The sequence below is a fragment of the Trachemys scripta genome, chromosome 2 (assembly GCF_013100865.1).
Source record: "Trachemys scripta elegans isolate TJP31775 chromosome 2, CAS_Tse_1.0, whole genome shotgun sequence".
NCBI lineage: Eukaryota > Metazoa > Chordata > Testudines > Emydidae > Trachemys > Trachemys scripta.
The window spans coordinates 159,060,296-159,132,384 of record NC_048299.1 but is presented as its reverse complement, the minus strand read 5'-3'; positions in this window follow the sequence as shown (position 1 = coordinate 159,132,384).

The window sequence follows — 72,089 nt, the reverse complement described above, 5'->3', positions numbered from 1 at the left end:
CTATTCTTCATTCAAAATAGAAAACTGTTATCACACAAATTCATTTTATTTAAGATACAGGTTTAGCATGTAATACATTCTCATACAGGAAGGACTTTGTTTTATCCTCTAAGCTACTTGAGCTCATAAATAATGACAAAATAGATTAAGATATAATTAACCTACAGGGCATTAATAAGGTGATACTGTTCTCAATGTAAAACCTGGATATCACTGTTCTGTACATCTAAGCACCTCCTTGATTGAGAAATAATCCACCATTCAGAGATGATAGACCAAAACAAGATGCAAAGAAATAGAGATACCACTTGAAACATTATGACATTGCACACAAGTCATTGAGAATAAGCAGTGGATATTTACAGAGAAGAGTGAGGTGATTACCAATTACCAGAAATGGTTCAAATCAAAAGTAGCTACAAGGACAATTTAACATCAGCCTCTTTCCTTTTACACTGACAGTGAAAAATGTCAACCAAAAGATCCTAACCATTTTTATTTTGCATTGTTATTCGGTGCTCCACTTTGTCAGGTATACCTGTCTCAGGCTTTGTCTGTGACCAATAAACCCATTAAGTATCATGCAGAACTGCTCTGCATTTGACAGTCTCAAAACTATTTATAAACTATCTATCTGAGTCAGTCTTTGGTCTGACTATATAGGAAAAGGCCATGGATTCCTGTGAGCTACAACCATTACACTCAGAGATGTGAAAGCGAAAATGAGTCCATGTACAGAGTTTGTGTCTATTAAGAACTGAAATGCCAGGCTAAGGAGTCCTCAGTATCCCAAAATCAAATTTTGCTTTCTGCTTTGGTGGCCAACCACTTTGGAGGCATTTCTGATGAAGCTTCCTCCAGGTGCTTACAGAATATATTTTGGTGCAGTGTGGCACCTGCTGTAGTAGCTAACCAGTTTAAATAGAGGATCCCCTCTATTTGCTGCCTTCAGCAATAGTGGATTTACTGCTTTCTTTTAATAATTATTTTTATATGCACTTCCTCTTAAGGAAAAAACACACATTATCTCCCCTTCCCACCAAATTGGACTCACAACTGTTTGTAGACAAGACTCCCTAGTTGCTGAAGAACTTCCCTACTATTGGTCAGCCTCTCTTTAGTTCTTAACTTCTGGATAAATCCATGCTCAGATGATAAAAATGTGGACAATCTAACATACAGAGTGGGGATAATGTACATGTTTTCTATTTCACAAAGTGCTCTGTTTTTCTTCTATTGCCGTTGAATGTTCCTGGTCATGTTAAAAGCCCACAATGTTGTTTTGAGTTTAAATTTAACTGCTATATAATGTGTAAATGTATTGTCAGGCTTGGTAATCTGGGTGCAACAAGCACTAAATTACAAAAACATACCCTCTAAAATACAACATGGGAATTTGGATTGCTGAAAGGATAGACATAGAATCATAGAAATGTAAGGCGGGCAGATACTCAAGAGGTTGTCTAGTCAAGCTCCCCACACTGAGGCAGGATTAAGTCCATCAAGACCATCCCTGGGAGGTGTTCCTCTGTGCTTAAAAACTTTCAGTGACAGGGATTCCACATCTTTAAAGTGTTGTTTTTCTCTAAAAAGCAACTCTGGACAAATGGCATTGTGGTATTCCATTTTGGTCTCACTTTCCCAAAAAAATACAATACCTTTATAAGAAAGGTTTACACATACCCCTCCCCCATATCTGCCACCCCGAAAAACAGCTTAGGATCTGAGATCCAAAGGTTAGTGTTTCTTTCTTATGCATCATTCAGCACCATTAATTAAAAGGATTTGCAGGCCAAATTAAATCCTTAGTGCAACACCACTGTCTATAAATTATTTCCCTGACTAATGTGTAAGCCCTATGCTTTATCATTGTGTTTCCATATGTATAACTGACTGGGACTTAGTATATTATTATTAACGTTGCACAAGAAGGGATTCCAGATGGTTGTCTTTTATTCTAGCTCTGCAAAGCTAGCAGTAGTAAAAACCTGTGAGCAGTTATTTTTATTAATAAGGAAGCAGATAGGACCCAGTTACACAAAGGGAGCAGAGCTGCTGAATTAGCAGGAACCATTTTTATTTGGTCACTTTTCAGAACAGAACTATACTTGGGACTTAAATACTACACTGTTGTATAAGTGAGAAGAAATGGTTAAAATGTAGAATCAAACTGAAAAGGAAGCTTCAATAGTATATAACCATAAGTATAGGCAATTTGGGAGCCAATTCTCTAGTCCTTCCAAAATGTCCATTGGATTACAGTTAATCTTTGGGGTAAAACAGAGACAGTTAAATTAAAAAAAATGGGCACAGAGCTTGATAGAATCTTCTCCTACCAGATATTCCTTTGATTCTATTGTATGTAAACTCATTGTGATATTGAAGGTGATATAAGATGTGTTTTCCATTTTCACTTATATTGGTGAATATGAGGAGTAACTCTTCTGAAGTCTATCGAGCTACTGTACGATAAGCCACCTTAAGAAGACAAGTAAGCCTGTGGTGTTGAAACATGACAACTCTTTTTTACAGCTCCAGCTAATCTATTTGGGCTGGATACATAAAGATACTTAGGCACCTAAACCCCATATTTAGGCACCTAATTCTAGGATTAGGTCCTAAATCCTACTGTGATTCACAGAACTCCCACTGAACCCGGTAGGTACCTAAATTTACACGATATAGCTTCCCTAGCAGGGCCGGCTCTGGCTTTTTTGCCGCCCCAGGCAAAAAAAAGCCTCCCACCACCCGCCCCCCGGTGGGGAGTGCGGCAGGGGAGGGCGGCGAGCCCGGCCGAGGCCCCGCTCTCTCCAACCGGCCGGAGCGCCGGGGGGAGGATGGCAAGCCTGGCCGGGGCCCCACTCTCCCTGATCGACCGGAGCGCTGGGGGCAGGGCGGTGAGCCCAGCCGGGGCCCCGCTCTCCCCGGGTGAGCGCCGCCCCCCTCCAGGTGCCGCCCCAAGCACATGCTTGGAGGGCTGGTGCCTGGAGCCGGCCCTGTTCCCTAGGCACCTAAATTTCTGCCTCTGGGGATGTCCATTGCTGCCTCCCTTGAGGCATCCAGAGACCTATCTCCTGCCTAAACTCCACATCAATTCACAAGCCAGAGAAGATCTCATCCATCTTATCAACAATACAGGGCCCAATCTGGTAGGCGTGCTCAGAGGCTACCTACCAGATCGGGTCTCATTCAAAATCTAACTAAAGGAGGAGGAAAAAAGGAGGTGATGGTGGTACCCACCTGATAATTATTAGCCCAATGATTAGAACATTCATCCTGGATGTGGGAGACCCAGGTTCAATTCCCCTCTCTGCCAGAAGGGGAGAAAGTGCTCAGAAACTCCTGTTCAAATCATAAGGTGAGAGCTCTAACCTCTGAGTTATGGGATATTCTCATGTCGGGCTCCCTCAGTCTCTCCTGGTGAAACTGCTCCACAGTATACAAGTAATTAAATAGTAATTGTAGCAGGAAGACTGGATTCTGGGTCTCCCACCTCCCCAGGTGAGTGCCCTAACCACCAGCTTCATGCTTTGGTCTAATAAGTAAGTATTTATTCTCAGTTGAACAGCTTTTACAGGAGAGATTGAGAAAGATCCATGTCAGAATACCCCATAGAATATCCTTTTGCTCCTCTTCTAGCCATTTGGTTGGGAGATAGTTGTGAGAGCAAGCTAGGCAGGTGGCTAAGACATTAGGCACCTAACCTGCCTGACACTAAGAGAGGGTTTTCAGTTATGTACCACTAGCCGTGATAGGCACCTCCCTGCAGTCTGGACTTGGGCACCTATTTCTGTTAGTGGGGCAGCCTTAGCACCACCCATCATTGGCATCTCCCATTGGCTAGCTTAGCTGGCTTCTTTCATATCATTCTGGCTTCTGTGAATCACAATCAAAAGCACCTATTTCTCCCTATTCATTATACAGGTAAAGTAAGGGCCTTATTCAGGCTTTGTGAATTACAGTGTTGTCCCTGTGAGGTCCCTGGCACCTAAAAGTTAGGCATTGTGATGTTCACGGTCACAATACTTAAGTCCATTTTTGAATCTAGACTTTTGTAGGTAATATCAAGTGGAAGATTTAATAATTGTAACGATCTTCACATTCATAGATGCAAGTACAAGAAATGAAGGTAAAATGGCTGCCAGCGATGGAAAACTGAACTGAGTCAAACTACCAGAGAGTAATTAAACTAAAAAGAGCCAGAATTCACAAAGCCTTTAGAACTGGTTACAGTATCACAGCAAGAAGAAAGAATCAATACATCACTAGGAAATGGAAACAAGACAGCTTCTGCAGTAGTGAGCAAGAGAACACACTTTGATGGTTTGTGCTACTAATTATCTCTCCATCACCTCTCCATACACAGACATGAAACCCAATACTGAGTGGGTATATAAGTGCTGCATGCCATTTGCATTTTTCTGTCCTTTACTGTAGGTTTAAAACATGTTGGTATATTTTCGGCAAATGAAGGTGATGTCAAGCTCCATTATCAGGCAGTTTTCCAATTCATTTTGCAGTGCTGCCAATCTGTGCATCCTATTCCCCCTTGCCCATTAGCTGGTTGTCCCAGTTAAATTGATTAGGAGTAATGCAAAGAGACTGAAGTGCTAAAATTTTGCACTTTCTCAAGGTATAAATAAATATTTACTTGTATTCTGCTTTCTTCCTCTTAGCAGAAATCCATTTACACTGCAAAACATAATCACACACATTACAGAAACAAAAAAATAAGAGAGGAGGGATGGAAATACTAGTCTAAATTGAAAATAAATCTTCTTACAAGAGGATGATTTCTTTTCATTTCTAAATTTAAGATAAACCTCTTTGTTTTTGCCCTTTGTAAGAAAAAAACACAGTGGTGTTTTAAGGCATGTTGCAGTATAACCAATAATGCACGCAATGGACCCGATTTAAAAAACATAAGGGCAGCCATTACATACATACAGCATATAATCTCCCTAACCAATTTGTCACAAAATCTCTGAAAAGGACTGCTTTGTAGAGGTAGCCAAAGCAAAGGAGACTGAATTTTCCATTAAAATCTATTCATTGTGCTGAGGATATCATAGCAAAGCAAAGTCATTTATTCCACCCTTTTAATACAAAGTTTACCACACAGTCTCCCTTCTTTTTGGATTTTTTGTATCAAAGGGGTGAAGTTAGGCATACAAAGTGTGTTTTGTATTAATTGCATATATACCCAAGTGCTGTCATGAGCCCTCTCTACATTCAAATCAGGTTTAGAGTCCTGTACTGCATTTCAAAGTATGTCTTGATTAGAGCTGCAAAGAATTTCATTTCAGGCAGGATTTTGATTTTTTGAAATTTGATTGTGCTCTGATTGTGAATGAAAAACAAAACAAAAAATGAAATTATTTGCAAAAGAGAATGGAGCCCCAGCTTCCAGGGCAGTCCACTTGGTCTACTGCAGATACTCTAAGTCTCAGCTACAAGGAGCCAGAAGCTGGAAGCCCAGGTGCTGAGCAGGTGAGCTGGCAGGAAATCAGACTGGTTTCCAACAGAACCTATAGAAACCAAGCAGAAACTTCATAAGAATCAAGTAGTCTCCACAGAACATTTTGATTTCGACAAATTCTGACAAAAAAGTTTTCATCAGAAATTTACTGATCAGTTCTAGACTTGATCAAGTTCCTTATGGAAGGCATCCTATTTCCTGGATCCTAGCAATTTCAGTTTGATTCTTACTGATTTGGGCTTGTCTGCAGATTCTTTATTATCAGTGCCCCCCATGATGCTTTCAGCTGATGCCAGTGCACTTCACTAGCACGCAGCACACTACACTGGGGCTCCCTTCTAACCTTAGAATTTACTTCAAGTCATGTTCTTTATTTTTAAATCCCCTACTAGATAAGTGTGAAACTAACTCAAAAGGTCTGCCTTCCCACCCTACCATGTTGGCTTTGGTTAGTAGGCACATGAAAACTAGAGGTCCCCAGGATAAACATTAGAACAACCCTGCATCTAGCCAGATTCAGTATATGGAGTTTTTTCCACTAATAAAGTTAGACAGGAGATCAACAAAAATCCTCCAGAAAGGTAGCCACAAAAGCTGATCCAGTCTGTTAAATCAAGAATAGGGAACAGAAATATCCTTTCAAGATAAATATCGGGAACAACTTCCTGATACTGAAAGCATTAGATTATTGAATCATCTCAAAGATTAGATTGGGCAAAATGCTGAAACAAATACTGTAAGGAATAATCCTGGGCTGGCCCACACGGGTTGGACTAGCCGACCTAATGCATCTTTTCTCTTTTCATTTGTATGACTGGCTTTTAAAATGGGCTGATTTAAACCTAGTGCATGTGGATATTCATGGACACAGTTAAAGTAGAAGCCATGGTGACTTTGTTATGGAAGCCACATGGATGCTCTAGACATCATTGTTTAGGAGCATGAACTTGGAGTAAATGGTACTCTCTTATAAAAAGTTAGAGATTATTCAGAATCAGGTCAGGAAAATCTTAGTCTTTACTCTGAATGTTTCTTTAAATTGATGTGGCACACAGTGAATATGGGAGTTTTATTAAAGTCTGATGAGAATGAGGAAGATGGAAAGTCTGTTTGCCCTTTCATTGTTGGTGAGAATAAGCCTAGCCATAGATGTATTCTGCAAATATCAGAGAGGATTGCTGAAACTAATTTTTATTTAATTTATTTTGTAAGTATTTGTTTAAGGAAGTGTATACATCTTAGGGATAATTATTTAGTAGGAAATGAAATCTTTCTAGGTCTTCCATCTCACTTTTGCACTTGTCAGCTCTTCCATTAGGCTCCTTCCACCTTTCAGAGCATTGCTAATTCACATTAAACTCAAGCTTTTGTTTATGTTACACAAGGTTTCTGTCTGTTATGATTAGAGGAAATATATTTAATACATGCACCTATAATTTTGCTTGTTCTCCAACTATATCGTAACTTACCTATGTACTGTAATATTATGCTTAATACCTTGAAATGCAAGGAAATGTACACAATCTGCAAGCCAGCATTATAAGGTTAAAAATGTTTTATACTGATTATTCTTTCAGTTACTTGATCTCTTAAAGTATAATTGCCAAATAATGTATAGAATAAGTCATTTCTACACTGTTACATGAATTTTAGCCAACTAATCACAGAGTAGCTGTGATTAATAGTGATTAATGCTATGTCAAATAAAATGCCAAATTTTAAGGCACAGGGAATAGAGAATTCTGATAATATTACAGTTTCAAATGATGCTGAAATAATCTACCATTTGGTGTTCAAAAGAATGATGAATGTAAGGCTTCTCTTAAAGCTTTCCAAATACGGACAAAACCAATTCATAAGGGAAAACAAAACAGGCAACCATATACTTAGTTTATCTTATATTTTAGTTTCAGAAGGTAAACTAAAGGAGCAACCCTTTCAAGAAGGGTTATGGGGAAAGAAATCTTGTACTCAGAGGCATGGTTTAATAATAGACCCACTGAAAAATTCTCTGATCATGGTAACTGCTAAGGGACAACTTCTTCAGAGGGATTTGGATGTTTTGTTGACATAAGAAACAAAGTCCCCAAATACTGACAGTCTAGGATTTTCAGCTTTGCACACTCTTCTATGACAAGATTTATGGCAGAAATGTACAATCCATGTTAATACAGAAGTGAATCTGAGAGTAATGATTTCTGACAGTTTAGAAAGTAAGGGATAATACTACTTTCACTGACTCCAGGATGAAAATGAAGCAAATTACAAAAGAACCAAAACCCAGGTGCTGAAAGTCACAAATTGTTTATCAGAATTACATATGCCAAGAAATTTAGTCCAGGATTGTGTAAGCCTTAGACTCTAAGGGAAATAATTATGCACAACCTCGTCCTCTATATTGCCACAGTATTACATTTTCAAATAAAAAAGCGTAATATTTTTCCCTGTGAAAGAATGACAAATACAAGACTGGTCTTAAAATGAAAAAGTAGTAAGTGTTTAATTAGTGAAAAGGTCACCATCCAAAAAAGACTATGAGAACGTTATGAAACCTTTTAAAACAGACTCCATCATAGAAATATGATACAATCTGCATTTGGACACAGAGATAAATATTTTGTAACACGACTCTTCAATAGGTTTTACACGCACAATGCTCTCCCATTTACTGGGGTGAGAATTATTCACATGTATGGGCTACAGGATTATAGAAAGTGCATGCTTTCCAGTTCAAGAATGTAATCTTGCTGGGTGAGGGGGAGTGAAGAAGGGACAGGAAGTGACAGAATGAGGAGCATTTGAAAGGTATGTTAGAATAAGCACTGTGTGGCCCATCTGCATATTATTATGCCCATTCCTGAAACTCTTTTTAGTTCTCATTACAACTCAGGATCTGCAACTTGGGCAGCACACAGCTTAAGTGACAAAAGGTAACACAAACACATTAGTGCTCCAAAACCTCCACTGGGTCCAGGTTCATTTCCTCATCAAATTCAAATCTCTAATCCTAATCCACATTGCTTCTCCTGTTACAGGCCTAGGCCAAGCATATCTCCCAGACCCATCTACCCAATAGATAACTATTCCCCATAAGGACACTAACTCAACTGGCCTAGACTGAGACGCAGGTGCAGTGGGGTAGACCTCTAGGATGAAGTCAGACTAAACCTGAAACTAACAGTGTTCACATCGAAATGCAAAGCCCAACTCTTTCATAAATGTTTCCCCAATGAGACATGTTCTTTTCATGACACCTTATTGGAGCACCATTCCAGTACTTGAAAATCACAGCAATGGCTTAGAAAGAATAAGAATAGAGAAAAGCTGTGTGATAGTTTATCAAATATTGAATAATGGCACCTGTCTATGGTCTCTCACTATCGTTCTATATTAGTGTTTATTTCTATGGATCCTGCCATTTTTGAACTCTGGACTTTTTTCCCTGATCACTTAATACGAGTGTCAAAGCTCATGTATATGGAGGTACAGCAAGTTAAATATAGGTAACTGATGGATTGATATAATCCCACATCTGATATAATTTTAAATTTTATTACTAACTCTCCACCACTTTGCATCTTCATATAGCTGTTTATAATATTTTATCTTAAAATCTGTAATGAATAAAATACCTTAAAAACAATACTTGCCAGGTCCTGGGACCAATCATAATAGTACAGTATTCTCTAGGTTCCTGGTAAGTATATCTTTGGCCTCTAGAACAAGAGATGGACAATTAAACAATTTTGAAATTATTTTGTACCAGTGATAAAAGCCCATCTTGGAGAACTAGGATGGAGATCTGGATTTGGATTCTGAGACCCATTCCCCAAGTTTCAGGGTGTTCAGGTCCAGGATTTTGATTTAGATCCATCTCTGGTATACGGAATATGTATTACCATTCAAGAAAAAGATAGCCTGCTTTTCTATGCATGAACCACAAGCATTTATACATCTGTAGCTAAAAGAGCCTCACATTTAAGTCTAAAAGTTGTTTATTATCACAGTGCTGCTCATTTTAAAACAAAAAAAGCACCACAGGAGTATTGTAATGTAATGCAAACTATATACACCTCTACCCCGATATAACGCTGTCCTCGGGAGCCAAAAAATCTTACCGTGTTATAGGTGAAACCGCATATCGAACTTGCTTTGATCCGCCAAAGTGCGCAGCCCCCGCCCCTCCCCTCCGGGAGCACTGCTTTTACTGCGTTATATCCAAATTCATGTTATATCGGGTCGCATTACATTGGGGTAGAGGTGTATATGAAACAACTTGGTATGAGAGCTATGCTGATAGTCCAATATTAACTATTTCAGATTAATTAATAACATATTGAATATTAAGAGTAATCAGCTAGGTAAACTCTATTTTTTTAACATGGAGCACATAATTTCATAATTCACTCCTTTAAGTAACTAAAAAAAGTAGTTGTGCCACTTCATGTGTTGTAGTCAACCAATCTATTCAAAAAGAGGAAACTACATTTAGGAACAAAGAATGTAGGGCATACTTATAGGCTGGTAGATTTTATTCTGTGAAGCAGTGATTCTGAAAATGATTGAGAGGTCATGGTTGACAATCAGCTGAACATGAGCTCTCAGGGTGATGTTGTGGCCAAAAAAGCGAATGCAATCTTGGTATATATAAACAAGAGAATCTCAAGTAGGAATTAAGAGGTTATTTTGCTTCTATATTTTGAACAGGTGTGACCACTGTTGGAATACGGTGTCCAGTTCTGGTGCCCACAGTTCAAGAAGGCTGCTGATAAATTGGAGGGGGTTCAGAGAAGAATGACAAGAATGAATAGAGGATTAGAAAACATGGTGTATAGTGATTGAGCTCTTGGAGTCTATTTAGCTTAAAAAGAAAAAGGTTAATAATGGGCTCTTCAAATCTGAGAAAAATATAACATGATCCAACGGCTGAAAGTTGAAGCTATACAAATTCAGACCGGAAGTAAGGCATTTTTAACAGTCAGGGTAATGAATCATTCAAAAAAAAATTAGCAAGGGTCATGGTGGATTTTTCATCACTGAATTTTTAAATCAAGATTGGATTTTTTTTCCTAAGAAACCTGCACTAGGAATTATTTTGGGGAAATTATATGGCCTGTGTTATAAAGGAATTCAGATTAGATGATCATAATGGTTTCTTTAGTCCTTGGAGCCTATGAATTGTACAGACAAGGATACTCAAAAATGCCTAAGACTTTGATGCACAAATGACATTGGGGAAAAAAAATCATATAAACTATCTTGCAGTGTAAGTTGTTACATTTCTTAGAACTCAACCCTTGTTGTCCTTTCTGAGTTATTTGTTCAGACACCGTTACAGTGGCTGGCTAAAAGCAACCAGAGAATTCAACATTTTTTTCCAGTTTTCATTAATTCAACATGAATTGCCTTCCTCTACTGACAGAATTTTTTCCAGCTTATTTGGCTTTCTTGTGAATTCTGTTATGGGATTTGGAAAGTATCTGTATTGCTTTAAATTCATTTAATAAACCCCACAAGGGTTTCAAAAGCAAAGCTTCTTAGCAAGGGATTGCAGGCTTATTGATGAGAAAAAGTTCATCTCAAAGCTTCACATCACCTCCTATCCAATGCAATTCAGTTACTCAAAGAAGTTAGACTTGTTTATTTAACTTATTGATAATACCAAGCAATATGCTTCTGTGATTAGCTCCCCTCATCATTCTGTGTAAGTGAAACTATGCAGTGTATATAATATCTTCACACATATGCACATACATTTTAGCGTATGTTATATAAAATGATCTCTGAATTGTCAAAAACAATCCGACTGCATGAGACATTGTGTAACAAAACAGTTTTAAACATGGGAATTAGTTGTCTAATAAATAGCTTATAAACTATTAGCACTAAGTATTAGGGACGTTAGGCCTTCCACTGAAAGAATGTTTCACATAATAAAGCAACTGAATACTTTCTCAAAATAACAAAACAAACTTTTCACTACAGAAAACAATTTCTACCTCATTAGCAAAACAAACAGCTGGCTGTCCAAGGGAAGCAAAGTTTTACTGATTCAAAAGCAAGAAATTCACCTTCAGCTTGGAACAGAACATTCCACGTTAACAAAAGTTCCAATTTCTCTGGAGTTTTATGCAACTCAAGATTAAAAAAAAAAAAAAATCTCCCACTACAGTTTGTCTGTCTATCTTAGATGCCGCATTCCAATAGTATCCAAGTGCCTCGCCAAATTTTTTGAGGTAAGGAAATGCTATTCTTCCAATTTTACAGATACAGTGAGACTAAGCAACATGCACAGGGTCATATAGGGAATCTGCGGCGGAGCAGGGAATTCAATCCATGCCTCTCAAGTCCTAGTTTAGTGCACTAACCACTGGACCATCCATTCAATAGTGTCTACATAGATAGTCTAGGACTTTGCTGAGGAAAGGAGAGTGTATTTGCTATACATGCTACCTAAAAATTAGCACTATTTTTAAGAGGGAAAAAATATCCGTGCAAACTATTTGATTTAAACCACAGAAGTATTTGAAACCAGGCTTGGTTTGAGCTTGAACAGCATCCAGGCTATGATTCACTCAAATACTCTTCATATCTGCAAACAGTTTCCACAAACATAGCATGTTGGCTCCTTCTCCCACTGGCTCCCCTGTTTTACTGGTCATCTGTGTATTTCTTCAGGCAGTTTTTCATGGGGTATTTCAACTTTACACCTGGGTTGTTCGAATAGAATGCATTGGGAAAGGCACGAGGTCATTCTTGGGCATGCACAGTTGCCTAAACATATTCAGTGCAACAAGGAGGATCAGTCCATTTTATCAGAAGCCATTATCACTTGGTTTCCTCAGAGAAAGAAGATGCATTTTAGTAGTGCTTTCTGATCCACCTAGAAAAGTCAGAGGAAAAATATCACACTTTTATCCTGTACCCCAGTATCTCATTGGCAAGCAGTGACCTAGATATCACCAACCTCTCTAAGTTCCACCCTTAGCGAGAATGGTCTGATTTTATACATTTGACTTGTCGGTACTCTCATTCTGCAAATAAAATGCTTGAGTTGCAAAGATTTAAAAATTCTAAAGTTAAGCATGTGCTTAAGAACTTTTGGAAATAGTTTTAATACTCCATTCAGCTCTGTTCAACAGTGTCAGATTCCCCTCCTCCCCCCAAGATCACATTTCTCTTGCTGAACCTGAAAAGGAAGCATATATTCTCTGTGTATTTCTGGAGAATCTGATGCACTTCCCTTGTAATTCACTGTTATTGGAAACAGCCAGTATTTTATATTAGGACTGACATAATTATAGAGAGACAAGGTGAATGAGGTAATATCTTTTATTGGCCCACCTTACCCTGGGACTGACACAGCTGCAACTACATGACATTCAATAATAATTATAACTCATTTTTGTCTTGGGAAGTTTGTTTTCTTGTGACCAGAGTTCTGATATTGCATCACAGGTGCCCAGGCTGTCAAGCTGTGACAATATGAACAAGGAAGACTTTAAAAAACAAAAAACAAACAACATACTTTTCTGAGGTCTTGAAACAGACAGTAAAAGTCTTCCTCGGAAGAGGGAGATGTTTTTAATGAAAAAATAAGGGAAATTTTCTCTGGATGAGTGAAATTTGTTAGATCTGAACCGAGGCCTAGTTTCTGTGTATTCTTGCCAACCCTCCATTTCCCCACTTGCCATAATTATCCCCATATTAAGATTTTGGCTCATAAAATAAGCAGCATCCAGATTTTAAGAAGAGAAATCTGCTTCTTGGAGACTGGAGTTCTGATGTTCCATCAGATCTAAGGTCTAGTCCCACTTTTAGTTTAGCAAACCTCTGATTCTTGTCTATGTGTTTGCAATGAGATCAACCATGTTTCATTTGAACTTCAGGCCTTGTCAACCCATATGACTTTCACTTTACACAATATTTTGCATCCCTTGCAAAATGAACATAAGATTTCGTACAGGTCTGATCTTTACTCTAGCTATTGCCCGAACCCACAGACTTTTTGCAGAAGATTGACAAAGTAAGTGGCAAGCATCAAAAATAAGATTGAAGCCTGCACTTGGTGAAAGAGCTGAATGCTTATTTTTCATATATATAAAAGAGATCTTACTAAAATATATAGAGAGGGGTCTATTCTTAAACCGTGACAAGAGTTATTTGAATTAGTGTATGTAACTTAGCTTCCTGGAAATTAATGAGGGACTCAGAGAGTCCCTTAAATGATCTCTCTTGTTTAAATTGCCATTTGGAGATGAGTAATTGAGTACCAATATTCAGAGAATTGAGGAAGTTATTGATAGAAAAGACCCAAGTGATTAGTTCCCTTTGAGAAACTATTCCACAGCCTAATGTATCTCACTGTGTGGCTAGCGTAATGCCCACAGCAGATATAGCTAAACAACCGGCATATTTGTGACCTAACTAGGGAGGGAGGGTGGTTGCTGCCCAGCTTGCTCCAAGTGAATGAGGGAGGGGCCAAGCCCCATGCTGATCTTTTAAAACTCCTCATTCCTATGTGAGGAGTCATCCACCACGCTGACTGCTTTTTCAGCAGCTTTACATCTCTCCTTCTTCCTGGAAGCCAGAAAGCAGTGATCCACCACACTGACTGCTCTTCTAGCAGTCCTACATCTCCCCTCCTCCCACCAAGCCAGAAAGCATTGCCCTCTTCTCCCGGCCAGCCAGACAATCCCCACTTCCCCTCGCCCCCAGCTAAAAGTGCAGGGTGGTAAATCTCACTGTCAGGATGTATGTTCATAATATTCAGCATGTTTTTTCCCTTTCCTGATTATATCACATTATTAATAGATATCACTACACCACAATAAAATAATTCCCATCCCTTCTTGGTGATTTGTCTACCACAGTCATTGCCAAGAAAAGATGTCCCTATTTAACAATTTAAATCTTCCATATCAATTTCTTCAGCCCATCATCATTTTTGACTCTTCCTGAATTTCACTCCAAATTGTCAATATATATTTGCAGTAATATGGTGTCCTGAAGTCATTGAAATATAGAAGATCTAGGACTTCTTTGCTCTATGACATGAGGACCTTGTGCATGCTATTAAAATTGTAATTTTCTAGCATCCATCTAACATTGAAAACTTGTATCTTATTTGCTTCTCACTATTGGCCTGATCATTGGGCCATATAAGTCAATGATACCATTTCCCACTGACTAAAAACTGGGTTTATCTGAAGGACTTGGTGTCTTGTGACTACCCTCTAACCCATATGTGGGTTCTGAATTTTCCATTAGTAAATCAGCTTAGCAACAGGTTTCAATTGTTTTTCCCCAAGTGGAAACCCTTCATTTTTGAAGATTTTTTCAATTTCAAAATTGAAAAGTTTTCACAATTTACCAAGTCTGAAACAAAAATAATTGATATAGTTCATGGAATATTCTGTAAAACAAACATTGAGCTTTTTCAATGGTGATTGCAAGGTTTCTGCAAATTTGTTATTTTTCCCGACCAGCTCTATATGCAGTGATGTCACCAATAGTTCTCTGTTTGACCCAGATAAGGCATTTACCCCATCACATTTTTGTCCCCTGGACTCCAATTCTGATCTTTGAGGACGCTGAAATGAGAGATGTTGTGAATGCTGAGGTTTACATTCATTTCTTCTATGATTCTGATCCTGAGATGTTGCTGGTTCAAAAAATGAAAGGATGGATCTTCTCCAGTGCTTCTTTTCCTAAGGACTCTTTCTCTTTCCCTGCCCCATTACCAGCAATCTTTCTCCCCCCTCTTCTACCTCATCACTCTAATCTCTTCTCTTTCATTCTCCTTTATCCCTCTCTCCTCTCCACCTCTTATTCTTTGTTGGAAAAATAGGTCCTTCCCCTCATCTATCCATGGAAAAAGAGTCTGAACAGGTGAAGGAAATCTTTCTTACCTCAGAAAGTAAAAAAGTGTGACATGCTTCCTAGGTGGCTGCATAGGTACAGACCCTTGTGGAACTGCCTCAGTCCTCTTCACAGTAAGATTACCTACACAGCAGGCCATAGGCACCAACTCCATGGGTGGTCCGGGGCTGGAGCCCCCATGGGGAAAAATTGGTGGGTGCTCTGCACCCACCAGCACCTCCCCGCCCCGCCTCAGCTCACCTCCGCCTCTGCCTCCGCCTCTGCCTCCTCCCCCTCCCGTGAGTGCACTGCATCCCCACTTCTCCTCCCAGTGGTTGTGTAACAAGCTGTGAGAGGGAGTGGGGAGGAGGCGGTGAAGAGGCGGGGCCAGGCTGGGGATTTGGGAAAGGGGTCAATAGGGGCAGGGAGGGGGCGGAGTTGGGGCAGGGACTTTGGGAAGAGGTTGGAATGGGGGCAGGGCAGGGACGGGAGGGGGCGGGGCATGGGTGGAGTCAGGGCAGGGTCGGGGAGCGCGAGCACCCACCGGCGCCAGAAGTTGGCACCTATGCAGCAGGCCCCTGTGAAGAACCGCTTCTTTTCTATTGATCATGAGAGCAGACAGCTGCAAATCTGAATGGACAGATGTCTCCAGTCATAGATACACCCCTCACAGTCCTTAAACTCCCCTCCCCCAGTGCCAGGTAAGCATCCTGCCATGATTCCACAATCTTGTCTCTCCATATAAGTTGGTTTATCACAAGAGAGAAAAAAATACTAAACAAAAGTTCTGAACACAAAAAACTGTTTTCTGACAGGTACTCTACCTCCTGGCATTTTGGTTATCTACCTCAAAGGGGTGTTGACAGGCTTATTTAATATTTGAACTCGCTTTGATTTCCTTGGATGAAATATGCAAGTACAATGCAGTTAAGTATTTTATTCTGATCCTGAGTACAGCAAATGAAGTGCATTAAGGTTTCAATAATACTACAGGTACCATGCAAACACATCAATCAGTTTTAAGAAGCAGATTAAAACACATTCCTGACACCCTAATTTAATCAGAGCCAACAATACCACAACCCTCCTTTCTTTCTAAGGGAAAAATAACCCAAGAAGACAGTTTTCTAAAAGCATCATGAGAAGAAAAAACTTACCCCTGTTATTGCCAGTGACAAATTCCAGAGTCACTTAAATCAGAGAAATTATTCCACTAAAGCAATCATTCACCTATATAGTTTGCTCAGGTTATTTCCAATGCCCATTTCGCATTATTTATCCCTCTTTTTCCACCTTTGTCTTCAAAGTAAATTCTTTTTTGTGTGCACTTGTTTTAATAGTGGCTAGTTTTGCCTGTCTTAATAGACATTCGTCTGCTGCCTGGGTTCACTTGAAACATTTTGCATAAATTGATCCTAGAAATTAAAACAGGGAAAATCATGATCCTGTGGAAGAAGTTATAGCAGGTAAGTTAAACACAAATTTCTCATTGGCTGAAACAACTCTGTTGGACATTGCTGCTAAAGAACATATCATAAAACCAGTTCTCACATACTGAAGTACATGGACAAATCCAAAGAAGGTGAAGTATGGTCCAAAACACAAAACATGCAAATAAATATGTCTTTTATATGAGATTATATATAAAATATGAGATTTTAAGTCCAAGTGGGAGGGAGGGAAGGGGGGGGACAAAACAGAAGGGAAAAAAAAGGTTTTAAATGAGCAAAGGAAAAATGTGAAACTGAAATAGCTTGGGATTTTAAGCTTAAAACAAAAAATAAGGCCCAAATCATGCTGTTAGATACATTAATTCTACCTTATTGACCTCAGTGGTTGCATAGATGTAACTGTCTGCAGAATTTGTACCTAACACAATTTTTTAAATACACTAGAGAAACAAAAAATGAGGGAACCAGTTTGGCACTAACAGGGCAGACACATAAGGGATAATTCCTTCCTGAAATATAAGCAGCGGAAAACTTAAATGGTGTTTTCACATCAGTATTTGAAGAAGGCATTATTAACAATGCAGTCACATAGGGCAAATAGGAATTTGAGCTTAGAAACAATGATTAGAAAGCATTTGAATAATTGTATACAGTGCCCAGGGCAATTGGCCCAAATCCCTGCTGGGGCTGGAGGTGATACCAAAATAAAAAATAATATTTGTGGTAGACAAAGGAATAGATGGCCATAAGTTATTTCCATGTGTGATGTAAGATTGGCAGTTAAATAGTTTACCCGTTATTTTTGATTTCTTCAGTTGTAATACAGGTGGATGACACAAAGCTGGGAGGTATTGCCAATACAGAGAAGGACCAGGATATCATACAGGAAGATCTGGATGACCTTGTAAACTGGAGTAATAGTAATAGGATGAAATTTAATAGTGAAAAGTGCAAGGTCATGCATTTAGGAATTAATAACAAAAAATTTTGTTATAAGCTGGGGACGCATCAGTTGGAAGTAACAGAGGAGGAGAAGGACCTCGGAGTATTGATGAGCCGTCAATGTGATATAGCCATTGAAAAAGCTAATTCAGTCTTGGGATGCATCAGGCGAGGCATTTCCAGTAGAGATAAGGAGGTGTTAGTACCATTATACAAGGCACTGGTGAGACCTCATCTGGAATACTGTGTGCAGTTCTGTTCTCCCATGTTTAAGAAGGATGAATTCAAACTGGAATAGACACAGAGAAGGGCTACTAGGATGATCTGAGAAATGGAAAACCTGTCTTATGAAAGGAGACTCAAAGAGCTTGGCTTGTTTAGCCTAACCAAAAGAAGGCTGAGGGGAGATATGATTGCTCTCTATAAATATATCAGAGGGATAAATACCAGGGAGGGAGAGGAATTATTTGAGCTCAGTACCAATGTGGACACAAGAACAAATGGATATAAACTGGCCATTGGGAAGTTTAGACTTGAAATTAGACGAAGGTTTCTAACCATCAGAGGAGTGAAGTTCTGGAACAGCCTTCCAAGGGGAGCAGTGGGGCAAAAGACATATCTGGCTTCAAGACTGAGCTTGATAAGTTTATGGAGGGGATGGTATGATGGGATAGCCTAATTTTGCCAATTAATTGGTCTTTAACTATTAGCGGTAAATATGCCCAATGGCCTGTGATGGGATGTTAGATGGGATAGGATCTGAGTTACTACAGAGAATTCTTTCCTGGGTGTCTGGCTGGTGAGTCTGCCCACATGCTCAGGGTTGAGCTGATTGCGATATTTGGGATTGGGAAGGAATTTTCCTGCAGGGCAGATTGGCAGAGGCCCTGGGGGGTTTTCGCCTTCCTCCGCACCGTGGGGCATGGGTAACTTGCTGGAGGATTCTCCTCATCTTGAAGCCTTTAAACCACAATTTGAGGACTTCAATAGCTCAGACATAGGTTAGGGGTGGGTGGGTGAGATTCTGTGGCCTGCATTGTACAAGAGGTCAGACTAGACAATCATAATGGTCCCTTCTGACCTTAAAGTCTATGATTCTATGATATATCAAGTGACCAGAAAACCATTAACTTGTTCCACTGTTTAAAACAGAAAACTTCTAAGCAAAAATGAAAATTGTAAGGACACACTTGGAAAAGGCACTTTGATAGACCAGAGTTAGCACAGGTTTGTGAAATAGAAAAATATGATTACTATTACCATAGAACAATTGGTAGCAATAGACAGGTACATGTAGATTCCTAGATTGTGAGCTCTTTAGTGCAGGGACATTGTTTCCATGTGCATTCATACTGCACCTAGCACAAATGGGCCTCTACACAATAAAAATCCTATCCTATTGCTATATAAATAAGTACATAAATATTTGTTTTTTCCAGTAAGTTTCACCTGGGTTACTGGATCATGTTTTATATTAAGAGTACTTTTATAGTTTATAAAGCGCTAATACATGGATTAAGAGATGGTTCAATAAAAACTCAATTTGTTGAAGATTGCTAGAGTTCAACAAGTTAATAGGTTTCTTATAACCATGCCTTATAATCATTTATAACACCTGTTGATATGCTTATAACCATTTCTAACACATACTAAGCATGTTCCAGGCATGAATAGAACATCTATTAATTATTTTACAACCCTTTTACAAACTATTTATAAATGTACTCTCAAGAGTTATCACCGTATGGTTTCCAAGATATCACATTTTTTTCCTATTTAGAGTGGAGAAATGATTAAGGAAAAACTTTTCCTCACCATTCTGTGGTAGATATTGGCAAATATTGCCTTCTTTTTTTTCTTTAAATGGTGACTTTTGCAGAGTTTTTTTGTGTATGCATCCTTCCGCATTTCATTAACATCAACCATAAATGTCTCTGCTTGATTCTCTTAATGCTTACTGTAAGCACCTCTAGTTCAGATTTCCCTAAAACCTCAAGCATCCCTCTAGCTTAGTTTTATAATAAACTTTAGCAAGTTTAATACATCAATCATCTTGAAGTATTAATTATCTCCTCTTAAGACAATGTTGTCACTTTCCTCCTACATAAATGCCTTCTCCATGATTCATCTCTTTTCTAGATGCTGTGCTTTCTCTAAGTAAACTGTACCTTTGATCCTATGAAGCAAACAAGCCTGGATACTATTCTCCAAATGTGTTCTAACCAGAGCTTTATTAAAAGTTAATACAATATCCTTGTGTTTATATATCTTTCTTAATACAAGCTGGCAACCTATTATCCTTATGTTCTCAACCAAGCATTTCAGTTTAGGGTCAGTACAAATAAAGCCTCTCTCTCTCTCTCTATCCTCTTAACTAATTGGTTGTCATTTAAACTATACTTCACTTGGGTACTTTTTCTGCTCAAGTTGATCACTTTATATTTAGATGCATCACATTCCACTTTGGAGTCCACTCATTTAATTCTCACAAGATGACCTGTATAAAACCAGAAAGGGATAGATGTTTCTGAGCCTCAGCTATTCATCCCATTTCACTATCAAACCCAATGTGTGGATTTGAAACATACTAGCATCTGAAATTTTAGTAAAAATGTTAGCACAGGCTCCCACTATAGAGAACTGCAGGATTCCCCTTCTCACCATATTCCAAGAGAAATGCATACTGGCCTCCATGTCTGTGTTTTTTTCTTGTTATCCAAACAATTAATCCTACACTAAGCAGGAATGTTCCAGAGAAACCAAAAGACAAAACAAAAAATAGCAACTAGCTGGAATGGACTCACGTTTCAGGTAGTCAAATGGTATTAAACTTTTGTTTGCAATTGTCTCAGATGTGTTAAGTGAGAATATATGAAGGGAACTATTGTACCAGAATACACCACTGTATTTACACTCTACACACTACTGTAATAATCTTTGTAAAGCATCATTTGAAAATGCATAATTTGCTGGCCAGTATTGTCCTGATAAAATGTGTAGCAACCTCGTATGTGAAGTTATAAGGAAGGCTACAGTTTAGTCATGAACTTCCAGTGACCTCCATAACTTCAGCCTGCAGTGGTCTGGAACTTTAAGGTCCAACCACCTCCTGCGGGGGCATGGAGCTGCTGGTACCCCCGCCGTCTCTGGCAGCTGCCAGACCTCCAGGCTTATGTGGGTGATGGGGTACCCCACAGCTCTTGGCTACCACAGGCTCCGGGGAAACCTCTGAGCTCCCGGCCCCTGCAGGCACCTGGAGCTGTGGGCGGTGGGGGGTGCCCCGCAGCTCCCGGCTGCAATGGGTAGTGGGAGCACCCCAGAACTACCAGCCCCCAAAGGCAGTGGGGGGACCCCTGGAACTGCAGGCAGCAGGAGTATCTCGCAGCCCCCAGCTGCTACATGCGTCTCCGACCCTGCGCAGCTGCCCTGCTTCAGGCAGTGTGGGGACCTGCAGATCCCATTTTGTCAGATATTTTTAGTAAAAGTCACAGACAGGTCCATGAATTTTTCTTTTTTGCCCATGACCTGTCTGTGACTTTCACTAAAAATATCTGTGACAAAATCTTAGCCTTAGTTATAAGATTCCCCTGCATGTTATTATTAACACATTCCATACCCCACCATCCTGCCCAAATAGCAGTTGGCAAACAGATCTGTCCTAAACAAAGGAAAGTGTGCAATGCTTAATTTACATTTAAGCAGTGAACAGAGTCATCAATCAGGAAGGCAAGACAAAAGAAGATCAGAGGTGGAAAAAAACAGCAGGGAACATCCTTTCACATAGACTTTTTGGCTGCTGGTTCTCAGCTGGAATTTTTTCTTCCAAAGTGTGGGACTGAAACTATAAAATGGAGGGAAAAACACCACACGGCACCATTCTCTCTATCCTTGCCCATCACATTCACTACACTTGGACTGTGGGGGATGGGTTCTGACATGACGAGTTTCGTCAGTAATCTGCTGGAGCATGTGGTGAGAAACTTTGCTTGAATCTAATAAGTTAGACATTAGTAAATGTCATTTATTTTTCTTGTAACCATTTTGACCTTTATGCCTCATTATTTGCACTCACTTAAAATCTCTAGGTAATTAATCAACTTGTTTTACTGTTTTATTTAATCTACTGTGTTTAAACTGATGTCTCTGAATAACTATTTGAGAAAATAAGCTGCCATATCATTCCCTTAAAGGAATAAGAGATTTACAATAGTTGTACTGCCTAGGAGAGGGCTGAGAAGTACAGGACACATATTTTCTGGGAGAAAATCTGAGACTGGATGTTTGTTGGGGTCACCCTACAGTATAACCAAGGCTGATGAGAGCCAGAGTGTAACCCAAGCGTGGCTAGTAGGCTGCAGTTACACACAGACACTTAGGTTGTGGCTTACATGCTGAAAGGCAGATTATGAGAGGCCCAATTAGGAGCTTCATCAGCAAGGCTTGTAAGGCATCCAGACTATACCCTGGTATGTCACAGCCACTTTGGTATATGCCATTTGCTGATGACTTACTGATATTTTTGGAAGAGTGTGAGATGCTGAAAACCAACTTGGAACAGCGGCAACAATTTTGAGCATTCGGGACTTAGACTAAAGCTATGATAACTGAGGGAAGAGGACTCACCATGAAGGAATGTATACTGACAGAGAGCTTAGAAGCATGAAAGAATTTTAAAACTGTGGATCAACGGCTGCTGACATCGGTGGCCTCCTAATCGATGCCCAGCATTGTACCAAAGCTGCTTGGTACAAACGGTGGGAGCTGAACCCAGTGCCCTGTGGTAAAAAAAGATGCCAATAAAATTAAAGTGGAGCACATATACATCTTATTTGATCCATCCTAACATATGGAACAGAGACTTGGCTAGCCACAAGAAAAGAAATTAGTATGCTCTCCACAGCAGAAATGAAGATGTTGAGATAGTCAAATGGTTGGACATTCTGTGTTAGGAAATGAAATGAGATGATGAGAGGCCTAATGTGGGTTGCCCAAGCTGAAGACATATTGAGGGAGTCTAGGCTATATTGGTATGGACATGTCCAGTGGAGATGCAAGAGTTCTATTGCTAGGATGACCCTTGTAAAGATTGTGACCAAGGGAGAGGCCAAAGACTCAGTACATAGATTGGAAATCAGTGGACCTTCGAGACATTGTATGCCTGGCTGACATGCAAATAAATCATGAGTTTTGGAAGAAAAGTTGCCGACCCCAAATAGGGAAGTGACAAGAAAGACAAAGAAGAAACTGTATCAACCTTTGCAATTCCTGGGTTATTTTTCCAGGTGTGAAAAGTAGTACAGAAAAAACACTGGTAACTGCAGAGAAGCAGCTGGAGAGCTGCAGTGGTCATTAGAGTAGTAACATGATACAGCCAAAGATCCTTATTCATCACTGCCTTGCCCATTATGTATTTACAAAGTGAGTGTGAAACACTATCAGAATGGCAATGTTTTACTCAGGCCTAGACTGGGTGGAAAGATGGCAGCTACAGGCACCCATGGAGGAAGCTGGCTCATCGGTACATTTTGAACAGCTGTTATCAAAGCTCTGAATAAAAAGAAACATGGTGGGAGAGCCAGCTCTGTGTGATCTTTTGATAAAGGAATTTAATACATTTAAGGTACACTGCTGACTCCAATTATACAGATTTTGGAGAGGGGAAAAAAAAGCTTTTAAAATATTAAGATCAATAGAAATGCTTAGAGCACACTTTTTTCCCCCAATGGAAACAACTGTTTTAAAACAAAAGTATTCCCCAGCACATGGCTAGCACTGCAGTCAGAATCTAAAAATGAAAATGGTTATAACTGTCAAGGTAGAAGCTTGTCTGTCCAAGCTGAGCAAAATTAAAATAGAAAACAACTTTCAATTATAAGGAATTGGATTTTTATACAAGGCTGTCAGTTAACGTACAAAAATCATGTGTACATGCAGGATTCAAGATTCTTTTTAAAAGATTTATCTTTAGTGTTTATATTTTTGATACACAGAAACAATATGACACTGAAAATGGAAGCCAGTTGTGAGACAGAAGAAGGTTAGTTACAGTTTGCTAGTAATATCACGTGTGTACATTTTTAAGTCTAGGATGCTCCAGTTATTTAAACACTAGCTTTGGAATTGGAACACCTGAGTTCAGTTCTCTTCACTGCCACAGACATCCACTGAACCCTGAGCAAGCCACCAAGGGTATGTATACACTGAAAAAAAAAAAATCCACGGCAGCAAGTCTCAGAACCCAGGACACCTTGCTCGGGCTCACAGGACTCAAATTATGACGCTAAAAAATAGCAGTGTAGACATCTGAAACCTGGGTGGATCTCAAAGCCCAGGCTCCAACCTGACCCCAAACATCTAAACTGCCACTTTTAGCTCTGTACCGTGAGCCTCAGTCAGCTGACCTGGGCTCTGAGACTCTCTTCCACTGTTGTGGGGCAGGAGGTGGGGCTGGGTTGCAATGTAGATGGACCTTAGTTTCTCTGGGCCAGATTTTCAAAAGTATGTAGGCATTTAAAGCTGCAGATGGGTGTGTCACATTGTCTGGAGTGGCTCACGAACATGGTTGACAACCTTGGGGTTTTCCGTCAAGAAATAGAGCACAGATCCTGAATTGGTTATATGTTCTATAATTAGATTTCACCAACCATGTAATGAGTCTGAACTTCACAAGCACTCTAACAGCCTTACCATGTAGTCACAGACAGTCCTCTATCTTGCCATCCAACCAGGCCTGCCTCTGTGACATAAGGTCCCTTATACCAAAAACCACAACAATGTTCATGTTACGCCGATTCCCAGAGCACCAGACACTTACCCCAGGTCAATTGTACCCTAAATCTCTCAACGACAATGCCTGTAGCCAATCTTGTAATAAATTAACTACAGATTTATTAAATAGGAAAAGGAAATAAGAGCTATTTACAAGGTTAAAACAGGGAGAACCCACTCAAAGAAGAATTAGAGTCTTACATTCCAAAAGATAATAGAAACTTCTATAACTAAGCAAACTCTATATGTCATTTAGGGCTAAGCAAGGGAAAATAGCTGGGGGTCTTTTGTTTATGCTTACTGATTCTTGCCCCTTTAGAGTCCAAGCAGCAGAAAACTCAAGTTTCTCCTTCTCAGGGAGTTTTATCCCCTTCTCTCCAGAGCCAAGATTGTTACACTGGTACAGAAACTGGGGTGTGTATACATGCTATAGCTATTTTCAAAATTCTACAGCAGACAATAGCAAACAACAGTTCTTACCTCTCAGCTTTCTCTTCACTAAAGCTGGTGTAAGGAGGAGACAATCAAAATGCCTTTTGTATGCACAAGTTAAGACTGAATTTCTGATCCTAAATTTATAATAGTCTTAACAAAGTAATAAAATAATCTCTCTCTTTGTAGTGACTTTTAAATTTATTACTTGGAGGTTACAGGCCTTGGATCTTTTCCCCATGTTTCCAACTTGTGACATTAACCTGTTGTGACGAACTGGGACTGTTCTTGCTGGGGTGTGGGAATGCTGACAGGGGAGTGTGACTAGGATGGTCTGCATCGGGGGATGGGAGCCGGCCCAAGGGAACATACCTGACCTTGTAACATGAGAACCCAGGAGGGGGTTGGAGGTCAGGTGACTCCGGGGCCCGGGAAACTGAACAAAGGCTGTGGGAGGGGTCGCTGAAAGCAGAGTGCTGGAAGCAGGCTGGAGAGATGGCTGGGAGGCAGAGATGGCTCTGACCCCCCAAGGGGGGTGGGCTGGCATGCCCTGGGACCCCAAGCTGGACCTAACTGAGGGGGGCCCTGTTGTCTGTGCCTGCAAGACCTGTCTTGGACTGTATTCCTGTCACCCAAATAAACCTTCTGCTTTACTGGCTGGCTGAGAGTCATGGTGAATCGCAGGAAGCCGGGGGTGCAGGGCCCTGACTCCCCCACACTCCGTGACACCTGTACCATTGCGTTAGATTATACTTTAATCTGATTTCATCACTTGATTATGACAGGTTGGGATTTTCCCCCAAGTGTTCCACAGGAATCTCAAGTAATCAAATCTTAAGAAAAATATCTAAATTTCGATATTTGTATTTGTTGTATAGGGACAGGGTATTTAATCTTCCTCAGAAGATACCAAAAACACCAAACCAATCAAAAGCTGGACTTTCCAGAGGGAGGGTATGAAGTGTCAGAGGACAATATATTTTCCAAAAAAACTCCACCATCTCTAACTTCATACTGTATACATTTATCTAGCTGGTGATGCTGTCTCGACTTCTTGGGAAATTTATACTTCCTCAGAGCCATAATACCAAAGGATGAAAATACACACAAGAAGTGGAAACAGTAAAAGAGCAAACTGATAATATTACTCCTATAATGGAGAGAATAATCACAACACTACAATGAAAAAGGAAACTTTCCACAAATAATTCCATGAAGGTCAAATAGTTTTATAACTCTCAGATAATTTTCAGAGCCTCAAATTTAAGAATAATTTCAAAGCAGCCATAAATACTGGCATTTAGACAGATAGATTAAAGAGCCTTATTCTCAACCCTACCAAAAAGCCTTTGTAGCACTCTGATGGTGCAAAGGGACTGTGAAGGTGGTTTAATTGGTCTCATGAAAATTCCCTCATCGCAGGATGAATCTCTGGCTAAGGCCGAATTGAAATAATGGCTTTAGACCATCCCTATCCTGGGTGCCCAGTGCAGGGGAAACATGCACTCTTGGAGTTCCAGGCAGGGCCAGTGCAACCCATTAGGTAACCTAGGCGGTCGCCTAGGGTGCTAGCATTTGCGGGGCAGCATTCTGGGTCCTTCGGCGGTGACCATGGTGGCCAGATCTTTGGCTGCTCCAGTTGTCGTTGGCATTTAGGCAGAGGGAGCTGGGGCAGGAGGTGCGGGGAGGGCTGCCTGCAGCAAGTAAGGGGGGGAGGGCAGCATGCAGGGGAACTCCCTGCCCCAGCTCACCTCCTCCCCTGAGAACACCGCCCCGCTCTGCTTCTCTCCCTCCCAGGCTTGCAGCGCCAAACAGCTGATTGGCGCCGCAAGCCTCGGAGGCAGGAGAAGTGGAGCGGCGACAGCGTGCTCAGGGAGGAGGTGGAGCAGAGGTGAGTTGGGGCGGGGAGCTGCCACGGGGCGGGGCGCCTCAGGGCGGAGGAGGGAGCTGCTGCGGGGGGGGGCCTAAGGGGGGGGGGGGGCGGGGAGCGGCCACGGGGCGGGGGGGGGGGGGGGGGGCGCAAGGTGGAAGTTTCACCTAGGGTGCGAAACATCCTTCCACCCACCCTGGTTCCAGGTGCAGCTTTGAATCTGAATTTATACTAAATCCAGGGGTATTTAGATTCAGTCTTTTGTTCTAGATCAGATACAATCCCACAATTGGTGCTAACTCAATATGAATATGGCTTATGAACATACCATTAGGTCTCCCGCACCCTGTATTCTCTCAGGCATTGTTACAATGAGTATAGTGTGGGGAAAAAAAAAAAAAGAGATGGGGTTGGGGGTGGTGAAAGAAATGGACTCACCCCAGATAATGGTCTCCACAAGGAGCTGAGAAGCAGTGTATTATATGCCCCCTATTTAAGAGTCCTACAGAAAATGACAACCTCTCTAGAATTTGTAACCCAACTTATAGAACTCTAGAGTGGGGATCTCTCTGTTGAATTATCTAGGCTTTTAGATGATTTTCTATAGAACCCTATTGGTTTCATCCATATTCTATTTTATATGATTTTCCCTATAGGAGGCAGTTTTATGCTTGCCACTGATGTACCCAATATAGGCTGCTGCTTAAGAATCATGGACCATTATTCTGTTGTAGTATGGTAGTTCTGCATGTTGCCATGGCTGAATAATCTTAAAATGCTTTGATTCTAATGATAATGGAAATAAGAAAAAAAAAAACTGGAAAAATTAGAAGTCCATTTTTACTTTAGAATTCCCCCCACACACACACACATTCTCCCTGCTCTGTTTTCAAACTGCTTGTTTAAGCAAGTGTTCCTTGATTGCTAGAAGAAGGCAGCCAAAGGAAGCCACCTTGTGCAAAATGCAAAGTCTGTTTTAAACACCTTCTCAGCCAGCCTGCTCAGCCTAGGCTGAAGTGCAATTGCTCTGTTTATCCACTGCTTAACCCTATGCAAGATCAGACCATAATGTTTGCGTTTAACAAGGGATGACGTCTGTGTCAGTGCATTGTGCTCTGCACTCAGAAAACTCATCTGGTAGATCTCATCATGGGAGCCAAGAGACAAATGAGTATTTCCAGTCCAATGCAAAATTATTTCTTATGTATTTTCTTCTCACATCATTAACATTAAACGAGATCACCAAACACTGACTGGCTCCCATTCTATCCAATTTGTCACTTCTGCTTAAGTTGATGATACATAAAAATTCCTGATGTTGATTGAATGTAGCACTTTGAAGTACTATTAGCAGTAAAGCAGTCCGTCACTATTTTAACTACCAAACCCTTCATCTTCTCAAAGACTTGCAATTAGTGAGGTGCAACTAAATAGGCTGCATAGAAGCAAGTCTAAATTCCAAATCTTTCCAGCCAGGGCTCCAAATTCTGATATGTTATGCTGGTTTAAATGTCTAGTAACTCCACTGGAGTAAACAGAATTACTTCAGATTTGTGGAAATGGAACTGAAAGCAAAGTCTAACCTAGTGATTGAAAAAAGAAAAGAACCCTAGAGCAAGATCTACTAGAATAATTATTATTACGCATAGTGGCATGCTTTATACACATACACACATATATAGCTATAGATATAGATCTCACACAAACACACGCAAGAAAGAGAGAGAGAGAGAGAAATTTCTATAATAAAATTGCACAAACACAAACACACGCACACACCTCCCCATGTGGATTCTTTATATTCAGGACCCTTGATGAATTTCCTGTTCCTATGAAGGTGTGCCCATTACGTTCATACAAACAATAAGCCTACTCTTTAATAGCATCATCATTCCAAACATACTCAGACTTCTCACACCTTAGTGATCACTGAAGTAGAAACTGCAGAATAAAAAATATTACATGAACAGGAATGGAATACAAATATAGCCATCATTTTTCAGTTTGATGAATGTGTGATGGTGAGAGATTTTGTGTGAGGCTTTTGTGCTGGAGTATATGAAGTAGTCTTTTCTTTATCTCACAGAGGTAAGATTTTCTGGAAAATTCAGATTTAATTCCTCAAAGTCAGTCTCACCACTCTCAGTTCCCCCTGCAAGCTTTGCAATGTATTTGTTTTTTTCAAAAACAGACTTAATTAAATTTACTACATGTAGTCAATGCTACTGACAGAGCAATTGGTCCAATATATGTTCAATTTAGTTTTTACACTGGAGCAGATCGGAGGCAAAACAGCATATTGCAAAGTATTTCTGTGCAAGAAAGTATTTCTTAATCTTTATTATTCCATTCCTAACACCACACGCACACGCACACACACACAGAGAACATTTTTCATCAAAGTATGATGGACAGACATATTTTCAACACTGTCCTGAGACATATTTTCACAGGGAGCTGGCACTTTGTGGAGAATGTTGTGCAATATTCATTCACAAGCCACTGAAGCAATTTCAATGCTAGTTTACCTTGGCAGCTGGAGCTATTAAATATAGTATATATTCTTATGATGAAAGAAAGCTTCACTGTATCACTACAAAATGAGCTACTTGCCAATATGAGAAAGAGAAATTTTAAGACGTGTTCAGGGATCATAGAGTTACAAATAAGTCAAGTTAAAGGGCTTAAGAGTTTGTGTCATTTAGAAAAAAAACAATGGTAATATCATTACCGATTACAAGCTTTTTGCATCTACTCTTTGTGCAAGACATTTGTGATCAGATAATAACATACTTCCTAGGCAATTGTTAAGTGCTTTTATGTTGACAGCACGAATGGCATTTTTATGAATTTGAAGGATACACAATAAGGACATCCTGAGTAACTGAGCTGGATACTGAATAGGAAACTTCCTAGGGAGGTATATTACCTCCAAATTTCATAAAAAGAACATTAAAGGATTGACATAAAAGGGGGGAAATACTTAGTGTTCATATGAAAAAGCTGAAGTGTGTGAATAAAATATCATAAAATAAAAATGAGATGTCCTGTATTTACTACTCCCTGGGTACCTCTTGAATAGGCAGTAGGTTACCAGAAGGACAGAGAATGGGTTATAGGCAACTTTTCCTCTTTTATACAGTTAATTGAAGTGTACAGCAAACTTGTAACCCAATAAAGGTGAATACTGATAGGCCCTTAGGCTTAACACACACTTTACTGGAGATAAAAGCACTCCAACTACTAAGTGATAGATTGGCTAGCAGGTGACTAGCCAGCATGAACCTAAATGTAAGCACAAACATTTTTGCAATTTCAATCTGAGTTGTAGTTTTAATGTTTTGGAAGTTAAGCAAGACGCAGAGATTCCATATTTCATGGGCTGGATATCTAGGCTTGATAATTGTACTGGTGCAAAGCGGAAGGATATGATATGGGGATTTTGTTGTGCCTTCCGTAGGTGACCAAGAAAATTAAACAAGTGAATGGGTCTTCTAAAGGCATTTTGAGTTCCACAATCTTCCCTGAATTGGCAGTAACTTTCCTTCCATTACTCTGTCTGACATCTATGTGGCAACTAGCAACTTCAGAAGAAATCCTAAGAAAAAAACCCTTTACAGTAGAATTAAAGTTCCAGATACACAGACACTCACACCCCTAGCTTGAACATAAACAAATGTGCTATATTAAATTTAAAATAAATATTAATGAGGGAAAATTTGGAGCCAAGTTTCAATAAGCAACATCAGTTCTGACCTTGCACTGTCCCCAGTCATCTGCCTAAAGAAGAAACAGAAATAAAGTATCACACAACCAGAATACCTTCCCCCTCCCCCATTGTTGGTTCAGCTTCATCTGTGGTAGCAAGGATGAGAATGCTAGTGAGACAAAGCACTAATGATGGCTGACATTTTTATTACCCTGCCATTTAGACCTGCTCTGAGCAAGGTTAGACAAAACAGTGATAAAACACCAGCTGACAAAGAGGCAGCATTCTCACCATTACAACCACCAGTGGTTCAACTGTGGGAAGTTCTTTTTTGGAGAGGGAGGGAGGGATGGACGGAGGGAGGAAGGGAAAATGATTAGTGTTGGCACAGCCTTTGACCCGCGAGACTAAACACCCACCACTGATGCTCAAGCCTTATATTTCACATTTTTGCTGTGTTAGAAATGCAGTTTTCAGTGTTTATCGCTATTTAAAACAAAAAAAAAATGTATTCAGTAAAGAGCTTTGTTTGGCAGTGATTGGTACTTTAAAATGCAACTCTCTTTGTCCAAAATATAGGGCTGATCAGATGAGTGCACTGGAAATATTTTATGCCAATATGTTGCTAGCGTCTGTTATATCAGGAGTAACAGACGCCTAAATATCAAGATACAGTTAATCAAAACACTGACGTTCTAACACAATCAAGTTTATTTTATTGGGAACATTTTTAAATGAATAACATTATAGCTATAATCAAGATATTTAAAATAAAGAAGGAAGATGGTATTATGATAGATCTATGAGCTTAGTTTTGCTGGTCAACAATTGAATTTTCAATAGTAAAAGTTAAGCAATCCGCTATGCTTCTAAGTCTAAAGTAAGACTGAAGACTCAACTTGATATGAATAATTAATTTTCTTTTTTTAAAATCAGCAGCTAAAGTAATGCACTGTATAAAAATGCATGCATGTGTTCTTATGTTTTCACACAAGTACTGCATTTAAAGATGTTCAGACTAAAACATGCAAAGAATATGTATAGATGTTTGTGTGTAATGTGTATGATACTTGCTATGCCATAGAACCACCATAGCAAAGATTATTATAAATGAAAGCTGAAAATGAATAGCAAGTCAAATTTCAACAATATTGGCACAGGAATGTATAAAGCTGGCTGTAGTCTTTTCTTGGGATGTGAATACTGAATAAGAGGTGAACTGGCACAACCTACTTATTTTTATGCTACCGTTTGGAAGTCACCTGATGAGTAAAATTTTCAAAAAATCATACAACCACACCTCTACCCTGATATAACACTATCCTCGGGAGCCAAAAAAATCTTACCGTGTTATAGGTGAAGCCGCGTTATATCGAACTTGCTTTGATCCGCTGGAGTGCACAGCCCTGCCCCCCGCCCCCAAAGCACTGCTTTACCGCGTTATATCCGAATTTGTGTTATATCGGGTGGCGTTATATCGGGGTAGAGGTGTACATCCTATCTTCAAATGCAACAGGCATGTAGGAGCTTAAGTTTCTCTGACTTTCAACGGTTGTCTGCTCTATTAGCTAGGGGTGTGATTCCCCTCATTGAGCTCGCGTAAATGTAAATAGCAGCTGCAGTTTCAGGTGGGTTTGTACTTGGCATTGCTAAGCAGTGCCTCTGCTGCCGCTATCTGTGCTACTGTGGCTACACTGCTATTGATACTTGAAATAGCTTGATGAGAGCTAGCACAAGTATATGTACAGGAGCAGAGGGGGGGGGGGGGAAATCACACACTTAGCTCATACTATAGACATAGCCAGAGACTTAGTTTCCAAAGGCCCAGATACTCAAAGGTATTTATAGTATCTAATGAAAATTAGGTGCCTTAATACCTTTCAGGAACTGAACCCTGAGTCACTTCTGAAAAGGGGATTTAAGTGCTTTTGGAACTTTTTGGTCATTGCTTCAAAGCAGTAAGATAATGATAAATAGCTGCAAAACTCCCTGAATCAAGTCACCAAGGTGTTATTTTAATGGATTTCAATAAATATAATACCATTGCATAAGTTTTGCTTCCTGGATAACAACCATAAATTACAGGTTAAAAACTTTTCTTTTCATTTCCCATATGAAGTTCCTTTGCAGAAATAGAATAAAAAATACAAACAAACCCTGCAATATTAACCCACATGCAAATATAGGCATGCTTACTTCAAGGTTTCTGTCATCATATTTAAGGACAGAAATAAGTTGAAGTGTAGTTTGAGTAAGATAGAGTCTCATTTACTTAACAAAAAAGCACTGCCTGGGGAGTAGGAGAACCTAATTCAGAAGTAAATATTCCTAGGCATATGATAAGTATGGTTTAAAGAACTTAAAATCCGAGCACAGATGGCGTTGGTAAGCTGCTAAGCACACACTGGGCTCCTGAACCTGTGCAGTTCTCAGAAACCGATGCAGTGTTTTGGTATGAACCTTTGTACACTGTGAAAATAAATCCATCAGCATCCTAAGGCTGAAAAAGCAAATCATGGCAAGAAACAATAAATGTGATGAGCCCTTTGATAGATTGTCTTGGGGGTATATTCTCATGGTGCTTTTTTAAACATTTGTGTGCACTTCCCCACTGCTGCCCCCGTACCAAGACAAGCACTACAAGTGAAGATCATGTGTGTCAGGAGTAGATGTTGCTTTTAGAGAAAAGTACTAGAGAAGATGCATAATGTAGTTTGTGCAAGAGGAAGGCTAATGTGTATATTGAAAAGAAAAGAATATACAGGGACTGCCCCAACATGGGGTCCTGTTTTATGCTCATGAGACTCCACTGATTTCATGAGTGTCACAAAAACTAGTGAGAGTAGTGGAGAAACAGACTGACTATTTTAACGTGTTGATGACAAATATTTTTTAGCCATTTCTGAGAAAAAAGCTCATCAAAGTGTGAAATGCTAATGGGGGACATCACAGTTTGTTTAAATGAAGATTTCCACAGTCTTCTAGCTACATGGAATTCTCATTTCAAGTGCAATTGAAAATTAAATGCATAAGGGTCAAGGGAGATAGGAAATATTAATGTTCAGTTGAATTTTAGATTCAGCTTCAGAAGTGGCCATTCAATCCCAAAGTATTTGAACTGTATCTTTTGGAGATGATCCCTTCACTATAATAAATCCTTCAGAATTAGCTTCTGTTATCCCTGTTTATCCTTGACTGCTGAAAGGGATAAAAATCACTACCAGTGTGGCTGCGATGTATGATGACCAAATACATCTAAACTCTGGAACTGGCCAGTTTTACTTCATTTTATTTATAATTTGGAGAAATCATAACTCTTCAGCTCTGCCACAGGAATCGGACAGCCCTTTAAATAGGAATTTCTCCTTAATGACTAAAAAATAGGGACAGTGTTTAAAACTCAATCTATCCAAAACTTATGAGAATAGATATTTGAACTGATTTACAAATAAATACATTAATTTCTGCCTTTCCAATAAAAGGGCCATATTCGCCATCTGGTGCACAGGCAAAATACAGTGTAATTAATGCACCAGACCCCTGCCATTTACTGCTGGAAGAGCACACAAGGCACTCTTGAAAACCAAGGACAGCAGAAAGGCACACATGCCTGTTCTTCACCACTGACTAAAATTATCTATTTCTGCCTGACATGCATGAGATCAAGGAACTAATGCCATTAGCCCTGTTGCTTTGACAGGCAGCACACAGGCAATTATCTGTGTGGAAAGCTAAGCAGGCTACCAGAACTAAATCTATTAGTCGGAGACGTCATCCTCGTTACAAATACATGTCCTTAATTCACATTGACTGCTCAATGGTCACACCTAGTTACAAATTAACTGAATGGTCCAGTGAAGCAAGTGAAATTGCTAAGTACCATCAATGTTGCAACACGTTAAGTCTTCTGGAAACTACAGAAAAGTGCTTAGGATCCCTGCATCCCACTGCTCTCTTTAACATAGCTACTGGTTTCATTTATTCTGTTCACTTTGCTGTTTCAGTTTTTCACCACCTGTTTCCTCTCTTTAATATAGCAGAGGATGTCCGTTGAAACCTTACCATCTAGGAGGAAAATAGAACTGTAGCACTGTGTTAGCAACATATATATTTACCAAAATGGACTTGAAAACTCTACCTACTTTATGGGTTATGTGAAAAAAGTCGTATACTTACCTTTCTCAGGTGATTGCCTAACACCCAGAGTAACAGCCATTACTCAGTAGTACTAGCAACAATTGTCTCATAGCAACAGTATTACTTTTGGAAGAAGAATAAGTGTGGGGGGGAAATTTGTATGGGATGATGAAAGTGTTACTTTAGACTTAGTGATGCCCTGGAATTATTTAATAAAATTTCAGGAGCCAGGAGATCTATTATTCTAAAATTTTCAAACTTCAGAAAAAAACTGGTTCAAAGGATGGTGATAGTTCAGATCAGGACATTATCCTTTAAGACATGTATTCAACCAAACCGAACATCCTCATTGTGACATTGGGGAGGCAGGTGCCAGCTCTTGCAGGTGTGACTGGGCACTGACAAATTCATAGCTGGAAACCAGACCAGCTCACCTGTATGTTGGTATTGTTCAAAATAGATACTAGATGTTAAGGTAATAAAAATGTGTATAGACTTTATAAAATGCTTGTAGGATGCTACGTGTATCGATTTCACTTATAACCTCGATAGCCAATGGTGCCAAGTTACACTAAACGTTTGCATTGTAAACCTCTGTACGGCTGTGACTACACTGCCACTTTCAGCGCTAAAACTTTAGTCATTGAGGGGTGTGAAAAAACACACCCCTGAGCATTTGGGGTGGTTATTTTTTATTGCCGGGAGAGAGCTCTCCCCCCAGCGATAAAGCATGACTACACTGCCCATGGCAGCGCTTCTGCGGCCATGCTGTAACGTGGGCAGTGTAGACATACCCTAATTGTGTAACTCACCAAAGAGGAAAAGAAGCATTAATTAAAGGAAACGGCATCCTGCTACAAGATGGCCCATTGAAGGCAAATGAAGTATTATGTAGCATCAAAGGAGAGAGGCCCTACTCCCTCCAGGAAGGGGAAACCTATGCATGAACTCATCCGATCAGTTTGGACTCTGGAAATAAGGGGATAAAAATTCATGACAAGGAGAAACAATCTGTTTGCTGTTTGGACTCTTTCCAGAGTTAGGGCAAAGCAAAAAAAAGAAAGGCAAAAAAACCAGAGATCCCAAGGGTCACTCTGGGTTAGCTCTAAAAGACACTCAGTGGACATATTACTTCATCTCTGTCATTTTTTAGAACTATAAACTGGCTCATTTGTGCTTATATGTTGCCTGCTATAACCTGTAAACTACTCATTTCTTTTCCCTAGTTAATAAATCCTTAGTTAGTTTACTATAGGATTTCCTACTAGCATTCTCTTTGCTGTGGGATTTAAGATACAAATTAATCTGGGGTAAGTGACTGGTCTCTCTGGGAGCAACCTGAATATTTTGTGATTTTTGGTGTAAGTGACCACTTACACTGGTCTACAATTTTTAAGAAGTCGTGTGCTTCAGAGATAAAATGTGCTATTTATTATGTATTTTGATGTGCTGAATTCAAATATTACAATTAAAACAACTGATTGGCTACTGTTTCTAAGATATTTAAGTTTTTACAGTTTTATGTCTATGTATATTGTGTAGATAATAGAGTTTTAATCATAAATTGTAAACCTAGGTCTTTTCATGTGTTTATGGTTGCTTTACATGATAATATTTCACCTGTCCTGTTTATGTAACTCTTTAAAAATCAGCAAAAGGGTTATATAAATAAAATTTATTATGAAACAAAAGGCAAAAAACTATTATGTACATAGGTTAGTCCTATTCAGAGTCTACTCGGCGCTTCTTGGCTTGTCTCTTGTATTCATTAAATGGAGCATCTCTTGTCACTGTCCAGCAATAGTCTGCAAGCATTGATGGGCTCCATTTGCCCTGATAGCGTTTCTCCATTGTTGCAATGTCCTGGTGAAATCGCTTGCCATGCTCATTGCTCACTGCTCCGCAGTTCGGTGGAAAAAAATCTAGATGAGAGTGCAAAAAATGTATCTTTAGTGACATGTTGCAACCAATGCTTTTGTATGCCTTGAAGAGGTTTTCCACCAACAACCTGTAGTTGTCTGCCTTGTTGTTTCCGAGAAAATGCATTGCCACTAACTGGAAGGCTTTCCATGCCGTCTTTTCATTCCCACGCAGTGCATGGTCAAATGCATCATCTCGAAGAAGTTCACGAATCTGAGGACCAACAAAGACACCTTCCTTTATCTTAGCTTCACTTAACCTTGGAAATTTTCCATGGAGGTACTTGAAAGCTGCTTGTGTTTTGTCAATGGCCTTGACAAAGTTCTTCATCAGACCCAGCTTGATGTGTAAGGGTGGTAACAAAATCTTCCTTGATTCAACAAGTGGTGGATGCTGAACACTTTTCCTCCCAGGCTCCAATGACTGTCGGAGTGGCCAATCTTTCTTGATGTAGTGGGAATCTCTTGCACGACTATCCCATTCGCAGAGAAAACAGCAGTACTTTGTGTATCCAGTCTGCAGACCAAGCAAGAGAGCAACAACCTTCAAATCGCCACAAAGCTGCCACTGATGTTGGTCATAGTTTATGCACCTCAAAAGTTGTTTCATGTTGTCATAAGTTTCCTTCATATGGACTGCATGACCAACTGGAATTGATGGCAAAACATTGCCATTATGCAGTAAAACAGCTTTAAGACCTGTCTTCAATGAATCAATGAACAGTCTCCACTCACCTGGATCGTGAACGATGTTGAGGGCTGCCATCACACAATCGATGTTGTTGCAGGCTACTAGATCACCTTCCATGAAGAAGAATGGGACAAGATCCTTTTGACGGTCACAGAACATGGAAACCCTAACATCACCTGCCAGGAGATTCCACTGCTGTAGTCTGGAGCCCAACAGCTCTGCCTTACTCTTGGGTAGTTCCAAATCCCTGACAAGATCATTCAGTTCACCTTGTGTTATGAGGTGTGGTTCAGAGGAGGAGGAGAATGGGAGAAAATGTGGGTCCTGTGACATTGATGGTTCAGGAGCAGAAGTTTCATCCTCTTCCTCGTCTGACTCAAGTGAGAATGATTCTGGTGCATCAGGAACCGGCAGTCCTTCTCCGTGGGGTACTGGGCGTATAGCTAATGGAATGCTTGAATAATGCACAGTCCACTTTTTCTTCTTTGACACACCTTTCCCAACTGGAGACACCATGCAGAAGTAACAATTGCTGGTATGATAGCAGAAATTATCTGCACTGTTCACACAAGTGCGAGGCATCTCTGCTCACTTTGGCTAAACAGAAATGTGTCCCTTTGCAAAATCAAACACTGACAAATAAGAGAGCACGACACTGTATGATTTCTAGAGCGGATATAGGGCAATTTGTTCAGCAGAGTGATGTAAGCTTCGTTATGATTGCATCATCCATGACTTCTAGGAATAACATGATGCAATTCATATCCTGTATGATGCAATACCAACTCAGATTGCATCATTCATTGTTTTGACTAAAAAGCAAGTACTGTCCAAACCTAGTCATAGATTTATTCATAGATCCAGTCAAAGATGTATTTTAGTCATTTCTGGTTTAAATTGAGATCCCTTCCCTTTATAACTCACTTATCCTCCGCCATTCCCAAGTCAAGGGTCGTATATACTGACCCAATAGCATATCTTGAAAACTAAAGCCAATCAACAATTTTAAGCATCATTTTTGTTCTCAGTGACCCAGAATTAGTAAAGTTTGACTACATTTATTTCAGAAGCATTTTGGCTGTAGAGCAGTGTTATCACTAAGTCCATCTCATGTGGGTGGCAAGATAGACTAGAATGCCCAAGGGCATTTTTTGGGACTCCATGGTAAGACTGTTACAGTGATCCAGGCATTCACATGTGTTACTGGGTTAGTGAAGTTAATTATAGAACGTGCCATTAGTTCAGGGCGTTTGACCTGAGTTCGGCACTCAGGGTCATGAATCACTCCAGACAGCGTGACATGCATCTTTTGATGTTCATCTATTACTAGTCGTTTAGTAACTTAGCTGTCCACACCATCAACCATGTAGAAATTTAGAGATAGCCACAATTAAGAACTTTAATAAGGAATATCTACAAGTAAATTAATCATGTTGCAATACTAAAAGCAGCTTTTAAAGAACTTTATGAACACTTGAGAAGTTGAATGTACAAATCTCCTCTTCTTCTTGGCAATTTTGACCTCTAATAATTCACACAGCTAACTTGTTCTTTCTAATTGCTTTTTTGGAAATGTAGGACAGCCCACCAAAGATCATCTGTTCTTAGGCTGAGTGGTAACACTGGAGTTTCTTAATGGTGCGTAACGTCTGGAACCTCTATGCCATGGAGAAACAACAGCCATACAAGGGATAAGATACTGATATTCTGACAAGCCTTGGCTCAAACCATATGGATAAACCTTTAGATGATATTATAGGTCTACCTAGACTATCCCAAGTCTCCAAGGGACATTTATGTGATCCAGAATGCTATATATAGACATCAATCGAATTTACACTGTGGTGTTAAGTGTCAGAGGCCTGACTAGAAAGAAAGAAAGATCAGACCTAGATTACACGCCACTGCTGGAATCGAACTGTATCACTAAATTACGTTAGTGACCATATACGAAAAGCCATTTTTCTTATCTCCATCTCCTTAATCATTCTAAGTCCCATTTTTGCCCTTGCACAGTAAGAACAGATTAGTAACCAGAGTCCAGATGTGGAGCCTTTACTCAATGAGTGTAGTCCTAATGAAATCAGTTGATTGACAAGAATGATTAAATTCTTGTCAGCAATGACAGTAAAACTATACTTCATAACTTTTGAGGATCCACTCCTATTTGTAAGCCATAATTAATTGTCTTGGCTGCTTCCCCTCCCCCTCCTTTGGCCAATTATGCTTAATTCTTGGTGCGATTCCGAGTAAGACATTCTCTCTTAGTTTAAAGTTAGCCAACTCATTTTTTTTTCTGGATACTAACTGCCATTTGGATGTTCTTGAAGCTTGGCAATCAATATAGTACATATTGTTCAAAATTAAACTTGACAAGAGCCTTATCTAGTGTGATCATTATGTCCTTCGTACTTTGTAACAAATCCCTGTTTACAAGGCCAAACAATGCATCCTACAATATTTTATTCTTATTGCCATCGACTGGATTCCAGCCTTTATAGCAGGTCTCTTTGCCCTGTGCTTCCTTTCAGCTCTGTTCCACTTGAAGTATGCCTACCTCTATGATGTCTTTTCAAACAAATGAGCTTACATTTGACCATTAAATTCCATCTCCCACTTTCTCCCACATATGATCTCATGAGACTGTTGAGATACTCCTGTACTTGGATGGAATCATTATTATAAAAAGAAAATACTCTCACATTTTTTTTTAAATGTTGAATCACAAATAAGAGACTAGCCTGTACCAGGGGAGCTCTGGAAGGAATTGTGCTTCAGAAGAGATACCTGCCCTGCCCTCAGCTCCTGAGAGCCTGGGGAGAGGGAGGAAGGCGGGGGTGGGGAGGAGAGAAACAGTACGCTCACCATTCCATAGCCAGCCAGCTTGTGGGCTGGTGCAGGGGTGCCACTGCTCCACATCCTTCCTCACCTTGTCACCCCCCTACCCCTTGAGGCAATTTGTGATCCCAGGAATACACAGAACCAGTGGGGAGGAGCTGCTTCACCTTCCATTACCCCTTCACTCCACCTGTGCACTGAAAATCTGCCCTAAAGACATTAGCAAGCATGCAAAATGGTTGGGCCTAGATTCAGCAAAAACTAAATGGAAGACATTCATCTCTAATTTTATAAGTTATTTTGAAACACTATGTCCTTCAATCCAATATTGTTCTCACACAGCTCTATAAAGTTTTCATCACACAGAATAATTAAAAAATACAGCTTTTCAGATGGTGCTAAATGTTTTAAAAGTGGAAACAGAAACACAGATTTAATATGTACATAAACAAAAGATTTAGATTTAACATTATGAACAAGCCACCAAAGGCCAAATAAACATTTTAGGATCTACTACGTGCTGTGCTGCATTGTTCTATAAATGCTTTGCTTTCAACATCTTGTAAGTTGGAGTACCATTTAAAAAACATTGTAGCCTATGTGGTGGCTAAACTAAATGACTTCATTTATCTTTGGCAATGCTGTCATGTTATGACATCAACTATTTTTATATCATTAGCAGAATCCATGTAATGGATCTCTGAAAAAGCGCTTCAATTTATAAGCAATAATTTATAGCAGCTCAACATTGTTTGTATTCTGCGTAATGGCAGCATGAAGGCACTAAGGCAAATTAAATCTCAAATCTACTTTAGGCTCTGCTTTTGCCCTTGTTTTGCTTATCAGTCTACAAACTTTGTAGATATGAATGGCAGTAGAACATGGTTTATACGAGTGGAATGGGGGAGATCTAATTTTTGCTAAAAAGGGCTTTAAAATAAAAAACGCAGACTTGTCAGTGTAATTGACACATGTCAAGGAATAAAAACCAATTTTGGATTTGTTTAGTGTCTTTTTAAATTTTGTTTATGATTTATTAATATCCTTTACGAGTCAAGATGCCTACAATTGTCTACATTTAGAGTAATATGTTCTAAGAGATTCCAAATACTTTTCAGGATTGTATCCTACACCACAGTTTCTTTCCCATGTAAAACCAACTGACAGAGGATGACAGATTTTTTTTTCTAAAATAAATTTGTCATACATAGAAGCCATTTATGAGATCTCTTTTTGCTACTTTAAAATAAATTAGAAAATAAATACTGTAGTATGCAGTTTCTGTTGTAACTAGCTAAGACTAAGTGAGTTCATGTTTTATTAATGGAATTTTTGGTCAGTATTCACATAAAATAATACTTCATGTTTCTTACAATCAATGTACAGTGTTTTGCGTGTACCAAGTTGTAACATCTCAGTGATTCTCTTCTTATGCTATGTCTTCACGAGACTTATTTCTCTGAAACTTCTCACCATTATTAACCCTGTCCAACTCTTTCGGTGGTAGCAATGGTGATAGCACTTGTTTAGATAGATCATGGTGGCCATTTATATTTTCAGTATCATCTCATGTAGAGCTGCAACATAGGGATCAAAATGTTGTCCACATCAGATGCCAAAAAGAGACACTGCTCACAGTAGACTGGGATGATGCTGAAAACATGATCATGTATGCTTTCTGAGTTCTGGGGGCTTGGCTCTCCCAAAATGGGATTCAAATACATCCATAAGCTCTGTGGCACTCCTTAAGGTTGGGTTTCCCCTCTACACGATTCAGATGCTCTGCTGGCATTCTAGTAAGCTTTGTAGGCATGCCTCCTTCCTGACTGGGGGCAAAAAGGATGGTCTCTTCCAAATGTTACAATGTTGTGATGTCAAAGGGAGGTTTCATGTTACATGGTAAAAAAAAAATCTTCATAGTATGAACGTTTCTTTTTTTCTTATGTGCTTTGATGAGCAGTGAAAGATGTGACATTTAATGTATCAAGAATGGACACCTAGATTGAAAACCTCGCTGAGTGGAATAGGCTCAGAGTTGTTTTAGGCTCTTTGCAAATTCAGTGTGATACCGGCTGCATTAGTTCCACTCAGGTTGCATTTTCACAGTTTTTGTTGAAAACTGTCTTTCATAACAGTATTTTGGCGGGGGGGGAAGTGAAATGAAAGCTTAGATTCTCGAGCATAATATCGTGTTAGGGGAGGTACTGGTATGCTGTATCCCAGTGGAAATATGTCAGTAAAAAAGCCTAGAACAAACACCAACATTAGGTATAATCCTGTAGTCCTGACAGGTAAAAACTCGCAGAGTCTTCAGTGTCCAGTGACAGGAGTAAAAAAATCAGGCCCTAGGCATGAAAGACTGACAAAATCAAGTGTCAGTCTGTATGGGGTTAAGCTCTAACTAAGCTGGCAGTAATTTTTTAAATCTGGAAGATTGCTTATCACATTACTTCAAATTAAATATTGAAATGCCCTTCACAATTCTGAAGTAATGAGATCATTACATTCACCTAAGAAAAATTAAATGCAGAATATTAACTAGGCAAATAGAATTTAGGATCTAGCACATCATGCCTGCTTCTGTCTCTACCAATTACTTCTCCTTAAAAACCCACTAAAAATTATTTCTTAAAGCCAATGTGGCACATACCTGTGTTTCTTTGAGCCTGACCGTGTTAGCACATATATCTTTAAAATTGAAGTCAAATATTTTGAGTCTTTTTTAATTCATAGAAGGGACAGTGTTCTGTATCCTTTGCTTTCTTCCACCTGTACAGTCCCATTGACTTCAGTGGGGCTGCAGAGAAGTGGAGGCAGATTTTGGCCACTGTATGTACATCAATTCATAACCTTCACCTATAGAACATTGGTGTCTTGGGCTGGACTCCCCAAAATGGGGAAACAGCAAAAGTCACTGGTCACTTTTGGAAATCTTGGCCAAGGTGCCAGAAAAGAAGGAAGAAAGGAGTTGAAGAGAAACTCACATGTAATGTGGGGGAGGAACAAGGTAAGAGGAAATCATGTTAGAGTAAAAACACTCGAAGGAGAAACAAAAGATACAATAATAGACCAAAAATCTGCATCCTAAAAAAAAAAAAAAGGCAGTTTCTTTTGACAATCACATCTAATAAGGATTACAACTTCCCAGCTCCCTTTGGATTCCTGGAAAATCTCTTCCATCTTTGATGGAACGCTATTGTCTTCTTCCCTCTTTTTCCATCATCACATCTTCTTCCACCCCATCTCACTTGCTTGGAACTGCTCCCTTGCTTCTCAGTACACATCTCATTCTCCATCTTTGAATATCCCCCTAAAATCTACTTGTTCCACTATGTGTTTCAGCTACAGTAGCACTATGCTCCATACCCTTTTTACCCTTAGTTCTCCCTAGGACAAGCAGCCTATTTGTTTGGCACAGCTATCTTTTCATACAGCACTGTTAACAATGCTAGAACTATAGGAGCAACCTAAACGCATATGTGCCTCCAGAAAATCCAATCTGAATGATAAAAAGACACAACCTGAGACGTGACAAAACAAAACAGACAGAATGAGGGGTGGGGGCAAGAGGGGAGGATGTCATATTTCTTTACTATTCAAATGTTTACAGCCCACATTTTATTGGTGAATGAAGAAAATATAAGTGTACATACAGTGTATAAAGTCTGTAAATTGTTTTAGGAATCTTTGGGATGGAAGGTGGCATGTAAATGCTAAATAATATTGTTCTATTAAAATACTTTAAAGAACATTAAAGGCTGCTTCATGAAGTACCCAAAATTCAGGAAGCTCCAACTAATGGCAAGCTTCAACAATTCCAAAATTAAATATTTTGGGAGTTATTTTTAAACATTCAAAATGACTGAACCAGGGATCACACAAAGTGATTAGAAGATCTGGATTAGATTCTTTGTCATTTCCTGGACCATCAGGACCTGATAGTGCTGAGATAGAACTGTCATTTTGGCAGACACACCAGGAATTCGAACCAGGGACCTGCACAAAAGTTGCTACAGCTTGAGCTAAAGAACCCAGGTTCTCTCGCTGGGGCTGTGACAAACTTACATCCTTTAGTGATCAGGTACAAAGGTGGACCTGTAACATACACTCACCAGTGGGTTACATAGACACAGCATGTGCAACCACAGGTGTAGAGCTCACCTCATGTGTCATATAAATGACCCAAGCAAGAGTCATCCTCTACTGTTTATGATTGACAAAAGCATCACAGAACTTCCGAGTCTCCAAAACCACAGAGGCCAGTCACAATCGTGAGGAGGTCTCCCCTCTACAGAAGCCCATACCATGGGTTGGTTAAGAGGTCTCCCTCTAGTCCTCGTTCACTAGAAGAATAGCATACAACATGAAGGTGTGGTATGTGTGCATATGAAAATAAGAAAAATGGAGTTTTGAATTCTTGCCTCCCCTCCTTTAAAATACAAAAAATCCTAGGAAAGAAGTAGGGTAAATGGCAGCCTTTTTATTTTAAAATGTCCTCAGAGTTCTAATCTCAGATATTGTTTACCAAAGTTAAAGCCCAAGAATAATTCTTTATAGTGAGCTACTAACTTCTCAAGGTGGGGGGTTCTCATGAAAACGCTGACAGATCTTTAAGTATAGCAGCTTGAATAGAGATGGTATAATATTATTTTGAAGAATGGTGATTAGTTCTGCATAGATATAGCACTGCTCACCACTAAAACCAAAACAGATGCAGATGTAATTCATGGTGTCAACTATCTGAACAATTCTTAAGGAATGCATTTTTGTCAGATACCTTGATCTATTTGGTCAACACAACACATTTTGTCACAAAACAATCAATCTGTCAAGGGAATTATTTTTTTTCTCTAAAACCTTTATCTGTTCAGCTGGCACAAATTAAATTCTGGCACCTAATTCAGAAACCTCAGTCACCAGGATTGATAGTCTAAAGTATCCAACCCATTCCAAGGAGCAAGAAATATTTTAGACCAAGTTGATATTTCTAAGTTAAAGAAAAAAAAAAGCACAATGTACCAACCTTAATCTTTTTGCCCTTTACTTTGTTTTAATGCATAAGCAAGATGTGTGTGTAATGACATTATAGAGATGTAAATATAGTCTATTTTGCTAGATTATTCAAATGATTCACTGTCAGAAACCAGATAACATTGTTCACCACTGCTCATTTCAATTGTAAAATAAACCCTTCTCAAACATTTCCTGTTCCAAGTAAAAGAACTGAGGTTACTGCAGGTACCTGGGTGATAAATGTTGAATTTTTAATATTAGATGCATGAAAGTTTCAGTGTCACATTTTCAAAAGCAGCACCTAAAGGTATGTCCATATTTTGAATTTGGGGCCTAGCCACGCACCAGAACTGCCTACATGTATGCTCTTTGTGTCAAAGTCCTGGCCTTAGATTACAAGCTGTGCTAAATGCCCTTTGGAAATTTGGCATACGATAAGATCGGCAACCTTTGGCACGCGGCCCGCCAGGGTAAGCACCCTCGGCCCACGCCGCTTCCCACAGGCCCCATTGGCTTGGGATGGTGAACCACGGCCAGTGGGAGCCGCGATCAACCGAACCTATGTTTGCAGCAGGTAAAGAAACCTGCCCAGCCAAAGGTTTCTTTACCAGCCAAAGGTTGCCGATCCCTGTAAAGTTATTCAGTGCCTTCATTCATGCTCAAGTAGATTAGGATCCGGGTATGAAAACAGCACCATGCAACATTTTCAAGAGAAAAGTAGTGATTTGGGGAAGTCAGATTTAAATATTAAAACAGTGAAACACATAAATATAAAAAAAATTGGATATGAATATGAAAAAATTTGGTATAATTAAACAGACGGAAGAGCTGGTATTACTAACAGAAAATAGTGATCTATTTAGATAAAGAGAAAGAGTGAAAGGGAAATGGTAGAAAAGAAAATTGGATAATAGCACAGGACCCAAAATACTGGTCTAATCACTAATTCCATACCTCTACACCTCTGTGTTTTTCACTATACGAATTAAAAAGAACTTTAGGTTCTTCACTGATTTCTTCCTGGAAGACAGAAAAAGAATGTTTCAATTTTCCTTTTGTTACTAGCAGGATTGTAAATTTTGAATATTGCAGCAGGCAACATGACAAAATGCTGGAGGCTACTTCATATGCCGCAAAATACCCGATTTCTAAAAGTAATATGGATAATCAAAGAGAGTCTGAAGATTTAGACAATTTTTACTGTGTTTCAGTTTGTGACAATTTAGCAGCTGGAATTACAGAAGAGGAATGATATTTCACTCTTCTGGTAACATTGGAGAGTTCATATAGTCATTTATGGTACTTATCTCTGAGGGTGGTGTGTTCACAGGAAAGCATCTTGCTTAGGTGCAATTGGGATTAGACTGAATTATAGTTTTCAGAATGTTTAATGTCCCAATATTTAATGTCTTTTACAATCTGTGAGTTGCAGATGGCATATAAGACAATGCCATTCCATTCAAACATCCTAGCAATGGAGAATATGGTAAATAGTTAGGAAAATCAAAATCATTAATAAACTCAGCACATACTGTGTTGCATCATTTGATTTGCAATATCTATTCCAGAGCCAAACATACTAGTCAAACATAAGTGCCAGTAAAGTTGTCTTATGCCTTTACCACATTTCCAATGTCAAATAAATAAATACATAAATAAATTCAAAAATGCATTGAATGCCCCCACCCATAAGGAACTGAAGCTAGTGTCCAAGTGTTTTTGAAACTTTAGTAATACCTCCATACTGTGGTAAAGAAAGAATGATTTTTAGTATCAGCAGACAGAAAGCAGGATTGTAGGGTGGTTAGTTCACAAAGATCAGGTATAGTAGCTCATGGTAACCCAGATGGTAAGGGACTCAGGGTAACAAATTACATTCTGCACCGAAGCAGATTTCAGTGACCAAGCCAGCCTTATTATGCCCTGTTATGAAGAACTGTACAAGTGTCAGTCAATACTAATGTTAGATGTAAAAGAGGAAAAAATAAAATCAATTTTATCTATCACTATAACTTCCTTTATTATTCATATTACAGTAGCATTTTTATACGTCGACTGAGTGCAGTGCCCCATTGTGCTAGGGACTGTACATACACATAGAATGGGACAGTCCCTGCCCCAAAGTTCTTACAATCTAAATAGCCAAGAGAAAGGATTCAAGAAAGGTTTCACTAGCCATACTTTACAGATAGAGAACTGAGACGAACTATAAGTAACTTGCCTAAGTTCAGAGAGTTCTGCAAAACAGCCAGGAATTGAACCTGGATCTCATGACTCTTACTTTAATGCCTTAGCTCCAAATCCAAATTTCCTGTCTTCATATTGCAAAGTTGTTCTTTCCCAGAACTTTTTTTTTTAAATGACATTGGGAAAGGTCACAAACCAGATCCAGACACACTTTATTTCTAACCAAGCTATCAGAAAGTAGTGGGGTATGTCAGTAGTGTTTGTGAAAATAGAGGTTATTGTAAACATCTTAAGTTTGCAGCAAAAGTTACGTAGCTCCCCTCTTTTTCACAAAGACATGGTTTTTATGAGTTTACTTCAAGTTATTCTTTAAAAATAAATTGCTATATTTACAGTGAAAACTATCTACACTGAAATGATAATCTGCCTTAAGTAACTGCCTTGTATTTTCTTTTTTCTTGTGAACTCTTGTGAATTATGCTTTGCAATGATATATATTTTGCGTAACTTATTCTCTGTGTTCTCCCACCTGTGAGTCAGTGGTGCTGCCTATCTTTACAGGTGCACTCTTGAGGGCTAGTGTCAGGGCATTCTGGGGGATGATCCTATCTCAACTGTGGAACTTCGTTTCTTGCGAATGATTCATTGGAGCTGCAGGACAAGATTCTCCAGTATCATGAACACAGTTTCTGCCTGCAATGCAAAGTGACTAATCTAAAGGGAGCTTAATGAACCCCAGAAGGATCATTAAAGGATAACAACCAACATCAGAAAGAATATGACAGTCCTGGCAGTACACAATAGAACACATTCATCCTGGATGTTTAATTTCATTGAGTTGGATTGAGCAGCACCATCACCATATACCTGCATATTAGCTACTGATAATCTTGGAAGTCTCCATTCATCTGATATTTAGAAGTCAACATATTGTTTAGAAACTATAGAGTCAATTATATTTACACCAGCCTGGGATGAGGATATAATTAAAGGAAAACCTAGTTCAGATTTGTATCACGATCATGACAGAAGAAAATGAGATTTGTCACTCAGCAAACATGTCCAGTTAAAAATAGCCCAGTTATAAAGACTGTACTGTTCCCTGTAGTTCAATATTAAGAGTAGAGCTGGCTGTGAATTTTTTGAAGAAACGTTTTGCTGAAAAATGTCAATTTTTTCAAAACAGAACTTTTAAGTGGGAAAGGGTCAGTTTCAATGAATTTCACAACTCAGTTTTTCAGCTTGTCGAGTCCTGAAAGTCTATATCTTGTGTCTTGATTGTGAAATGCTTCCTGCTATAGAAATAGCTCAAAGGATTGCACATATTTACAAGAAACTTTATATTCGTAACAAAAGGGAATTGAATCCGTTTCTACTTTTTTATTGTAAACCGTGCATTTTTCAACACTAGTTGAGCTTTTGAAAGCTGTGAAATTGACATCTTCAAAATGAAAAATTCAGTTTCTCTGGTTTGAAAGAATTATTTAGAATTTATGGCTAATTACAGTAAAAAAAAAAAAAAAGATCAAAATCGAAGAAGTTATCTACAAATAGTCTAAAAAACATCCCCGCCCCTCAGATTTTTGGTTCACAAGAATTTTTGAGACTCACTTTTTTCCAATTCAGGATTTTGTCTTTTTAAAATCCCTCAAAAATGGGCAAGGCAGGAAAACAGTTTCCCACCCAGCTCTAATTGAGAGGAAGGCTGGTTCAGTGGGTAAGGTGCTAGCATGGGATTTTGGAGTGAGGTTAATTTTCTTGATTCATCACAGGCATCCTATATGACACTGGGCAAGTCACTTAGGATAGAAATACATTGCAATTAAAGGTGTGATTACAGCTCCTGTAGGGGTCCCCACACTCGCTTTAATCTATCTAGCACAGTTAAAAATAGAAATGAAGATGCAAGAGCACAGACCCAGCATGGGCTAAGCAAAGCAAGTATGTACCCAGGGTTCAAGGTGGGCTTGTTCACTGCTATTTTAGCCAGACACAAGCTTTTATTGCAATGCAGACATACCTTAAAACTCTCATTGCCTCAGATCTCCCTCTGTAAAATAGGGATAATAGTACTTACCACACAGGGTGTTTTGAGGATAAATGAGGATAAATCTTAAAAATTGAGAAATGCTCAGCTAATGCAGGTTGTACACGCACGTTAGATAGATACTATACTTGGAGTTACTTTGTCAAGATTCTGATGCCTTATACTGATATAACGTTGAATAACTCCATAGGAGGTGTTTACACTAGGGCACACAGTTAACTCATACGATTAACTCAAAAAAATTAATCATGATTAATCGCAGTTTTAATTGCACTGTTAAACAAAAGAATGCCAATAAAAATTCATTCAATATTTTTGGATGTTTTTCTACATTTTCAAGTATATTGCTTTCATTCGTAACACAGAATACAAAGTGTACACTGCTCACTTTATATTATTATTACAAATATTTACCCTGTAAAAATGATAAATAAAGAAATACTATTTTTCAGTTCACCTCATACAAGTACTGTAGTGCAATCTCTTTATCATGAAAATGCAACTTAAAAATTATAGATTTTTTGTTACATAACTGCTCTCAAAACCAAAACAATGTAAAACTTTAGAGCCTACAATCCACTCAGTCCTACTTCTTGTTCAGCCAATCGCTTAGAAAATCAAGTTTGTTTACATTTATGGGAGATAATGCTGCCCACTTCTTATTTACAATACCACCAGAAAGTGAGAACAAGCATTCGCATGGCACTTTTGTAGCCAGCATTGAAAGGTATTTACATGCCAGATGCGCTAAAGATTCATGTGTCTCTTCATGCTTCAGCCACCATTCCAGAGGACATGCTTCAATGCTGATGATGCTCGTTAAAAAAATAATGTGGTAATTAAATTTGTGACTGAACTCCTTGGGGTAGAAATGTATGTCTCCTGTTCTGCCATATATTTCATGTTATAGTAGTCTTGGATGATGACTCAGCACATGTTGTTCATTTTAAGAACACTTTCACTGCAGATTTGACAAAATGCAAAGAAGGTACCAATGTGAGATTTCTAAAGATAGGTATAGCACTTGACCCAAGGTTTAAGAATCTGAAGTGCCTTCCAAAATCTGAGAGGGACGAGGTGTGGAACATGCTTTCAGAAGTCTTAAAAGAGCAACACTCTGATGCAGAAACTACAGAACCAGAACCATCAAAAAAGAAAATCAACCTTCTGCTGGTGGCATCTGACTGAGATTATGAAAATGAACATGCGTCGGTCCGTACTGCTTTGGCTTGTTATCGAACAGAACCTGTCATCAGCCTGGACACATGTCCCCTGGAATAGTGGAGGAAGCATGAAGAGATATATGAATCTTTAGCGCATCTGGCATGTAAATATCTCGCAATTCCAGCTGCAACATTTCCATGTGAACACCTGTTCTCACTTTCAGGTGACATTGTGAACAAGAAGCAGGCAGCATTATCTCTTTCAAATATAAACAAACGTGTTTGTCTGAGCAATTGGTTGCAAAAGAAATAGGACTGAGTGGACTTGGAGGCTCTAAAGTTTTACATTGTTTTATTTTTTGTACATAACTCTATATTTGTAAGTTCAACTTTCATGGCAAAGAGATTGCACTACAGTACTTGTATTAGGTGAATTGAAAAATACTATTTCTTCAGTTTTTTTACAGTGCAAATATTTGTAATCAATAAATAAATACAAAGTGAGCACTGTACACTTTGTATTCCATGTTGTAATTGAAATAAATATATTTGAAAATGTAGAAAACATCCACAAATTTTAAATAAATGGTATTCTATTATTGTTTAACTGTGCGATTAATCACATGGTTAATTGTTTTCATTGTTTGACAGCCCTAATTTACACCATTGTAGCTGGAATCACACCTTGATTTTCATTTTGTGCCTAAGAAGGCAGTTAGTTAGACACATTATGTCATAAGGTTAACCTTATATGTCAGGAAGTTTCATACAAACTTTGCCCTCTAATTTAAAATCAGTGAAGACACATCTGCAGCTTATGTTTCACTGGTTGATCTGAGGCAGTGCTGACTGCCTTATTCAGGTGTGACCCCACCTGGGAATACTAAATGGAATGAGAGAAGTAATGATTTATACATAAATGAAGCTTGGAACTGAAAAAAGTCAGCCACTGAAGACAAATTCTCATCTCCCTGACTTGTTTCAAGCTGAACATATTTACAATTTGCCACTGATGCATTGTCTAATTTTAGTATGCAGTGTTCAGCCAAAAGGAATTTGTGTTTATGGCTACATAGTGGTACAGTATTTTAACAGAGAGCAGGGCAAGGCATCACACTTGGGCTTAGCAGGTCATGAAGCATTAGTGTCATTCATATGGGAAGGAGAAGCACTGTGAAGTGGAATAAGCTCTTCCTTCTCTGCTAAGATTTATCAAGGAGCTGTGAAAAACTGATCATTCTTGTTCAAGCAGCACAAGAATGATTTAGCCTGACACATAGGTGAAGACCTGAGAATTAGAAAAAACAAGGAGCTTTGTTTATTCCAGGCAAGCATTTCTCGATGGTAATATCTTACACTCAAATGTTTATTATGTGAGTTTTGCAGAAGCAATAGAAGCATGCAGCTGTTGAATCAGGAAACAAAACAGGACACCAAATTCCTTACATGTATGCACACAAGTTGAGGTAGAAGAAAAGCATGATGCTGGACCTGAACTGCATTTAGACTACATACAGATCAAATCCAAATACAACTCCTTCCCTGTTCTCAGTGTAGGCCCCCATATGAGATCACTCTGTGGCCCTGCCCCTTATTTTCTCCTCTTTAGGGCACTTTAAGAACTCACAGTTAGGGTGACCAGATCACTGACGGGAAATATCGGGACGCGGGGCGGGGGGAAAGGGGAGATATCGGGATGCGCGGGGGGTGAGGGGGCGGAGCAAAAAAAAAGCTGTTTTGCAGGTGTCTGCCACGCCATGGCTGCTGCCCCCCCCCCCAATAAACTTTACATGGCCACTCGTGCGGCCCCGAGCCGCTCTCCCCCCGCTGCTGCTGGTGTCCGGGGCCCCCCCTCTACCTCCTGGGGAAGCATTCCCCTGACCAGCCCCCCCTTGCCTGCCCAGTGCCCCTACTCACCAGCTCCAGGAACTGGAAGCCGGCCACCACCCCCTCCCTCCAGGCTTGCCCTGCCATTACAGCAGCAAGCCTGGAAGGGAGGAGGAGTGCCACATGCATGGGGAAGAGGAGGGGCCAGGGTGGGGATTTGGGGAGGGAGCCAATGGGGGATGGAGGGGACGGAGTTGGGGGGGGGGGGCAAGAGCCCTTCCAGGAGGGCAAAATTGCTTGTTTGTCCAGTGTCCCGACCGCACATTGGTCGGGACGCGGGACAAACAAGCAAATGTCGGGACAGTCCCGATAAAATCGGGACGTCTGGTCACCCTACTCACAGTTCAAAAGAGGTTTAAACAATACCCACATGGAGACCCATTGACATAGTCCTGTGATAGATCCTGGCCTCTAGGCCCCAAGCAGCCCTGATTAACCCAAAACACCACAAAACAAAATCAGCCTTCATCCCAGCTGATCTGTATATAGGGTTGCCAACTTTCTACTCACACAAAATCAAACACCTTTGTCACGCCCCACCACGCCACTCTCTGAGGCCCTGCCCCATCCCACCCTTTTTCCAAAGTCCTGCCTCCTGCTTACTCCATCCCCCCTCCCTCACTCATGGCTCAGGGGGTTGGGCTACAGGAGGGGTGAGGGTTCCAGCTGGTTGTGCAGGCTCTGGGGTGGGGCAGGGATGAGGGTTTTGGGGTACAGGAAGGGGCTCTGGGCTGGGGGTGCAGATTCCAGGGTGGGTCCAGAAATGAGGAGTTGAGCATGTGGAAGGGGGCTCCGGGCTGAGGCAGTGGGTTGGAGTGCGGGGGAGGGGGAATTAGGGCTCTCTGGCTGGAGGTGTGGACTCTGGTGTGGACCAGGGATGAGGGGTTTGGGGTGTAGGATGGTGCTCCAGGCTGGGATTGAGAGGTTTGAAGGGTGGGAGGGGGATCAGGGCTGGGGCAAGGGTGTGGGGCATGGGAAGGGTCAGTGATGCAGGCTCTGGGTGGCGCTTACCTCAAGCAGCTCCCGGAACCAGTGGGAGTACCCCCTCTGGCTCCTATGCGGAGGCATGCCCAGGCGGCCCCGTCTGCAGGTGCTGCCCCTGCAGTTCCCATTGGACAGGATTCCCGCCCAATGGGAGCTGCAGAGTTGGTGCTTGGGGCAGTATGCAGAGCTCTCTGGCTGCCCCTACGCTGCTTCTGGGAACCTTGCAGAGCCATGGCAGATCCCACTGACCGGACTTTTAACAGCACAGTCAGCAGTGCTGATTGGAGCCACCAGGGTCCCTTTTCAACTGGGCATTCCGGTCAAAAACTGGACACCTGGCAACCCTCTCTATATAGTCTCTCCCAGATCTCCCTGCCTGGAGAGATTTCTCCCACACTCTCTCCTGCTTCTTCAACTTACCCCTCTCTCCACCCTCCTACTGACTCAGGGCCCTGCAGGAGCCTTCTTGCTCTCTACTGTGTCTACAGACCTAACTGCAGTTTACTGGGCTTCCCAGCTTTACTGCAGCTTCCTGCTCTTTTTATCCTAGGATCACCTGATTCAAGCCAGGTGTGGCTCAACCTATAAGCTAGGGTGGCTCTCCAGCCCATGGGGAGAAGTTGCAATGGAATGCTCAATTGTATTATATTGTTCAGTCCTGAGTGTAACACACCTTATTTAAACTAACTTCAGCCATGCCTGGCAGAAAATTTAAAGATCTTATACTGAACACCTCTGGTGTATCTCTCAGAGAAGGAAAGCCTGTACCCCGTCTATATGTGATACAGGAACTTGACCTGTTAGTAGCAGTCCTGCAACCTACCAGGTACAAATAGTACCCACATGACACAAACTACCCTCTGACAGACACTCATACCCTCCCGCTCCACCCCCTAAAGCACATGAAGCAATAACGCCAGCAGCAAACTTTAAAAGAAAATAAGCCTTGGCCCCCCCTCGAAGAAGCAACAGAGTGGAGGAGGATCTTCAGCCACCCCAGTAATAGTAATATCAACCGAATTGACTTCTGAAGTGTCATTGTCGATAATGTATGCAGTGCAGTTGTAGCTGTGGTGATGCCAGGTTATCAGAGAGACAAGGTGGATGAGGTAATATCTTTTATTGTACAAATTCTGTTGGTCAGAGACACAAGCTTTTGAACTTACATAAAGCTCTTTCTCTGTTTCCCAGATGTGAAGAAGAGTTCTGTGTAAGCTCGAAAACTTGTCTCTCTCACTAACAGAAGTTGTTCCAATAAAAGATATTACATTGACCCACCTTGTGTGTCTGATTACCACAATTGACAGTTAAGGATTTGTTTTTAGTAGAGGGCAATAGGGTGGGAAAGGAGCTGGCAAATGGGTTATTTTGACATTGTTCATATAAGTATCTCTGGTGGGAGAGCAGCATCCATGCTCCAGATTGGAGAGGTTATTGTTTTATTCCATGTACTGTGCAGGCCCATAGACGAACCCAGATTCAAAACAAAACAAGATAAGCAGAATAGAAAGGAGTTCACATCTGCTTTCAACAGTTACATTATTGTTATTTCTGTAGTGCCCCCAGCTCCCAGTCATGGATCAGAATCCCATGGTGCTAAGTGTGGTGAAAGCAGAACAGAGACACACCCTGCCTCAAAGAACTTCTGTAAAAGTCCAATTCAGAACAGACATGAATGTTGAAATGTCAAAGTTTCCCATGGGATGAGAAATGTGTTATATGAACAGTTCTAGTTAATATATTGCAAGCTGTGACTACTCACATGTTAAACATATTAGATCTATGTGAAAGACCAAACCAAAATTAGTTTAGCATTAAAAAAAAAAAAAAAAAAAGAGGCATTGAGTCTGATTTACAGCCATTATGATACATTTCTCTGTGTGCTTACTTTACACCAATCCTTTATATATGTCCCTGATATGGGTCTCTTATTTTTCAGGTGGCAGGAATACAGCTTTGCCTTGGCTTGCTCTCCCTGGTCCAGTTTCGCCCTCTGCTGCTGGGTAGCTTGTAAATCACTCTCCAGGGAGACAGCTCCCCATGGTTGTGGGTGGTAGTTTAGCCCATCAGCCAGGCACAAGAGTCCACCCCTTCACTAAGTAATAAGTCCAACCTAAAAACACCCAGTTTTTGTGCCCTCCTCTGACACAACAGCTCTATGTTCAGGGTCTGTCTTTGATTTCTCACTTTATGCAGAGCGTATACAGGAGCAGCACCTAGTATATCCTTTAAGAAGCTAAAGCAAGCATAGTCCCAGTGATTGCCTTCAGACGCCATCAGCTGCAAAATGAAGATAGGGCAATTGTCATATCCCTGCTCAGCCATGCTTCCCGTTAAAATGCCTGTCACTGCTGGTGGGGCTATCACTACCTATTGTCTTGTGCAAAAGAAGAACAAAGTCAGGGATTATGTCTGCCCTTTGCAAGTGAGCAAGGAAGGGAAAAGCTCCACACCCTCTCCCCTATTTTGTGTGTCCACAAAAGGGCAACTGGAATAGTACCTGGCTCTTTGTAAGGGCTGGCTCTCCAGCAAAGTTTGTTGAATCCCTAGTAGTTGCTTAGACTTAACAAGTAACACCTAGTAATTGGCAATGAAACAAGAATGTAAACATATATGCTTCATTTTACATCTCCAATATGTTTTACAAAATATTTATGAGCCATTTCATCTTTGCTGCTGTAACACAAGATTAACCTTTCCTAACAGATTGTAAAGATATTTATCTCTAATGGAATTTACACGCTATGCAATGTACTTTTGTAACAATTTTAGTAAATCTTTGTAAGTACAGAAGACAGTTTTCATCAATTAATAAACTGATTAATGTTAAACATACATTTGAATATTTGAATATAAAATTGGGTTAAAAGGTATTTGTTTAATAACTTGATCCCTTCCCACCATTTACATCAGATAATCATATACCTGTAGCTTGTTTCACAGTACTATTTTAAGTAAATTATGATGTTTTACCTAAGGCATAGGTTAAGATACTTCTGAAAACCACAATCCGCTTCATTAAACAAACATACTTCAATATTCCATTATATCAATTTAAGCACTCTCAACAGGAAGACAGAGCACATGGAGTATTACTTTAAAAATGTGCCTTCTAGCCTTTTTTTTCTGAGTATACACACATTGCATCAGAATCTGCTCTCAGTTACACACCAGTGTAGATCCAAAAATAACTGCAGTAAAGGCATTTTAGTTTCATCAGATTACATTGTAACAGAGAGGAGAGTCTGGTTTAGTATTTCCAAAAAGAAAGGCACACAAAGCAATATCAGATCTAATGAAGTAGGTCATTTATTTATCCTAACTAGGACACTTGCACAGATTCTGGTAATACTATATCACCCTAACCAAAGTTTTTTTTCTCTAAGCCATACTAACCAAAATACAGCAAGCCAATTTTGCAAAAAAATTACTTCACAGAATATGAAGTATTACAGATTTTTGCTAAGTGTGAAATGAAAGAAAGATCAGTATCCTAGACCTGTGCACATATTGTCTTCATCAAATAGGATGTTAAGAGCATTTCATTTGAAAATACTAGGAATAAGGAAAATGTGGAAAAATGGAAGCTGAAATACTAACGGCAGACATGTTTCCCCTACTTTTCTTTGCTAAAAAGACAGTTGTTATTGGTTTAATCTGAATACAGCATTTTTAATCTTTTTATCTCGACTTTGTCCAAGTGATAAAGTCATTATCTATTCCGTTACCTGACGTGTTGTTGACACTTTACATCTTGCCAAGCATAATTTGAAAGTTTTCCCTGAAGGCTTGAAACCTTAAGGGATTCTGTGACAGCAGAGCAATCAGCAATGACTCACAATTGAGTTGTCACCTTCTGACATTTCCAGAAGAGTCACAGATCCATAATTACCCTCCATTGGCTGGGAAAACTGCCAATATCTTGTTTATTGATTAGTGTCAAGAGGATCTAAGCTGAGATCTAGCCCCAGTACTACTCAGGGAATCTAGCCTAAGGTCTGGATACCCAACAAGGAACTAGTATACAATTCCACTAATTTAGTGTAATGTACCTAATGGTGGGATAAAGAAATATTTCTTTGTCCATGCCATTAAGAAAGCTTTGATATTGTATGGTTGGTGTGTAAGTACCATATCCTTCAAGAAGATTTAATACTGGACCATTCTCTCCAAAATACATGTCTCAAAAGCATTTTGATAGGGGTTTTTCCTCCCCTTACGGATCACAGAATGCATTTCCTTGTTTCTCGGAGCAACACAACCTAAGAAAAAATTATCACCCAAGTCTAGGCACTCTTACTTCTAGGCTCGTGTCTCTACATTTTAAGGAGCAATCTTTTCTCAAGTCAAAATCAACCCAGAATTCAAACCCTCTGGGCTTTGAAACAGACTTCCTGTTTTCAGAATTCTATCCTAGTTTTTATGGTTATACCCGAGTTTAGGTCCTGAAAAAGTTGTTGTGCTCTTCCCAATTTCCTTCCACTTCCAAATCTTCTACTGAAGAATTACATTCCATGTACAGTTTGTAGCCAGCCCAAAGAGTGATATGATCTTACAGCTTTCACAAGCTAGGCGTGTTTGATTGAAAGGCCTCAAGAAACATGTAGGAGTTGTAGGACATGGTGTTATTGATATAGTTGGTAGCATTCTTACCCAGTTCTGAATCAATGACCCAGTAATGTGCACTATGCTGGAGGTGCTGTTTATCAGGTAAGAGAAAGCAAGTTCCTGATCACTTTAGTATTAAAGATGTAGTGCTAGCCTCTTTAAAAAACAAGGGATTAATTTAGGTTGACCTGGCCAGATTCTGACTTGGGTCATATAATTCTAACTCATCCTAATGTCTCCTTCAATTTTAATCTGGTGCAGCATTCTTCAGCATTTATCTTGGCATACTGTTGCTGTGCACTGGTTGCTCTGTTTTACTCCTGTAATGACTACATTTCAATGGTAAATTAAATGATCCCTTCACATAATTTTGTTGTTTTGGAAAAGGATTTTCCTGGAGGAAAAGAACGAGAAGGCTGTTACTTTTTTAGGGTCTCCTGCTTATTGGTTCTCCTGGTACACAAAAGGCCAAGCAGAAGCTATGTCAGATGAGCATTCTCCTGCCTCTTCTAGGCACCTGTCTGGAGGTGTTACTATCACCACATTGTTAAAGACTCGTCAAACTCTTTCATGTCTGCTGGACACTGGATTACAAAGAAAACTAATCCAAGTTACAACTTTTTTCATCTCTCGAGACTTGATTTAGGAAAAGGACATACAAGCATGCTTCATTTCCCATGTATACCACTAGGTGGCTTTCTTTCCCCTAAAAATAAAGGTATTTTTACTGTTGTATTGATGACAGAAAAAAAACAACAACACACAGTTAACTGTGATTCCTTCCACAAGTTTTGAAACATACATTATTCAAGATTCAGTCAAGGAAAAATCATACTTATGACTGCATTTGACTAATTATGTTTTTTATATATATATATATATAAATATATATATATATATATATATAGACTACTGCATACTTTTAGAGAGAGAGAGAGAGAGACTACTGCATACTTTTATTTGTACATATATATACTTTTATTTGTATATATATATTTTTCAGTGCTAAATAAAGTATGAATTATTCTGTCTAGTTCTTAGGGCAGCTAAAGTACAGAGCTCTTCACTTTAGTTGAATTAAGGTTTGTTGTGCCAGTAGTTATTTTACTGTGAAATATTTTAATTAGGGAAGTAGGACTCTGTTAGAATTATTAAAGTATTTGAACATCTTTGTCCAATCACATTCAAAGACAGGGATAGCACCTCGTGATGTCCAAATGCAAAAGAAAGATGCTGTGAACTCACCTACGCAGAAATGAGGAAACATAAGGGATTAGCTAAATACAATTTATCTAGCCAAATAGAACATTAAACAACCTTGCATCAGTTTCCTTTTACGTAACCTGCATTGGGCTTTTAGAAACCAAAATTGTTTCTGAATAGAAGGAACTTTATCTCTGGTACCTTTCTTGTTAGTTCTCCATTTGTGTTTGGCTTCTGAATATAGAGATCTACCATCCCATTCCACAGGGAAAACCCAGAGCGAGGGAAGTTCCTATGCACTTCACAGTGTAGTGTTTCTCATGCACTATGCCTTCCCTTGCAAGGGATGGGTTTACTGCCACAGAGAGAAGGGACACAGCCCTCTAGTAAGGATATGAGTAACCCAAGATTCACAGGAAGATATGCAGACCTTGAGGGAATCTAAGCAAAGAGTATATCTAAAAGTATATATTCCACGCCAACCACAATGGTACGTGAACTATCCTCTATGCATTGCTCTCCAGCCTTTCTCTACTTGCACATTGGAGTCAAATTGTCATTGGTGGCCTGGCCTCAAGCTGCATACAATTCTGCCTCTTCTAATCTCTGATGGTGGAGCAAGAAGAGTCTTGAAGCAGGAATTAATAACCTTGTGATCATGACAGTGATGATACAGCCACACATAAGGATAATGCCCTGGGTCACAGTCATAGATCCTGTGACCCAGGGACACCTTGATGTTAACTTAATGCATATTAAGCTCACCTGAGAGTTTACAATGAAAAATTAACCCCAAAATAAGTATCTGAAAAGGGGGCCTCCTGGGTTAAAAGATAATATCTCTGTAACTGCATTTGAAGAGAGGAGAGGGGACAAGATTTTACCTTTGACCTAGGAGACAAGCTGACAGCATGTCTTGTCGCATGAAGAAGGGATCATAAAAACTATAAAATACTTGACTATAAAAACATAGAGAAGTGTTGTGTGTTCAGCAGAGTTGTGATCGGAGGTGAAAGTGCTATGCTTGGAGGCATTCTACCTTTGGAAGCAGTGAGCCTGTAAATACTGTGAGTGTTCAATGGTATAGAGGCTGGAAAGTCCATGGAGATGTTCAGAGGGTTGGGATGTACCTATCACTAACCCATAGAGCAGGGGTCAGCAACCTATGGCATGCATGCCAAAGATGGCACGTGAGCCGATTTTTAATGGCACACTGCTGCCTCCTGGAATCCCGGCAGGCAGCAGCATGCCATTAAAAATCCTGTCTGGCCCGGCCTGCTCTTCTCCGCCCTCCGCCCCCTCCTGCGGGGGCAGGGGGCAGAAGCTTGGTCCTGCTGGCCCCCCTGCCTCTTCCCGCAGTGTGCTGGGTTCCTGCCCCTCCTCCTCCTCCTCCTCTCTGTTCCTCTCTCCCTGCCGGCCAATCAGCTGATGGCCCTTGCGAGGAAGGGGGTGGGGGAGGAGTGGAGTCAGCGTGCTCGCTGCTTCCGGCAGAGGCAGAGAAAAAGTGGGGGCAGGGCCTTGGGGAAGAGGGAGGGGGAATGGGGGCATATCCCCTCCAGCCCCCTGCTGTGAGCACCCCAGGACCCCAGCCTGTACCCCAGCCCTCTGCCTTGACCCCCCCCCCCACACACGCCCAGCCTTCTGCCCTGAGCTCTGCAGCCCCGCACACACCCCAGGCCCATGCCCTGAGCCCTGTATCCCCCTCACACACACACGCAGCCCTCTGCCCTGAACCCTCCCTCACACACACCCAGTCCTCTGCTCTGAGCCCTGAACCCCTGCACACACCCCAGGCCCATGCCCTGAGCCCTGTACCCCCCTCACACACACACGCAGCCCTCTGCCCTGAACCCCCCCTCACACACACCCAGTCCTCTGCCCTGAGCTCTGCAGCCCCCCACATACCCCAGGCCCATGCCCTGAGCCCCGCACACACCCCAGGCCCCTACCCTGAGCCCTGTATCCCCCTCACACACACCCAGCCCTCTACTTGACTCCTTGACCCCTCCCCACGACCCCAGCCCTGACTCTGGCACCCCCACACATACCCAGGCCCCCCCACACCCTATGTCCTCACATGCCCCCAGCCCTCTGCCCTGACTCCTGCACTCCTCCATACCCAGCCCCCCCCACGCCCCATGCACCCCCTGACTCTTGCACCCCCAACATCCCCACCCCTATCATGAGCACCAAACAGGAGCTCCTGCACCCCCCCCCCCCAACATTCCCACTTGCACCAAATGGGAGCTTCCCAGGTAAGTGCTCCACACCCAAATCTCCTACCCCAGCCCTGAGTCCCCTCCCTCATTCTAGCTCCTGGCCAGACCCTACACCTCAACCCCCAGCCTGCTCCTTCACTCCCAGTGCTCAGTACACTCCCACCCTCAGCTCAGTGCAGAGAGAGAGGAAGAGAATGGGCCAGAACTAGGGAGAAGGTAGGTACCCACTGTATGTGGGCTGGGCCGGGACCCCAGACCAGCAGCGGGCTGAGCGGGTCCAGCAGCCGGGATCCCGGCTGGCAGGAACCGGCAGATGGAACCCCTGAGTGGCAGCAGGCTGAGCCGCTCAGCCCACTGCCGGTCTGGGGTCCCAGCCACCGGCCCTGCACAGCCCGCTGCCGGTCTGGGGTTCTGGCTGCCAGACCCTTGCCAGCCGGGACCCCGGCTGGCAGGCCCTGCTCAGCCTGCTGCCGGCCTAGGTGAACAAAACCCCAGACTGTTGTACTTAAAGTACTGCACAGGATCTTTTCAGGGGGAATAAGACAAAACGCCACATTTATTAGTAATACATGTATTCATTAACACTGTATTATATGCATATAATATATTACACTTACACTCACACACACACACAAACACACTCCGTCTTGTTGTTACCAATTAGTTGCTCCCCTTAACTTCACTGGCCAGGTGAGTTAGATGGGGGAGGGAGTGGAGCCGGGCTTCTGCAGATCCGGATCGATGCTCCCATGTTGAAAAGACGAGACCCAGGGTCCTCTGCAAGACACCTTACTTTTATAACAGCTTTCCTCTTATGCAAATCTATACCAGATTCAAACTCTGTGTCTGTGTCCATTGGTTCTTTGTGCTGCTTTCTTTTGAGTGTTGTCCCAATGCTGCAAAGAGGGTGTTTCCAAAAGAAGGTGCTTGCTTCTAACCCCCGAGGCCGTCGGTATGTCTGCTTGTCTTTAATGAGCCCACTTGACACGTTTTATTGTCCTTGGGTCTGGCTCCCAGCCCCTCTCCAACAGTTGAGGCTGTCTGGAGGTGCTGCCTTCCATGCCTTGCTCATCCACACCTCATTCATTCAACAGGGCAATTGATTAAGGCGGGGGGGGGGGGGAAGAGCTCTTGTTCTATTGCTAGCAAAAAGAAATTTTCCTTATATCTTATTCTATCCTTAGGGGCTATAATATTATACCAAGGGCAATGCAAAGTTTCTAAATGAGGCTTTGATACAAAGTTCCATGAAAACAAAGGTCACACGTGGGTAGACCCACCACAAGGTTATATGAAGAGGCACAATGTAGAGTCATATGAAAATTATCAGAGATTTATCTACAAGACCAGCAGCGGGCTGAGCAGTCCGGCAGCGTAAGATCAACATTTTAATTTAATTTTAAATGAAGCTTCTTAAACATTTTGAAAACCTTGTTTATTTTACAATACAACAATAGTTTAGTTATATAATATATAGACTTATAGAGAGAAATCTTCTAAAAAACATTAAAATATATTACTGGCACGTGAAACCTTAAATTAAAGTGAATAAATGAAGACTAGGCATGCTGCTTCTGAAAGGTTGCGGACCCCTGCCATAGAGAGAGCACACGGGGCCTGTGTAGGCCTAAATGGGAATGCTTGAGTTGCCTGTGGAGCTGACTCCCAGAAGGCATAGACAAGTCTTCCTCACATTAAGGGCAGGTAGTATCAACATTCCTCTCAGCCTTGTGCTCCCCTGGGTATCATGTCAACTCCCTACTCCCTCACCACTCCAGCTGCCTGTGTAGTCCCAAACACACAGTGTTCCTGTGATGAGTTTCATAAGTGTGGGTGGAGATAGGCTGCTACCCCTGCTTGTGCCCGCTGGGCAGACATGGCTAGTGTTTATACTAGTTTTATTTCCCCTGCATTTTACAGCAGTGGGGATATGGCATTCGGTTGGGAACGTTCAGTAAGCCAAAATAAAAATGTGATTAATACCGGCAACTAAAACAGCATCATGAATAGTTTGTTATGGTTTGGTAATTGTATAGTTTTTAGGGGTAAAATCCTGGCCTGAATGAAGGCAATGAAAGTTTTGCCATTGACTTTAGTGGGGACCATCTGCAGGAGTTTAGTGTGGGGAGAAGATATTGTTGTGTGGAGGGGGGGGGGGCGGGGAGGAGGGAGGTACAAGTGATCTGCAGACAAAGAAATGGTAGGAAGTTGCATGAAGCTGTTTTCTTAAGAGTCTGCCCTTCCCCACCCCCACACACAGTTGTTAAAGGCCCAGGTTCCCAGGGCTTGACAGTTTTGGACTTAATTAAAATTTAAAGATAGGGAATGGTTTAGCAAGACTGAACTGCTGATCTCAAACTAAATTAAACAACAAAACTGGAAGAGTGATGTTTCCTTGTTCTTTACTGTAATATCCCAGTATGAAATCTGCATATTTAAGTTATAGGGTAGGCCAAAACAGCCCTCTCTCATGTATTCATTAAAGTGTGCTGTCCCATTCCTTTTCATTAAACTAATTGGGGAAATCTTCCCTTTTATATTATTCTTTTTTGAAATGAAAGCATCTCCTCGCTGAAAATTAATTATTGAGTCTTCCAATGCTTTATAAGATATTTATACAGTATGTTCTCTTGAGCGCATCTCTTTTTGTATTAGATTGTAGTCTTGACCACATCTGGGGCAAGAAATATGCTCCGTTTTAGCAGTTTTAGCATATTACATCCATAGACCAATAAAACAGATATTATTTTGTATGTCTTTATCAAATGAGTGGGTGATTCTTAACAATACTGAATATAAGACTAGTGTTCTTATAAACTCCTTTCAAAATATAAGATTATCATAGCAGGTAGGTTGATATTTCTTTAAAGGTCAGTGATGAGCTTCAAAAAGATGCATAAACATATTTCTTTATACTCAGTGATTATTAAATGAACATCAGGATATTTCTATAACTTTCTGATTAAAAACACAAATCTTATTCTTGTACATACTATGCCAAACTTTCTAAGCCAGCCTCAGAAACTGAACCAGCCATTTAAGGTATGTGTACACTGTACTGTAATCCCTGGTCTGTGGAACCCAGGCTTGTGGACTTGATGTTTCGATACCTGGGCTTGAGCATCCACACTGCATTGTAAACTGGGTTACAATTGATGGACCTGGTCCTCACAACCTTGCTGACACATTCATACTACACTCTGTAGACATTCTGACTCAGATCTGTGGCTTTGGGAGTGCAAAAAGTTACACATGCAAAATCTGTATTTACATGTGTGTAACCGTACTATTCAGCATGTGATATTCATCACCCTCTGTGCATGATCTAAAGAAGATATGACACTGTTACAGCTCACTGTTATAGCAATTAGTCCTTTAATTTATAAAAAGAACAGGAGTACTTGTGGCATTTTAGAGACTAACAAATTTATTTGAGCATAAGCTTTTGTGGGCTACAGCCCACTTCATCGGATGCATAGAATGGAACATATAACAAGAGTGTATACAGAGAAGATGCCATACCAGCTCTAAGAGGCTAATTAATTAAGATGACCTAGTATCAGCAGGAAAAAAACTTTTGTAGTGATAATCAATTACAGACAGTTGACAAGAGGTGTAAGGATAGTTATCATGAGGAAATAGATTCAAGTAGCGTAATGACTCAGCCATTCCCAGTCTCTATTCAAGACAGAATTAATGGTATCTAATTTACAAATCAATTCAAGCTTAGCAGTTTCTCGTTGGAGTCTGTTTTTGAAGCCTTTCTGTTGCAAAATTCAGGTCTGTTACTGAGTGGCCAGAGAGGCTGAAGTGTTCTCCTACTGGTTTTTGAGTGTTATGATTTCTAATGTCAGATTTGTGTCCGTTTATTCTTTTGCGTAGAGACTGTCCGGTTTGGCCAATGTACATGGCAGAGGGGCATTGCTGGCACATGATGGCATATATCACATTGGTAGATGTGCAGGTGAACGAGCCCCTGATGGTGTGGCTGATGTGGTTAGGTCCTATGATGGTGTCCCTTGAATAGATATGTGGACAGAGTTGGCATTGGGCTTTGTTGCAAAGATAGGTTCCTGGGTTAGTGTTTTTGTTGTGTGGCAATGTTTATGTTTTTAGCTCTGCAGGATCCCTGGTTCAATCCTCAGTCATAACCAACATAGCAGTGAACACAGGTAAGCCATATTTACTCATGCAAATAAGAGTTGTGCATACATCATAGGCAGATTCTCAGTTAAAGTAACAGAGCTCCATATGACCACAAGGATCCACCTTTACAGACGCAATTGCAAGAGGACAACTCTTTTGGGAACGATTGTATGATGGATTTGAGGCTAGTTAAAAGTTTAGCTGAAAAGCTCATTGGTGGGATAAAGATGAGATGTTGTAATACTTAATTTTATTTTTCCTACATCTTCTACTGCTCCAGTTTATTTAATTTAGGCTTTGCTGACAAGTCCTGATCTACTGAAAAGTTCTTTTCATTGATAAAGTTATTGAAGCATTAGGTATATAAAATTGGCTAAAATGTATAAGGGGCATAAAATTTCATGTTTCAGACTAAATTAATTAATGGAGTTTAGGAAGAACTCCTTCTTCCCATGGGCAGTTTATTCCATAATTATCCATTACAAGGTATCTTGCACCTTCTGGTGAAGCATCTGGTATTAGTCACTGTCAGAGACAGGATACTAGATTAGATAAAATCAATGGTCTGATCCAATATGCCAATTCACTGCCTTTGAGATGAACATATAAGTATTGGTACAGATTAATCTCTCTCTCGTAGAGCTAAATCTGAATTTTGCAAGTAGAAAAATATTATTGCTGTAACGTTTTAATATTGGAGAATTGTTAATTTATCAAGAAGAGAAATCAGCATTATGAACAGTCATAAAATGCTTATTTGTAATACATTTGATTCTCAGGGAAAAGAATTGCAGTTAACAAAAACTGCTTTGCAATTGGCTGATTTTGCTCACTTTCATTTACTAATATTAATAAGTATTGCATCAAAAACCATTTATTGCACATAAAGGCTCCCAAAAATAAAAATGATTTGAGTGCACTACAGTAATTACTAGTTAGAGTCTGAGAGAAATTATATACATTAAAATACGTAAACCATGTGCATATTTATGCACTTGAGATGAAGCTAACAGACCACAAGATGGCAGATAGAGGCAGCTAACGTGACATTTTGTGTAAGTACAGAAAAGTTGGTGGGTCAATTCAAAACATACTTTCTTAGAATAGAAAAGATTGTATTAATTTAGGAAATCCAGAGAATAGCATTGTACGTGTAATTTTGTCTTTATTTATACACACACATTATACGTGTGTGTGCGCCCCATCTATGTACTTATGTAGCCTTTCTTCCATAGGTTTCAGAGTAGCAGCTGTGTTAGTCTGTATCCGCAAAAAGAACAGGAGTACTTGTGGCACCTTAGAGACTAACAAATTTATTAGAGCATAAACTTTCGAGGGCTACAGCCCACTTCTTCGGATGCATAGAATGGAACATATATTGAGGAGATATATATACACACACACATACAGAAAGCATGAACAGGTGGGAGTTGTCTTACCAACTCTGAGAGGCCAATTAAGTAAGTGAAAAAAAACTTCTGAAGTGATAATCAAGCTAGTCCAGTACAGACAGTTTGATAAGAAGTGTGAGAATACTTACAAGGGGAGATAGATTCAATGTTTGTAATGGCTCAGCCATTCCCAGTCCTTATTTAATCCTAAATTGATTGTATCTAGATTGCATATCAATTCCAGCTCAGCAGTCTCTCATTGGAGTCTGTTTTTGAAGTTTTTCTGTTGTAAGATAGCCACTCGCAGGTCTGTCATTGAATGGCCAGACAGGTTAAAGTGTTCTCCCACTGGTTTTTGAGTATTAGGATTCCTGATGTCAGATTTGTGTCCATTAATTCTTTTGTGTAGAGACTGTCCGGTTTGGCCAATGTACATGGCAGAGGGGCATTGCTGGCACATATCACATTGGTAGATGTGCAGGTGAATGAGCCCCTGATGGTATTGCTGATGTGATTAGGTCCTATGATGATGCCACTTGAATAGATATGTGGACAGAGTTGGCATCGGGCTTTGTTACAAGGATAGGTTCCTGGGTCAGTGTTTTTGTTCAGTGATGTGTGGTTGCTGGTGAGTATTTGCTTTAGGTTGGGTGGTTGTCTATAAGCGAGGACAGGTCTGTCTCCCAAGATCTGTGAGAACTGTGAGAGTGAGGGGTCATCTTTCAGGATAGGTTGTTGAGGAGATATATATACACACATACAGAGAGCATGAACAGAATCTGAGATTAAATGACTTGCCCAGGGTCACACAAAAATGTCTGATTCAGGTGGGAAATGACCCCAGAACTCCTGAATTCCAGCACAGTACCTTACCCAAAACACCATCTTTCTACTCCAGTGTTTAATATTGAATATCATACCAGTATACTTTGGGTCTGATCCACAACATGCACAAGTCTACTTCTTGCTAAGTTTACCATGTTTCAAATAGAGGACAGTGCCAGGGCAGGCAGAGCTGGAGGGAAAGGGCAAGTGCAGCACTCTCTGTTCTCTGGCTGCCCAGCTCTGAAGGCAGCACAAAAGTAAAGGTGGCAATACCAAATAATGGACATTTGTTCATTTTTCAAAGATCTGCCCAGATCAAGGTCAGAGGACCAAAAAGAGGTCCTGTCTGGGAAAACCCAGACATTGGTAACTCTACCTCTTGCAGTACCTAAAATATTTGCACAGTACTTCAAGTGAGTAAGCCATCTACCTAGTATAAGCAGTAGCTATTCTGTGTACTTCACTGGACTGCATACAAAGCCCATTTATCCCCTACCACTGTCTATGCGGATCCCACCTATAACTGCCCAGGAAGAAGAAAGAGAAGCATATTGTGAATGGGAAGGGTATCTGGACTCCAAATGCTGGATTCACAAATGTAGCAAGTTAATCATGTGACATTTACTTAATCACTGGAGTTTTTACCAAAGAAGGCCTGTAGTCTCAGGATATTACTTGTGCTGTGTAGATACAGACAAGAATGGTGTCTCTTCCAGTTCTGGGCTCCCCTATTGTGGCTTTCAGGATTGCAGGAGTCAGACTGGTAGCTAAAAAGGGGGCTCCAGAACTGGAGGGCTTGTTAGACAGTGTCTACATGAAACACAAGATATAATTGTTTTACCAGCTCAGAAGGCCATCATGTTAATAGCTGTGCCGGAGGCTCCTGAATTTACAGTATCTATAAAGACCATTTGACATCAGGTTGGGGGAAGAGATAAGCCACATCCACCCACACAGCTGCAAACAATACAGCTTTCCACAACTGAGCTTGTAGCAGGAATATCTTGTTAATGCCACTTTCTTCCTGATTCACAGCTATGTATGGTAATACTTATATATCTAATATTCAACAAGAGACTTCCCAAGCTAAAATGATAAAACAAAAAACAAAAGATCCTTAAAATCTATTTTCACTACCACCAAAACTACACACAAAACTCTTTATTTGTGGGATCAGGAGTTCAACAGAAAGATCCAACATTGGTTTCTAATTAATACCCCTCTCCTGCACTCCCGAATGGGAGAGATCATTTTAAAACAGAAAACAGGTAGAAATAGCCTGGTTACTGCTTCATTAGTATGGTTTCAGGCCTGGAATTATTTTGTTTTTATCCTTCCCTCTTCCCCACAGTAAAATAGAGAATAAGGTGCTGTCGTTTTACCGTTTTGAATAAATGTTGCATATTTACAGAGCAAGGAACATTGTTGCCTCAGCATCCGAAGGACAGTAAGACAAAAATACAGTAATGCTAAAAGCAACCCATGTTGCATGCAACTAAGACCAATAATGTTAAAGAAAGATGTGTTGATATTTCAAAAGCAGTTATAAACCAACTCAAATCCATCAGTATGACTTTAATTTACTAGTATTAATAAGCAGGTATTGCATAAAATCCTTTTACAGTACACTAGGCTCACAAAAATAAGAGTAAGGGGCAGCAGTACTACTATTTGACAGTATCTGGAGTGGAAACAGTAACTGATTTGTCTGTTTTTGCCTCCCATTACAAAAGCCTGCTATAGACTGTTCCCGTTAGTGGCGCAGGACAGCACACTATCTAGGTTTTCTCATTAGGTAATAGATACAAAACCACACAGAACTTGCTGCGTTAGTGTCCCACAGAAAACAGAGCCAACATATGTTGCTATAGCCCTTAAGGGCTGTGCATTTTAGCAATCTTTCTGAAATAACTAAATTGAGTTACATGCAGATTACTGTGCGGGATACATTATAAAATCAGACAGCTGGTTAACATCCTTAATCATTTTCATAAGAGAAGGAGTTTTTCCGGTATTCTGTATTCAGATATACCAAAATGAAAATATTTTCATCATAAGACGTATTTTGTATTTGGATAGTGTCTAACACAGTTTACATGCATCCACAACTTTTAAATTTTTGAATAATTATACCATGTATGGGATACAGCAAAAATGTGTATAAACAAATATCAACTCACATTATAGGAAGTGTAAAATATTTTTTCATGTCTAATGGGAAATAGTCCAAAGATAGGGATTGCAGATTGGTTGGGGTTTATATTGGAGATAAATAAACAAACAAACAAACAAACTTTTTTTCCACAGTGAAAATTATAAAAAAATAGTTTTTGGACAAGATTTTCAGAAGAAAATTGACTGTTAAAACATCGAAAACACAAAAATTGGAAAAATGGTTTTAAAAAACTGAAAACCGAAAGTTTTTGGACAAAAAACAAAATTTTCCTTTTGTCAAAAACTGGGAAAAAAAACAAAGACCAACACTGCCAAATACCAAAAGGATGGAAAATTCAGCTGGAGTTATTTCAGGGTTTGGCCCACTTTTTTTTTTAAAGCCTCAATTTTCCATCAAAACATTTTTCATGGATTATTTTCCACCACCCCTAGTATATTTGCTACAGCTGACACTACCAGACATAGCTTGCAGAAACCTGTCCTTTTCCTCAGAGTTATGCCCCCTCTCTCCACTTACTATCTGTGCACCTCAAATTCCAATTCCATCTGCTCCCTGGGCACTTGAAACAGAAGGAAAGATCATCCTTTCTACTCTCCCACATAGTGCTAGTGGGCTTGTGCAGATTCTTACCATAAAACTTCAATGAAAGCCATTAGGAGCTGGACAATTACCACTCACAGTAGTTACCACAAAGATCAAAATAAATCCAGTTCCTATTATTAATGCAAGCAAAATGGAAAAAACTAATAATGCAACACACTCATCCATTTTCTAGTGCCTTCCACTGTCACTTATTTTTTCCCTCTAACATGTATTCAAACCTAAGGTCTGGATACGACTATTAAATTTGGAGGATTCATTCAAACCGGACAAAACTTCTGAACCATTTGAAGTTTAATCATCATTATAAAAAAAGGGAAGACAAGAGTGGATAGCAGAACTTCTGAAGAGAGAAGTTTTTACGTGACAATTTGCAAGGTATGGTATGACATCGAATATGGAGTCAAGTATTGCTTACATTTTCCATTGAAACATATAGATACTGTTAGTAATTACAATAAAATCTAATTTCCTTTTTCAGCTTATTAGCGTCTAACTGAGGTTTCAATGAGCCCTGACATCGGGTTAACAAGCCTTCACTGTTAGAAGCTTTGCAAGATAAACTCGCCATAATACTTTTGGTTTGCTGTGGATAATGCTAGGCAGCTAAACCATTAAGGTAATTACAGAGAGAAAGAAGTGAAGTGAGGTAGTTTGTCAGAGTAAGAAAGTGTAGCTCTAACTTAATTGAATTCTCTGAATAAAAAATGTATCAGCTAAGACATTAAGATGAATTTTAAGCAGCCCACTAAACCACTGTAGAGGTCTCATTATAATGGAAGATATTAAACATAGCAGAAATATTTGAATATGTTAGATTTAGAAACTTCACTTAATACATGCACAGTAAATAGTGTAAGTTTAAGGTGTCATTATCACATCCATGGCAAATCTAAATGCAAATGTAGAGGTTAGCCAAACCTCTTACCCTCAGTCATTAAGAAATTTTGAGATAATTTATGAGTCTATTCTCTCAGTAGTTCTTAACACACACACACACACACACACACACACACACACGGATAACTGGAATGGATGAGACCCCTGGACCATAGGACAGTTGTTTGCAATTGCAAAAAGAAGGCTTTTAATGTGGGATAGATCTTTCCTCTTCTTGTCTGTACTGCAAGTGTTCTGTAGAAATATAGAAGACTTCAGTCTCCAGAAATGTCTACACACCACCTTTTATGCACACAAAAGTTTTAAACTTCAAGAGGCCATCGCAAAGGTGTATAATATATAAACTATCAGCATCGTATTTTCCTACTTTTATACTTTACTATGAGTTCCAAGGCATCTCTGAATCAATAGCTACTTACCTTTTTTTTTTGCATTTTCACATTTGAAGTCATAATTCCCATAATTTCAATTGGCTTTTTAGCTAAAGAAACTCAAAATTTAGGGATGAAAGTACATTATTCATATGCTGGGCCACACAACTCCAATACATCTCTCCTTGATATAGTAAATTATTTCTCCTCCAACTAGGAGCAATTAAACATAAGCAGCACTAACAGCACTTACATCCTCCAAGACATCTCTC